The sequence below is a fragment of the Stenella coeruleoalba genome (genome assembly GCF_951394435.1).
Source record: "Stenella coeruleoalba genome assembly, chromosome: 12".
NCBI lineage: Eukaryota > Metazoa > Chordata > Mammalia > Artiodactyla > Delphinidae > Stenella > Stenella coeruleoalba.
Window position 1 is genome coordinate 51,818,506 of NC_137158.1, and position 72,089 is coordinate 51,890,594.

The 72,089-nt window shown below is 35.8% G+C and overlaps 1 protein-coding gene across 1 annotated transcript; it reads right to left on the bottom strand.

The window, feature by feature from the left end:
- Positions 1–1,982: 1,982 nt before the first annotated feature.
- SERINC1 (serine incorporator 1) lies at positions 1,983–33,696 on the bottom strand. Its single transcript, XM_079940002.1, has 10 exons — positions 33,566–33,696; positions 17,155–17,316; positions 14,120–14,289; positions 9,053–9,132; positions 8,678–8,815; positions 6,838–7,007; positions 6,642–6,732; positions 4,946–5,090; positions 4,603–4,833; positions 1,983–3,268 (listed from the first exon to the last, which is right to left on the bottom strand). The coding sequence occupies exons 1-10, from the start codon at positions 33,602–33,604 to the stop codon at positions 3,133–3,135; spliced, it is 1,362 nt and encodes a 453-aa protein (XP_079796128.1). The 5' UTR covers positions 33,605–33,696; the 3' UTR covers positions 1,983–3,132.
- Positions 33,697–72,089: the final 38,393 nt, after the last annotated feature.

Sequence of the window (72,089 nt, forward strand, 5' to 3'; positions counted from 1 at the left end):
CTCTGTATTGTACACACACACACATACAAACACATACCCTATTGGTCTGTCTCTCTGGAACAGGATAGTACTAAAAAGGGTGGAACAATGGCCAAATAGTGACAAGTTGTCTATTTAGGTCTTCTGCCCATTTTTTGATTGGTGTTTTTTTTTAATATTAAGCTGTATGAGCTGTTTGTATGTTTTGGAAATTAATCCCATGTCAGTAGCATCATTTGCAAATAGTTTCTCCCATTCTGCAGTTTGTCTTTTGTTTATGGTTTCCTTTGCTGTGCAAATGCTTTTAAGTTAAATTAGGTCACATTCACTTACTTTTATTTCCATTACTCTAGGAGACGGGTCCAAAAAAGTGCTGCAATTTATGTCAGTGTTTTGCCTATGTTTTCCTCTAGGAGTTTTATATTACCTGGTCTTACATTAGGTCTTTAATCCATTTTATTTTTGTATATGGTATTAAACAATGTTCTAATTTCATTCTTTTACATGTAGCTGTCCAGTTTTCCCAGCACCACTTACTGAAGAGACTGTCTTTTCTCCATTGTATATTCCTGCCTTTGTCATAGACTGTCCACAAGTGTGTGGGTTTATTTCCAGGCTATCCTGTTCCATTGATCTATGTCTTTTTGTCCCAGTGCCATACTGCTTTGATTACTGTAGCTTTGTAGTATAGTCTGAAATCAGGGAACGTGATTCCTCCAGCTCATTTTCTTTTTCAAGATTGTTTTGGCTATTCGGGGCTTTTTGTGTTTCCATACAAATTAAAATTTTTTTCTGTTCCAGTTCTGTGAAGAATGCCATTGGCAATTTGATAGGGATTGCATTGAATCTGTAGGTTGCTGTGGGTAGTATGGTCATTTTAATACTGATTCTTCCAAGCCAAGAACATGGTATATCTTTCCATCTGTTTGTGTTGTCTTCAGTTTCCCTCATCTGCATCTTAAGTTTTCAGAGTACAGGTCTTTTGCCTCTTTAGGTAGGTTTATTTCTAGGTATTTTATTCTTTTTGATGCAAAGGTAAATGGGATTGTTTCTTTAATTTCTCTTCCTGATATTTCATTGTTATGGAATAGAGCATTTTATTATTATTATTTTTAATACGATCTATCTTAATTGTCAGAGAAAGAAGCATCAGTTGGCCACTCAGGGAAAAAATGCCTGGAGGACACAGCAAGTGTAGAGTATCTATCAATCAAATGAATTAAAAATATTTTCCAAACTTAACTGGTCTCCCTCCTGAAGGTTCTTTAGGAGAACACCTCTTGAATTACCTTTGAGATCCACTCAGGAGTTTCTTACAGAGGACCAAAAAAGGGTAAATATCACCTTAAAAACAACTCAGTTTTTCAGTACAGAAAATGGTCAGTTAACCCTCAGTGTCACGTACACAGGAAGAAAGTAGATCTGAATATTACACCACCTAAATTCAAACTGCTAAAGAATTAATACACCACACACTTTCTCTGAATTCATTTATTTAAAGATAGAACACAGCCATTTGAAATCATGAACACAATATCAACACAGGTGGGAAATTAAATTGTTATACTTCATTCACATTAATAAATATCTTAAAAGAAGTAAATGTAGATTTTACGATTCATTAAGACACTAATCACACAAGTAACTAAGAGTTTCTACCTAAGTTAGCACTGATACTGCTTGATTTTCAGGTTGAAAGATTATAATCTATATATTTCAATTGGATGGCAGCAAATACAAAAGCATCTTTTGAACTGTATAGTATACTGTAAGCAGGGGTTTACAGCAGTCCAGCATTCTCCTGGCCTGTGTGTAGAAGGCATGCTGGACACCAGCAACTCACATCACATAAATTATCCACCACTCAACAAGGTGTAAAATCTATTATGCATATATTTGAATAGTAATTATTTTTGAATGGCAGAAAGAATGCCAGTTGTTTTGACAGACTTGGGATTTCCCAGCTTTGCCACTGATAAGCTGTGTTTAAGCCTATGCTTCAGTTTCTTTTTTTTTTTTTTTTTGCGGTACACGGGCCTCTCACTGCTGTGGCCTCTCCTGTTGCGGAGTACAGGCTCTGGACGTGCAGGCTCAGCGGCCATGGCTCACGGGCCCAGCCGCTCTGTGGCATGTGGGATCCTCCCGGACCGGGGCACGAACCCACGTCCCCTGCATCAGCAGGCGGACTCTCAACCACTGCGCCACCAGGGAAGCCCAGTTTCTTCATTTTTTAAATGAGAAAACTAAATGAGACTTTGTCTACTGAAGCCTATTTTGCAGTTTCTTCCTGTTCTGTCAAAAGTTTATCAACTCTGATTTTCAAAACAAATTTCCAAGTGATTTTCAACTTCCTTCTAACCCATGATTATGCTTTTCAAGGCCTTTGTCTAAATCCTTCAGAGTTCCTAATCACTCCACTGAACCCACTGAACACATTTTAACACATCTGCATGTGTTTATAATGACCAAAACAAAGTTCACTATGTAAGTATGGAAGGCCATCCCTACCCAGGAATCATTACAAACCACCTTGGGTATTCAATTTAGTACCCACCACCAGCAATCTTTCTTTGAAAGCTCTGTATCTCAGTCTCCACCATAAGCTACACTGTTGTCTATCAAACATTCCACACCTGTGTAAGTTCCTTCTCTTCCTATCAAGGGAAAAATCTGAAAAGATTTTTTAGAAAACTGGCATTTAACTGACTTGTTTATAAAATTTTAGGATAGCCATGTTCTTTGCAGTATCCTGTAGGGCAAGGCATCAAATATTTCAGAAGGCAGCCATAAATTTATTTTCGTATTTTTCTAAAACAGCTTAAGTTATAACACAATTTAAACATCAAACTGTCAAGCAGTTTTGTTTTTATTCTTTTCACAGGTACTGAGCAAAGGATAAACCTAACAATGTCCACTTCTCCTAACTTACCACCACCAACATACTCAAAACTCTGCTTCAATCTAAAACACCTATCAATGTGCTTGGCAAGACTATAATGAATAAAATGGCAAGCGGTAAAATCTAATTCATGCCAGAACACTGGAGAAGTTAACATGGGAAGCACACATATACGCAACTTTACAAAAGTTGGGAATACTGTTAATTTCAAATAAGTGATGATCAAAGTGAGACTTTCATGCCAGAAGTCCCGTTCAGTCAAAATCACGATTTGTAAGAACAAGTGGTGCCACCAGTGTCCAAACATACAGCACAATGCCAATCCAACTAGAAGAGATTTTCACCCAGACAGCTGTCCACTGGCTTTTCATCTCACGAGAAGGCTCATACCTAAGATTTAAGGAAGAAAAAGCGGGGGGAGAGGTTGGATTATCGGTCATCAAGCCATCAGGCTTCATTACTTCAGAAATATTCTTTGTATATAATTTGTGATAACAGATATATAGTTGCTGGACTAATTATCTGTTGCCTTGCTTTTCCACACCACTTTGATAGCTAATGTGAAGGTAAAATCAATTTTCTTTAAAGGAGTAGAGGACACAGGCCTCTGAAATAGCTCTTTTAGATAATACTCAGAAAATCTTTGTTTTTCTGGCTCACTAATTACAAGATAGAGAAATGGAATGTGACCTCTAGATAAATAAATAAGACATACAGTTTAGAATTGGTAAGTCTTTATGTTATAAAGAATATAATCTGTTCAGAGTGTATATGGGAACCCCCTCCACCTTCTCAGATTTAAGAAACTGGGAGGGAAATACATCCCAAAGTTAGCTGACTTCTATGTTGATGAAACATACCAAAAATATTTTTCATCTAATCTTAACATTTACTATTAACTTGACAGCCAAAGCTGTGAATTACTGAGAACTATTTGGGTTCGTATACCTTAAGAAACTGCAGTGTAGGAATTTTAAAATATATGTATTTTTCAATAATAAATGCTGGTAGAGGCTGCTCTCAAAGAAATAAAGCAAAGAATAATCTTCTCTCTACATCTTTTGATGGTATTCAGAGCCCTCTTACAAACTGTTAAGGATATTATGCATTAAAAATTATTAAAACTAGAACTGCCCTACCACATAGTTCAACTTGAATCTTAAATCTTTCAGTAGTCCTTTGGACAAAATTAGAATTTTTAAAAACAAAATATAAACCGTTATCTTCCAACTAACTAATCTTCAAAAAGATTAGTTTTGAAGTGATAAAAAAACAAAAATTAGTTTTGAAGAATTCTAAGAATCCATCTATGTTAATTTATTCACATCTCAATTTTGAAATCTTCAAACATTTTAAAGACAAAGTTTGAACAAAACAGAAGAAAGGTATCTTTTTATTGCACTATGTTGGGAACTGGTTAGTCAGTATTAAAAAGAAAAGCAAGCATTGTGTTTGATCAACTGTCAACATGTATTTCCCTAAGCAATGTGTTAGTTTCATGAAACTTTATTTCAGTCTCTTCAAGATGTGGAAATATTTCAATGATTGTTATTGCTGAAGCAAGGAAATAAAGCCTGCATTTCTGAAACTGATCTCACTATTCATTTAGTTGTAAATTTTGAAATATATTGGAGGATTAAAAAGTACTCCATACCACATTTAACAATGAAATCACAAAAAAGCCATCGGTTTCCACATGCAAAGTTTTCATAAAATGTAAGTACCTGTACCAGTTGGTAAGGGTCATCATGATATAAAGCGAAGCCAGGAAAAGCATGAAGTGAAAGAAGGAGTAACTGTAAGTGACACCATCCTTTTCATTATCTACAGCTCGGTGAACATCATCTCTATCCTCCAGGGATCCGTCACTTCTGGCTCCACCATCTTCTATTAATGTTGATTCATCACTTGTTAGAGTCAGTTTATTAACCTGACTATTGTTTGAAGTACGGATGCTGCATAGAAGACAGTTTAGGAAGAGAGAAGAGAAAAAATGGGGAATTTAAAGATTCATATATGAATAATAGCTGGACTTTTAAACAAATGAAAATCCATAATTTTTCTTACCTTGAATAAAACACACACAGTAAAAAGAGGATTAGTCCAATAATTCCTTGAGCATGCCACCACTGTACAGACTGCCCCTCCTTTGGGACAGTGCTTGTTGTATTATATCCAATTATGCTCAGTAGACTTGGGTTGCACTCTGTTTCTATAATGTAAATTAAGGTCAAATTAAAATCTCAGAATAGTATAAATTTTTTTTCAGAGCACAATGTAGTTCTTTTTAACTCTTATACTCTTGCAAATTCAAAACATTCTGTTAGAAAAAGGCACAAACAAAAAAATACTTTAAGACAACTTTATTTATAGAGACCTTTTTATAAAAATTTTATAGTGCTAATTTTATAGACGTGCTTGGAAAACCATTTTCAACCTCATGCAGGAGCTGAGACATTAAGCTTTTCGTTGATCAGGAAACTGGTGAAATTTAGACGACCTCTAAAGCAAAGCTCAAGTAAAGAATAAAATTCAGATATTCTAAACTAAAATGCACTGGCTTTTCTACTACAAAGTGTGAGATAAACTTAATAAAATGACTATTGTTATTATCAATTTGCCAAACTACATTGTTATATAGTTTATACGTAAAATCAGTTACTAGAATTTTAGCAAATAGTTTGTGGAAATGAGCAAACAAGGCATAATGACCTAATGCTTATTCAGCCTTTTGACTCCCGTAAATAAAGAATTTAAATAGGGTTGGTATCCACTTAAGTGTCCCACATGTTTTCCTCCCACAAAGCCAGATATGTCAATTGCCACCTTATCAATGAAAAATGTTTCTTATCTTTAAGCCATTCATATAAGGATAATCCCTAAAGCAAATTACTATTAGTTTTTTTCTAGACACTTACCTGGACAAATATAAGGAATCTTTCTCTAGTAAACTAAAAAAAACAAAAACAAAAACATTTTCTCCAACTAGTGATAAAGCATCTATAAAATTTATAAACTCAATGAAATATAAGATTCAGAAAACATTTTATAATTTTTCTTTATTCTGAGAAAGACCATTTTTTTCCTTTTCAAAAAATAGTACAGTTGACTCTTGAACAACAAGTGGATTAGGGGCATCAACCCCCTCACACAGTCGAAAATCTGCATATAATTTTATGGCTGGCCTCCATGTCCAGCCATTCATATCTGCAGATCGTGTAGCAATGCAGTACATATATTTGAAAAAAATCTATGGATGAGTGGACCTGTGCAGTTCAAAACTCTGTTGTTCAAGGGTCGACTGTAATTATTAACTTCTAATTTGTTTCACTGCAAATGACATATACAGGCTTCTACTCCCACAGAATGCAATAAAACTGGCCTATAAAAAGATTACAAAGACCAATTAATTATATTCACTTTTAAGGTAATCACAGACAAAAAATAATAGGTGGAAAAAAACTATACTATTTACAGTAGAATCAACAAACATTTTAACAGCTCTTATTTCCTTCTACGTATACTATCATATGCACTGTACAAATTAGGTATATTTCTTATAATTTTCATATAATTTCTTATAGTTTTGCTAGTGAAAGAAGAAACTAAGTGAAAAAATATAGCAATACATCAAAGATGAAAATAGTATTATTCCCATTCTCTTCATTTCTCTGTGAGCTTAATTTTACAAAATGACCATCTTTGAAAAAAGAAAAGCTGTAGGATTCATTAAAAAGAAACAAATCCAAGCAAACGAACATACCTGGTTCATTAGTCATAGCAGACCATGTCAAATACATGGTGTAGACCGTAATTACCGAAGACTGTAACAAGCCAGATCTTGGTTGTGATTCCTACAAAAAAATAAGCAAAACAGAAAAATATTGTTATCATTCAAGATTTAGGAAAACTTAAAAAATAGAAGCTTCATAAACATTAATGAACTAATCCAAGCTTACCTGGATTTTTGGCAGTATAGACATTATAGAAGCACCAAGGCAGAGGAGCATGTTGACACTGATGAACGCTTTATTTTCTGCACAACTGGCTGGATGAGTATAGTAAACAAAAAACAGGACGATAGCAACTAAAGACAGCAGATAATTCAGAGCTGTAGCTGATAACAAAGCTGTGAAAGAAATACATTGGACAATTAGATTTATCACTAATATTAGGAATTAGGCATATGGCTCATTTTACAAGCAATCTTATTTCATTCAAAAATATTACTTTAAGCAACTAACATTATGTCAGCATTACACAGGCTATATAAGCAGGTAAAGATATTCTGAGCTTTATCACATTAAGAATTTTATAGTCTTTATATATAGCTCATTATGATGATGTGTTTTCAAGGACAGTAACATACTATGATCTTCATAGAGTTTCCAAAACACATTCAGATGTATTAGCCATTATTTTCAAAACACAGAAAAATAACTAGGAGGGAAATATTAAGGTTTTTAAAGAATGATAATCATTCAGTTGTAAACAAGGGCATTAAGAAAATTATTTTGCCTGCAAAACAATGCTTTTCCTCATCAACTAAAATCTTAAAGAAAATTATTCAAGAGTAAGTCATTATTATTTAATAAGACAACGTAAGTTTCTTCTATCACACAAACACGTTTTAGTTTCTGTGCTAATGTATGCTTAATATACATGTATTTATGTCGATGTGCCTCACTGACAGGGGATCCATCAAACAAATATTTACTGAATACCTACAAAGGCCCTAGGGATATAGTAGGGAACAAAGCAGAAACTCTTACACTAGATTTAACATTAAAAAATGAGATATTCTATATAAGTAAATTTTCCAAACGACCAAAGTTCATTTCTTTGAATACCAAACCCTTTATTTTAACCACTGAGATCGAATACCACAAATTAGTTGTATGAGAGAAAATATGAAGCTAGCAGACATGCTGGATTTAGCTTTCACTCTGATTTTTTTTAAAAAATTGTTCTTTTTTTTTAGCTGAAACTCAGATCATTTCACATAAAAATCCAGATTTATGGCTTCTTTTGGAAAAATCAGAAAAGTTAAGCAACACTGGGTTCACATTTCCACAAGGCAACTACTAGATGGAACTGAGCAGTAGCTATATGCATTTTAGATAAAGGCCTTTACACTCTCCAATTCATCACAGTCCCTTCTATTTGCAAAAGGATTGAAAATGCACTTAAACCTGGTTCTCCTCCCTCATTTTTGTTACCTGTTGTAAGCATCTGAAGTTTGATTCCTGTTTTAGAGCATAAGCACAGGACTCAAGCTCATCATTATAAATAAACATTAAAACACTACTGTAAAAATTCCCTTAGGTGTTAGTTACACATAAGGGCATTCTTTGCACTTACGCAAAACGTTTCAGAGTTGCTTTTTTATTTTTCCTGCTTGCTGCTGTTTAAGAATTGTACCACTGTTTGTTCATCTATTTCTAGCAGTCCTCGTCCCTTTAATATTTTACTTTTAACCTTCTGTAGGCTTCCCAGGAAATTAGGCTGTAAAATATACATGCATTCAGCAATAGGCTTTGGAACTTCTATTTTAGCCATTCATGGTCTTCTGGATTATTTCCTGGTTCTTGGGTATGTTCCTAGTTGACATGCCAAAAACTCTCTCTACAAGTAAAGTGGCTGATATAATGTGATAAGATGCCACTCACAAACTTAAGCTAAAAACCTCCTCACAGAAAATTATACCATAAAAATCGTGATTTTCCCATAGTCTACATATCTGTTCTCACTTTCAAACTTCAGCTATCTTGAAGATGTTCTGTAAGACAAAAAGCTTACCTGCGTACCAACATCTTGAGTTCCCTTCTTCCATTTTTTCAACCCATGATTCATTCCACGAATGGGCAAAATCAATGAGTAAGACTAGCTGTATGAGAATGAAGCAAAAGGCACCTGCCATGCCTACGTAAAACCACACTGAAAGAAAAAAAAAAGCAAAAAACCACAAATGAGTGACTGGTTCACTTTTCATTATTTCATTTTCACAATCAATATACAAAAGGAAAAATAAAAGTTTACATAAATGCCTTGATTTTGCCAACGGGGGTGGGGTGGGGTGGGGGGAACAAATAGTTACAGTTCCAGGCAACAATTATTTCAATTTCCTTATAAAATATCAACATCACACAATTAAAGGAAAAAAAGATTTCTTACCAGTTGTAAAAGTTCCTTCTGGAATGAAGAAGGCCCCAATAATAATTGCAACTGCTGCAGCAAATTTAAAGAACCAGAATCTAAAACAACAAAAAAATTTTTTATTAATAAATATTCATTCAACAAGTAGTTTCATGTATGAAATCTTTGAAGAGCTATTCTTAAAGAACAGCTACACTTTATGTGACTATTCTATTCTTTCTGAGGATATCCTGAAAACGAGAAGTGAAGAATATGTAAACTATTTTAGGAGAGTTTTAATTCATTATGATAAAATGAGAATATTAGTTTCATTTCACAGGTTTATTTTACATATACACCAATAGCTATTATAACTGGTGTATATGAAAGTGTAAATAAGGTACACTGTACAAATGAATAGTTTTGAAAACACACAATAAATGCCTGGACGACAGATTTCCACTAGCTAGCCAAATGAGTTGAAAGAACCAGAGAAGACATAAAAGTTTAAGAATTCTGCCACAGGAAGGCGCAAGAAGTGAGAAGCAGGTGTTCAGAGTCAGAGAGAACCCTAGATATAACAGGACCAATAACCTTATCTGAAGACAACTAGTAGAGATTTGAGGCATCAGCTACTTCAAATGTGAAAGCAATGCAAAACTACAAGGAACATGAAGAATCAAGAAAACATTTCACCACCAAAAGATAACAATAATCCTGCAATAATTGAGCACAAAGGCATAAAATCTTGCAGTCTAGCAGATAAAGAATTCAAAACAGCTGTTTTGAGAAAACTCAATGAGCTATAAGAAAACACAAAGATAATTCAACAAAAACCAGGAAAAAAATATATGAATAAAATGAGAAAGTTAACAAAGAGACAGAAATCATAAAAAAGAACCAAACATACTCTGGAGCTGAAGAATTCAACAAAAGACATGAAAATTACAATAGAGATCTGCAGAAGGGCAGATCAAATGGAAGACAGAAAAAACGGACAGGAATTTTGATATAACCCAATCAGGGGTGAACAGAGAAAAAAAATGAAAAAGGGAAGAAAGCCTCAGTAATCTATGGAATTCAAATATTAGAATGATTGGGTTTCAGAAGAAGAGAGGAAGAAGGGGGCAAAAAGTTTAAAGAAATAATAGCTGAGGGGCTTCCCTGGTGGCGCAGTGGTTGAGAGTCCGTCCGCCTGCCGATGCAGGGGACACGGGTTCGTGCCCCGGTCCGGGAAGATCCCACATGCCGCGGAGCGGCTAGGCCCGTAAGCCATGGCCGCTGAGCCTGTGCTCTGCAACAGGAGAGGCCACAACAGTGAGAGGCCTGCGTACCACAAAAAAAAAAAAGAAAGAAAAGAAATAATAGCTGAGAACTTCCTACGTCTGGACATCCAAGTTCACAAAGCTAACAGATCACACTATTAGCTCAATGCAAACAAATCTTTTAAGCCATGTTACATAATGAAAACTGTCAAAAATCAAAGAACAAGAGAGAATCCTAAAAGCAGCTAGATGAAAAAGACTGTAATCTACAAAGTCATTTCCATCAGGCTCTCAGTGGATTTCTCAGTAGAAAACCCTATAGGCCAAGAGAGAGTAGAATGACTTTAAGTGACATACTCAAAGTGTTGAAAGGAAAAAAATGCCAGCCAAGATTACTCTGTCCAGCAAAGTTATCCTTCAGATACAAAGGAGAAATAAAGATTTTCTCAGTCAAAATCCAAGGAATTCACCACCACTAAATCTGTCTTGTAAAAAATGGTGAAAGGAATTCTTCAAGTTGAAACAAAAAGACAGTAAATTAGTGACACGAAAACATACAAAAGTATACAACACACTGGTAAATGGAAATACACAGATTTAGAAAAATCTAATTCTTTAATAGCATGGTGTGTTAACTACGTAACTGTTGTATAAAGATTAAAGAGTATTAAAAAAAACAACAGCTATTATAATTGGTTAATGGATATACAATATAAAAAGAGATAAATTATAATATCAAAAAATAAAAGAGGAGTAAATGGGTAGGGCTTTTGTATACAACTGAAGTTGCTATCAGCTTAAAATGGGCTGTTTTATCTATAAGATGTTTTATGTAAGCCTCATGGTAACCACAAAGCAAAAACCTAAAGTAGATTTACAGAAAATAGGGAAGCAGACCATACCACCAATTTACAAAGAAAATCACCAGTTTACATAGGCGTTAACAAAGAAAAAAGAAATTATGGAAATATGAAACAGCCAGACAGCAATGAATAAGATGACATTAGTAAGTCCTTCATATCAATAATTACGCTAAATGTAAATGTAATGAATTCACCAACCAAAAGGCACAGTGGCTGAATTAAAAAAAAACAACTGAAAAAGACACAACCAAATGGAAAGATAACTCGTGTTTGTGGATCTGAAGAATAGTTAAAATGTCCATACTACCCAAAGCCACCTATAGATTCAAAGTACTCCCTATAAAAATTTCAATGCCACTTAAAAAAAAATAGAAAAAACAATCCTAAAATTTGTATGTAACTACAAAAGACCGCAAATAGACAAATCAGCCATGAGAAGGACAAAGCTGGAAATATCACACTTACTGGTTTCAAACTATACTACAAAGCTACAGTAATTAAAAACAGTAGTACCATAAAAGTAGACACCTAGACCAATGGAATAGAATAGAGAGAGCTTAGTAATAAACCCTTCCATTTCGGATCAATGAATATTTGACAAGGGAGTCAAGAACACTCAATGGGCAAAGGACAGTCTCCTCAACAGTCTTGGGAAAACTGGGTAACCACAGAAAAATGAAAATGGACTCCTTTATTACACGACTCACAAAATTAACTCAAAATGAATTAAAGACTTAAACATTTAAGACCTGATACCATAAAAGATATCAATACTAGAAAGATGCTGATACTGGGAAGAAGAAAGTAAGGAAGAAACTCCACAACATTGGTCTTGGCAATGAGTTTTTGGATGAGACAGCAAAAGTACAAACAACAGAAGTAAAATCAAACAAGTGGGACTACATCAAACTAACAAGCTTCTGCAAAGCAAAAGGAACAATCAACAAAATGAAAGGACAACCTACAGAATAGGAGAAAATATTTGCAAACCATGTATCAAAAAGTGGTTAATACCAAATATATATAAAGAACTCATACAACTCATTAAAAAAACAAACAATCCAATTAAAAAATGGACAGAGGAACTAAATACTTTTCCAGAGAAGGCATACAAATGGCCAACAGGCATATGAAAAGGTGCTCAACATCACTAATCATCAGAGAAATGTAAATCAAAACCATTATGAGATATCACCACCTCAGACCTATTAGAATGGCTATCATGATGACAAGAAATAACAAATGTTGGTGAGAATGTGGTGAAATGGGAACCCTTATGCACTGTTACTGGGAATGTACACTAGTTCAGCCACTATGGAAAACAGTATGAAGGTTCCTCAAAAAATATAAAAATGGAACTACCATACAATCCAGCAATCCCACTTCTACTTATATATCCAAAGAAAGTGAAAATAGGGTACTGAAACGATATCTGCACATCCATGTTTATTGAAGAATTATTCATAATTGGCAAGACATAAAAACAACCTTAAGTATCTGTCAACAGATGAATAAAGAAACTATAGTATATATACACAATGGAATATCATTCAGCCACGAGAAAGAAGGAAATCCTGTCATTTGCAACAACATGGATGGACCTTGAGGGCATTATGCTAAGTGAGATAAGCCAGACAAAGAAAAACAAACATACATGATATTACCAATATGTGGAATCTGAAAAAGAAAAATGTACTTTAAAGCTTCTAAGAGACTAGATCTTAACTGTTCTCATCACAACTAAGAAATAATAATTACGTGATGTGATAGAGGTGTCAGCTAATACTATGATGGTAATCATACTGTAATATATTAAAGTATGAAATTAACACTTTGTACACTTTAAACCTGACACAATGTTATATGTCAATTATAACTCAATTAAAAAAAACATTAACAGTGACATGAGTGCTTAGTGCATGTTTTGAGAATGTTATCTCATGAAATGACTGTGATAGCCACCCTGTAATACATTTTGAGAAGTGTTTAAAAATACATTTAGTAAAGATGTTTTAAGACTGCAAAAAAAATTTAAATTAAAACAACCAATGACTAAGGGAACAAAACAAAATAAAATCAACCTGGCACAGCACATCTTTTTTCATTAATATTTCACTTGTTCATTCTTCTTGTCTTCGGTAGCATGTTAATAGATAAGCAATAGCAGATATTCCAAAAAATTTTTTTTTATTTATGAGGGGAAAAAACAGTGATAAAATTCAAAACATTCAAAATTGAGTGTGAGAAGTAGTGCTCTATATTAAGGGAGACTGATAAAAGGGACCCTGAAGTTTCTAGGTTGTTCAGTATAACCATTTGGAAAATCAATCAATCACCTTGTTTCAAAGGAATAAAGTTTTTCATTTTGGCTGCACTGTACATCTTAGGAACTGAGTTCAGTTTTATGTAGTGAGATTGGCCTACAAAAAGCTAAGAGGAGAAGGAGGAATAAGCTCCTCATTATTAGTCACAGATATGATAAATCTTCCTTTTTAGGATGAAAATACAGTTGACCCTTGAACAATGCTGGAGTTAGGGGTGCCAACTCTCTGCATGGTTGAAAATCCATATATAACTTATAGTCAGCCCTCTGTATCTGAGGTTCCTCATCTGTGAATTCATTCAACTAGAGATCAACATGGATTGTGTAGTACACTGTATTTACTGTTGAAAATAATCTGCGTATAAAGTGGAACTGCACAGTTCAAACCTGCGTTGTTCACATGGGTCAACTTTATTAAACATAATGCAGAGACTATACCAATAAATGACCCAAGGCTACTATTTAATATTTATATTTCCAAATTCCAACACATTCTCTAATAGAGACAAGAGGATTTTCTTACCTTGTCATTCATGAATAAAATAATTCTGCAGATTGTTCAAGTTTATTTTACCTTAAACTTTCTTTAGACAGACTCAAAATTACTGAGAAGAGACTATGCAGACTTTATATTGAAGTTTATTAAAAACCTTACCCATTGTGTACTGCAGCTCTAGGATCACTGCTGCTCTTCACTTTGATCATTAATAGAGATAGGAGAAGGTAGAACATAGCCAAGCCAAAGCACAAACGGTATACAGCTTTATAGCCAACCAGAATATTACAAGGGACCACTCCTTTCTCATTCTCACAAAATCCAGGAATCTGAAAACAAAACAGCAATTTGTGATCTAGAATTTTCTCAAGAAAAAATGAAAATTCTGTAATCAAATAGTTTAAGGTTTAGAAAATTGAAGTTCACTTTACAGTTTATGCTGAAATGTAATCAAGCTACGTCTACACGTTTTCATAAGACAGAAGTGTAACTCTTTTTTTACTTTATGTGAGCACCGGATAAGCTACAAATGTCAATCCTAAAGTGGATGCTTATTTTAACATGCAGACTTATTCTAAGTTTTTTTTAAAAACTTGCATTCCACTGGGATATATTCAATCACATGTATAAGAGAAAAATACAATCAATAAAAGTGTAAATAATCACAGAGTAACTAAATCGGTTTCTAAATACTAAAGAGAACCATGATGGCATTTTGAGTTTTGGTCCCTCATTCTACAAGTGTTATTTCTGATAATGGATGGATTTGGATTAACAGCAAAATGGCTGGCTGTATTTTTATTTTTTAACTTAAAATCTTAAAAAAGACTGATGACCATTTCAGAAAATCACACTGAAATCAGAGTACAAGAAAGTATTTTTAAAATATTTTTAAGTGAAATAAATGGGAGTAGATACACTATTCACATATATCAGAGTGAATTACTGCCTCTAGAAACGTTAAAGCAAACCAATATGCCAAAATACAGCTGTTAATATGTGCCTTTAAAATCAAGAACCTAAAATTTTATTTAAGTTGATGCAGGTGCTACTTTCTTTTTGCTAGCTCCTGTACAGTCTATAAGCTCTTTCTTGGTCTCACTTGAACCCTACTTTCCCAACTTAGTTTAACAATTATGGCAATATGTACTTACTTGCAACATACTCACTTGCAACATGTACTCACTAACACCCTTAATTATCCCATGCCCTTAAATGAGAGCAGCACACCACCTGGCTAATTCCCATCATTAAGTTTTAATTCAATCACCTATATTAGGTTAAGTTGCTACAGTAACAACCTCCAAATATAGGTGGCTTAAACAGCAAAGATGTATTTCATGGTTGGTTCTACTTAGTCAACTAAAAGAATCCAGGCTGCCAGAGAAGCCACCATCTCAAATGATATACAGGTTGCGACAGAAAAGAAAGGAGAATCTGCATTACCAAGTAGAGGGTGATGTTTATCACTTCTACGCATAACTCACTGACCAGTACTAGAGACATGACCCTACATATCACAAGCACTCTAGGAAATGCAATTCTCTGATGACCTTCAGAAAGCAGAGAAGCAGAAACATTGGGGGTTACAAACTAACTAACATCTATAAACTAAACCATTCATAACAACAGTCAACTGGATCCATGACAAAAAACATATGAACGTCTTCTGCTTATACGAAGGACCTGAATAACATTAACTGAGCATCTACATATGCCATGTACAATGCTACTTTGAAACTGTAATAAGCTCATTTCCCAAACTTACACTGTTTTTCCTTACCCCAAAGTCAACCCTAAGCAGACAACTATGGTTTAAAATGGAGGTTATCTGACATAAACACTCTCTCAACCTCAAATTTTCTATTGTCATTCATTTTTCCTTGGAGGAAAAATAACTTCTATATGCCTTCTCTTGATCACATTCTCTCTCACGGGTTCGATCCCTTATGACTATTCTCAAAATACAAATAATTAAATCTCCCCAGCCTAAAAACTTCTTTAATTCAGCCTCCCTCTAAGACTTACTATCTGCATTACAAAACTCCTTAAATCAGCAGTCTATTCTCATTGGATCCATTTCCTCATAGCCATCTAACTCTCCCTCCCAATCCTTCTAGGTCAGCACTCTATAAATGGTTTTTCAAGACACTAGACATATACTGGCTGTCAAATCCCAAGGCTACTTCTTAATCCTCACACTCCTTTACATTTTTTAAACAGACATTATGCTGTCATTCTTAAGACTCTGTTCCTAAGGCCTACTAAACAGGTTCTTGGTTCTCTTTTTTCACTGTTCCTTCAGAGGTTCCCTTTTCTCCATCAACTCCCTTTAGAGCTTTTGTCAAAGCTCTAGCTCTCCTCACTCCAAATGGTCTTCTTCAGCATATGCTGCCATAGTTTGAATTTCATCTCTATCTCTGATTTCTTTTATGAGTTACACACCCAAATTTTTTCCTTCCTGCTGGACACACACACACACACAATGTGGTGCGGTACCCACAAGCTAACATATTATATACTAGATTATATTTTCCCCATCTCTTTGCACAACCTGACTCCCTGGGGGAAAAAAAAAGTTTAATAAAACACCTATTCTCTCTTTTTTTTCCTGAGTTAACAGCAACAGTTTCCTCTCAGTTATCTAGGATCAGAACCTGGTTATTATTTATTATTCTATCACTGCCAATATTTAAATCCAGATTCAGTCAATTCTACATTCAGAGAATTATTTCAGGCCCTCTATGCCCTTCTTGATTACACCATTCCAAGAGCCACCATACTTAACTGCTGCCTTCTATCCTAATTATCAGATAAATCTTCCTAAGGCATACATACTTAGCTCAAAAAGCTTTTATCCTCATTCTGCTTCCTATTTTTCAATTTCTGCATACAAAAATTTACTGATTCTTAGAATGTCCCTTTTTCCATGAGACCCACAGTGATTCTGACATTTCCCTGGTTAGAATTACTGATTTCCTCATATTAACACAACACATTTTCTGCCCTACCATCAGAGAATTTTAATAAGCTGCCTTTCACTGTTTGTCTTTCCTAAATGATCATGAACTACTAAAACTCGGATTAAGTATTCTTCCTTTTTACAGTATTCTGTTTCCAATACACAAGAAGCAGTTTTATGCATATACATACTAAAGGTTCAGTTAATCATTTAAAAAAAAAAGAAAACTAACCTTATTTAGTTGTTCTTCCATTCCAGGTATCAACATTACACAAGATACACACACTCCAACAAGCAAAAAAAGTGCATAGATCAACCTAGTTACAGTGGAGTTGTTTCCACTAGGACAGCATCGGCACAGCAAACATGGGGCACTGCCACACAAACATGGTATCTGGAAAAAGAACTTTAAAAGTCAGTATAGTTTAAAATGATACAGTGAAAACTTACATTCTATCTACTCAAAAAAGAAAGGATTGGAGTTAAAGTAATTACCAAGAGATTTGGTTCACATATATTATCTATAAACTATAAAATTTAGTAACTTCTGGGTAAAACTGAAGCAAAGTAAAACCAAAAAGTGCTTGCCCTTTATATCAAGCAAAATGAGTAAACTCAGTTAAAACAACAAAAGGGGGGAAAAAACAGCAGCAGCAACCAAAGTTTAGCTAAGAAAAGGAATGGAATATTCACACTTACAAGCTGATCTCCAACTCCTGCCTTTTAACCCCAGGAATCATGCTGGTGAATTCACAAAAGTCTGATATTTCTCAGATACGCCAGAGGAGGAAAAGAAGTGAATTGATATCCTTATCTTTTCCCTCTTCTGACTTGGTAGTAGTGATAACAGTAAAATTTTCTATTAGAATCAGGCAAAACAGGATAAGTGAACAAGTGAGGCTAGCTAGCATTGTCTAACAGAACTCCACACTAAACTAGTAGTATATCCTAGGGGAAAAGAATATCTCCCTCAGCAGGAGAGGCAAATACTAGTAATGGAATTTAACAATATCTCAGAAAGGCAAAATGAAAGTATCCTCAAAAGAATTGAATATAATCTAGGCTGAGCTCCACCATACCATCAGATACCACAGGAAGGGAGAATTGTAGAAGCCAGACACACTATAGTAACCAATATAAGGTAGGATAAGAACCACTTATACTAAACTTCAGTAAGATAAAAATAAATGTCGTGGAAACAATGCAAACACACTTTAGCAAAACATAAAAATAAGCAAACATGTCCCCTCAGACAAAAAAAAGGCATTTGAAAAATCCAATCTGAAATAAAACATAACTCAGTAAGAAGAGGAAATTCCCTAAAATTGGTACACCTGAAGCAAAAAGGAGAGCTCAAAATGAAAAGAATAGAACAAGCTGAAAAGGAGGATTGCAAGGCTGAGAAGAAATGAGAAGGGGAAAAACATGCTTAAAAAAACAGTAATTAACTATCATGGAACAAAACAAAAACAGCTGAAAATAAAATCTGATCGATGAATAAAGTCTGGGATTAAGTACCATAAACTCAAGCCAAGATAGAGTAACAGTGACCAGACTTACCCTACTGCCTTAATCCAAGGGAAAAAAATTAATGAAACAATGGTTTTTCAGACAATTAACAATAGGCAATGTAGGACACTAGTTTCTGAGAGAGATGAAACAGTGTGAACTCTATGACTGTCCCAATCTTTCTGCCTGGGAAAGAGTTTCCAGTGCAGGGAGGAGAATCCAGACAGAGGACAGCAGTCTACTGAATTGAGGAGACAGAGTTGGGACAGTTGAGAGTTCAGGGAAGTGAAGGCAGCTAAAGTTCATAGGGCAGAAACAAGGAGAGGAGAAAGCTACACCAAGAGTGAACTCCAGAGATCTGCAGAAGCTTCAACTTGTGTCTTCAGCAGAGCACTGATCAGTACATGCATTTGATTAAATTACTCTGTGGGGTGGGGGTGGGGGAGTGGGGAGGGTGGTATTACCAGCCAGAGTGGAAGAACTTTATAAGGCCTTGAGCAAAGTTATAAGGCTATTATTATTACACAGTATTGGGCAGGGGTGGGGGGGGTAGGGGGTGTGTGTGGAAATAAGCCATAAGGCTAAAGCTACTCCAGTCTCACTTAACAAAGCCTAAAAGCAAACACTGAAAAGATCAAATTCTCTTCAAATAACTCACCTATGTCTAAGAATAGGGCCCAAGAATGTTTTTTAAAAATACAACACATCCAGCACCCATCAAGGTAAAATTTACAATACCTAACAGCTAATACAAAAATTGGTAGGCATGCCAGTATGGCAAAAACAACCTACAATGAGGAGAAAAGTCAATAAATCAAAACCAACCTGAAATTACACAGATGACTTAATTCAGTTATAAATAATGGCACTCTAATGTTATTGTAATTATACTTCATTTGCTCAAGGAGAGAACACAGCATGTCAAGGAAAGATATGGAAGATAATTTAAAAGATCCATATCAAACTTATGGAGATGAAAAGTAAGATCTCTGAACCAAAAAGTACATGATAAGACACTGCAGAAAAGACTAATGAACTTGAAGACATAGCAAAAGAAATGATCCAAAATTAGAGATTAAAAAACTAAAAAAAAAAAAAAAGAGGATTAGTGTTGTGACACAATTTCAAACAGCCTAATATATGTGAAATTGGGGCTCCTGAAGGAGAGAGGAGACAGGAAAGTCCTTTTGAGGAAATAATTGCCAAAATGTTCCTAATTTAATGAAAACTATAAACTCACAGATCCAAGAAACTCAAGAAAGCCCTAGTGATACAAATATTATGAAAACTACACCAAGTCACATCATAAACTGCTGAAAAACAATGGTAAACAGAAAAATCTTAAAAGCAAGCAAAATAATAAAGGCACATTATATAAAGAGGAACAAAGAAAGGTATCAACTTCTAGTAAGAAATACTGCAAGCCAAATGTCATTACTGAATGAAAAAAACCACTGTAAGCACAGAAGTTTATACTCAGCAAAAATATCTTTCAAAAATTAAGGCAAAGTGAAGACATTTTTAGGCATGAAGAATCCAAAACTAACAAATCTAATCTATCTTTCAAGAAGGAACGTTACACCAGCAGAAATGTGGATCTACACAAAAGAAATGAACAAAGGAGGTAGTGTGTATTTTTTTCTTACATCAAAAAGATTACTTTAAAAGATTATTATTTTTTTTAAGCAAAAATAATAGCAATGTATTCTGGTGGTTATAACAAAGATGGAAGTAAAATGTGTGACAATTACAAATAGGCTGGAAGGACTTCCCTGGTGGCGCAGTGGTTAAGAATCTGCCTGCCAATGCAGGGGACACGGGTTCAATCCCTGGTCCGGGAAGATCCCACATGCCGCGGAGCAACTAAGCCCATGGGCCACAACTACTGAGCCTGCGCTCTAGAGCCCATGAACCTAGAGCCCGTGCTCCGCAACAAGAGAAGCCACGGCAGTGAGAAGCCCATATACCACAACAAAGAGTAGCCCCCGCTCGCCGCAACTAGAGAAAGCCCATGCAGCAATGAAGCCCCAATGCAGCCAAAAAATAAATAATAAAAAAATTAATTAATTAAAAAAAACAGGCTGGAAGAGGAGACATTCAACTATACTTCTGTATACACTTAAATTAGAAATAAAGTGGATATCACACAAAGGTAGATTGTAGTTAAGTTAAATACTAAAAACCCTAAAGTGACTTATAAAAAAGCAAAACAAAGAAATACAGCTAGTAAGCTAAAAGATATAAAACAGAATACTAAGAAATGGCTAATTAATCCAAAATAAGGCAAAAACTAAGGAAAAGAGACAATGAACAGAGAGGATAAACAGAAAACAAATAGAAAGGTGGTTGATTTAAGCCTAAACATAATCTATAATCACATAAATGGACTAAACACTCCCAACTAAAAGGCAGATTGTCAGATAAAAGAGCAAGATCCAACTTTTCTACAAGAAACCCACTTAAACACAAAGACACAATTGGTTAAAAGTATAAAGAAAAAAGTGTACATACATATATATACAAAAATAATACATATACACACACATATATATATACATACACACATACCACGCTACAGCAGTATCAGACAAAGTAGACTTCAGAGTAAAGAATTTTACCAGGGATAAAGAGGGCCATTTCATAATAAAAGGGGACATATTGATACATGGAAATATGGGATATTCATGGAGGAAACATACAACATACAATCGTAAATATTTCTGCATCTAAAAGAGAACTTCAAAATGCATCAAGGAAAGAATTAATAAAACTAAAAAGAGTAACAAACAAATCCACATTTATGTTCTTTCATTAATTGAAATAGAAGCAAAAAATCCCAATAAATATATAGAAAACTTGAACGACATTATTAATCAACTGTGTCTGACATTTAGGAAATACTCCATCTAATGAAAGCGCAGTAAAAACTATTTTCAAAAGCACAGAGAACACTTAACCAAAACAGACTATATTCTGGGCCATAAAACAAATCTCAAATCTCAATAAATATAAAATTATTCAAATCATACATGGATTCTTGGTCCACAATGGAAGTAAATACTGATCAATAACAAAGATATCTCTAGAAACTAAATAGCATAGTCTAATTAACCCACAGGCAGAAGACATCAAAGAATAAATTAAAGAGAATGAAAATAATAACATATCACATTTTTGGAATGCACCTAAAGCAGTGTTTAAAAGAAACCTATAGCATTAAATGGCTATATTAAATAAGAATAAATATATCAAATCACTGATCAGAGCTTCCACCTTAAGTTATTAAATGAGCAAATTGTAGCCCAAATAGGCAGAATAAAGATAAATCAATGAGGTAAAAAACAGGAAACAAGGAAGTCCGTGAAGCTAGTTTTAGAAGAACATTACAATTTAGAAACCTATATAGTCAGACTGATCAGGATAAAAAACAGCAAGAGAGTGAACACACAAATCATCAGTGTAGGAAATGAGAGGACATTATTACAGATCTTACAAGCATCAAATGATTATGAGAGAAAACTATGAGCAATTTTATTCAATAATTCAACACCTTAGATAAAATGGACATGCTCCATGAAAAATCCAAACTACCAGAAATCATTCAATGAGAAATATATAGGATGAATAACCCTGTATCTAGTCAAGACACTGAATTTGTAGTTACAAACCTTCGCAAGCATAGACGGCTTCACTAGTGAATTCCATTAAACATTTAAAGAATAAATCAAACCACTCTACCCAAATTCTTACAGAAAACTGAAGAGGCAAAAAAGTGATACTAAATCCAAAGATATCATAAGGAAACAACAGACCAATATCTTTTATGAACATCAAAAAAAAAGTCCCTAATATCTTGTCAACAATATAAAAAGCATACAAAGATTTCCAGTTTCCATTTCCACAGGTAAGGAGCTTAGAAACCCCACTCCATCCTAACAACAAGTAAAAAGCCAAGCAGACTAAAAAAATCAACAATTCTTCTAGGATCCATAAGCTAGGTGAGGACATAGGGTAAGTCACTGCCCCCAAGACTGAAGAGACAGACAGGTGAATATAGGGAGTCGTGGCTTACTAGAGCCCACAAGTGGAAACTGACTTGGGAACCACTGTGCAGGGAGGATATCCTGGAAAATAACTGAAGAATTGCTGGAGCCTCACTGTGGACAAGTCTGAGAGTTAAAAATTCCAGGAAAACCCAGTTATACAAAGGCCCCACAAATTTGTGAACTTTTCCTCTAGGACTTCAACCAGGTTCTCATAGTAAACATGAGAGAAAAATTCCCCCCTGCTTCTTGCAGCAAAGGGGAAAAGGAACCATTCTGAAATATACTAGAACACTGCTCTTAACACTCGACCTCAAGAGAAACTAGTTAAATAGAGTCTAACTTGCTGGGGTATTATCAGAGGATAAATAATCTAGGGGAAGAGAAATACTCAACTCCAACCTATTCTAGCCATCCTCCCCCATTTAAGGGGGGAGGAAAAAACTGAGAAACACTTGTAAAGTTCACAGTCCAGAGGCATAGGCTTATTAAAAGACTAAGACCTAATCAGAGAATGATGGAATGTTTCTCCTTCCCCCACACCTCACCATGACACGATCCAAAGTCTATTTATAGCAGTTCCTTTTAGTTGGTACATAGTGTCTGGCTATTAGGAATAAAATTACTGGCATAACAAAAGGCAAAAAACACAATTTGAAGAGACAGAGCAAGCATCAAAACCAGCATGGCAGGTAAGTTAGACTTACCAACCAAAAATTTAAAACAACTATAATACGTTAAGGATTCTAATGGATAAAGTAGACAGCCTACAAGAAGCAGAGATGAAAATCCTAAAAAAGAACCAAAAAGAAATGCTAGAAATAAAAAACACTAACAGAAATGAAGAATGCAGACATGGCTAAGGAAATAATTTCTGAGCTGTAGACTATCTCAATAGAAATTTCCCAAACTAAAAAGCCAAGAGAGTAAAGACTGATATTTTGTTCAACAGAACATCCAAGAATTGTGAGACAACTACAAATGGTATAATATAATGGGAGTACCAGAAGGAGAAGGGAAAAAAAAATTTTTTTAAATGACAGAATTTTCCCAAATTAACATCAGACATATATATCCCACCCTCCACAAAACAAACAAACCCTACACCTAGATAAAGCGCTTGTAACTACAGAAAATAAAAAGTCTTGAAAGGAGCCAGAGGAAAAAACACCTTACCTATAGATAAACAAGTAACGAATTATATCCCAGTTCTCCTCAGACACCACGAACAAGAGTGAAGTGAAATATTTTAGCATTGAGAGAAAAAAACTCACCCACCTATAGTTCTCTACTCTGCAAATTATCCTTTGAAAGAAGTAGAAATACTTTCCCAAATTAAAGCTAATAGAATTTGTTGCCAAATTGTAGACCTACTTGCAAGAAATGTTCAAAGTTCTTTAGAGATGAGGAAAATAACATAGGTCAGAAACTCTAATCTACATAAAAAAGGAAAGAGCATAAAGAAAGGGTAAACGAAAGTGAAATAAAAACTTACTTTTCTTAGTTGAGCTAACGTTTGCTCAAAATAACAAGAGAAACAATGTATTATGTATGCACATATATGTTGTGCCTATACACATACTTCTGTAATACATACATATATGTGGGTATATATATACACACATTGTTTATATATATACACACACACACACACACATAAAGTGAATGACAGTAATGTAGAAAGGAAAGGAGGAAAGACTGTTCTGCTATTACAAGGTATTCACACTAGCTATCAACTGGTACAGCATTATACTGAAGTGTGTATAGTGGTATACTGTTACTTGAAAGTGGATTAGTTGTAAACGTACACTGCAAATTCCATGGTGCTACAGATTGAAATTCATATGTTGAAAATCTAATGCATACGATGATGTTAGGAGATAGGGCCTTTGGGAAGAATTAGATCAAAAGGGGAGAGACCTCATGAATGGGATTAGTGCTCTTATAAAGGAGACCCGAGAGAGATCCTCACCCCTTCGGCCATGTGAAGACATATGAAGAAGTTTGCAGTCTGCAACCCAAAGAGGGCCTTCACCAGACACAGAAGATAACCACGCAGGCACCCTAATCTTGGACTACCAGCCTCTAGAACTGTGAGAAACAAATTTCTGTTCTTTACATGCCACCCAGTCTGTGGTCTTTTGTTAGAGCAGCCCAAATGCACTGATAAATAGGGCAACAAACCCAAAAATAAGTAAATAAATAAAATTTTACAGAAGTTAAAAAAATTTAACTGATATGCTAAATAAGAGAGAAAATGGAATCATATACAATGCTTAAACAACCCCCCCCAACACACAACAGGAAAAACAAGGGCAACAAACAGAAAACATTAACGAGTATGGTAAATATGAATCCAAATCTATCAATAATCACCTTGTAGGTCAGAGATCTAAATTTATCAATTAAAAAACAGAGACTGTCAGAGTGGATCAAAAAATAAAACCCAATTATGTCATCTACAAGAAACCCACTTTAAATATACACACATATACAGAATCAAAGTACATGGATGGAGAAAAATACAACAGGCTAACACTAAATGAAAACAGGAATAGCTATATTAGTTTCAGACAGAGCAGACTTCAAAACAACAAAAGTTATCTGGGATAAAGAAAGGCATTCCATAATGATAGAGGTCAATTGTCCAAGAAGACATAATTCTTAATATGTATGCACCTAACAGCAGAGCATCAAACTATGTAATGCAAAATTGATAAAATGCCAAGGAGAAATAGATGAATCCACTATCACAGTTAAGAGACTTCAACACCTGTCTCTCAGAAATGGACAGATTGAGCAAGCAGAAAATCAATAAGGATACAGTTGAACTCAACACCACCAATCAAATGGATAACTGACATTTATATACTACTCTATCCAATAACCAGAGAATACACATTCCTCTCCAAGATCACACAGGACATTCACCAAAACCACATTCTTGACAATAAAACACATTATCAAGCTTAAACCAGCAGAAACCATACACTGACTACTCTCAGACTACAATGCAATTAACTAAAAATCAACAGCAAAAAGATAACTGGAAAATCCCAAAATCCTTAGAGATTAAACAATACACTTTTTAAAATAAACACATAGGTCAAAGAAATCTCAAGAGAAATTTAAAAAAATTTTTGAACTAAATGAAAATAACACAATTGATAGAAACTTGTGGGATTCAGTGAAAGCAGTGCTTTGAGGAAAATTTATAGCACTGAATGCATTTATCAGAAAAGAAAATCTAAAATCAACCATCTAAGCTTCTATCTTAGGAAACTAGAAAAAGAAATGCAGATTAAATCAAAAATAAACAGAAAAAATAAGAACTAGATCAGATATCAATGCAATTAGGAATAGAAAATAGTGAAAAATCAATGAAACCAAAAGCTGGTTCTTTGGAAGGATCAACAGAATTGATAAGCCCCCAGTAAGGCTAACTGAGAAAAAAAGAGAGAACACAAATTACTAATACCAGAAATCAAAGAGGGGATGTCACTACAAGCCCTATGGACATTAAAAGGATAATGCAAGAATACTATGAACAATTCTATGCCAACAAAGTTGATAACCTTCATAAATGGACCAACTCCTTGGAAGATACAAGCTGCCAAAACTCACACAAGAAAGAGAAAATTTGAACAGGCCTCTATTAAAGAAAATTAATCAATCATTAATAGCCTTCCAAAACAGAAAGCACTAGGCCCAGACAGGTTCACTGGTGAATTCTACTAAACACTTAAGGAGCAAATTATATCAATTCTCTACAGTCTCAGAGAACAGGAGTAGAGGGAATACCTCCTAACTTATTCTATGAAGTCAGCATTACTCTAATAACAAAACCTGACAAACACATTACAAGAAAATAAAAGATTAACCTCTCTCATGAACACAGAGGCATAAGTCTTAACAAAACATTAGCAACTCAAATCCAATAATGTATACAAAGAATTCCACACCATGACCAAGTTATCCCAGAAATGCAAGACTAGTTCAACATTCAAAAATCAATTAATGTAATCCATCACATCAAGAAGATAAAATAAGAAAAATTATATGATCACATTTTAGATACAGAAAATGCAGTTGACAAAACCCGACACTCATTCATGATAAAAACTCTCAATAAACTAGGAATAGAGGAGAACTTTCTGAACTTGGTAAAGGACATCATCAAAATACCTACAGACAACATCATATTTAATGGTGAGAAACTGGAAGTTTTCCTGTTAAAATCAGGCAAAGATGTTCCCTTTCACTACTTCTTTTCAACATTTTCCCGGAAGGTCCAGAATGTAGTAAGACAAGAAAAGGAAATTAAAGGTATACATATTAGTAGAAAAAAATTAAATTGTCTTCGTTCACAGGTGACATTGCCATCTACATAGAAAGTGCAAAATCAACAAAAAAACTCCTGGAACTAAGCGATTACAGCAAGGTTGCAGAATACAAGGTTAATGTACAAAAGTCAATTGTTTTCCTATACACCAGCAATGAAAAAGTGGAATTTGAAATAACACAATAACATTTATGTTAGCATCCAAAAACACAAATTACTTAGTATAAGTCTAACTAAGTATGTACAAGATCAATATCAGGAAAACTACAAAACTCTGATTAGCAAAATCAAAGAACTACAAAATGGACAGATATTCCATGTTCATGGATTAGGAAGACTCAATATTGTTAAGATGTCAGTTCCTCAAACTTGATCTACAGACTCAATGCAATCCAAATCAAAATCCCCCCAGTTTGGCAGTTTCTTACAAAACCAAACATTTCTTCCCATAAAATCCAGCAATTGCATTCCTTGGTATTTAACTAAAGGAGTTGAAAACTTAAGTTCACACAAAAACCTGCACATGGATGTTTATAGCAGCTTTATTTGTAAATGCCCAAACTCAGAAGCAAATGAGATGTCCTTCAGTAGGTAAATGGATAAATAAACTCTGGTACATTCAGACAGTGAATATAATTCAATGTTAAGAAGAAATGAGTTATTAAACCATGAAAAGACATGGAGGAACCTTAAATAGATATTACTAGCTGAAAGAAACCAATCTGAAAAAGCTACATACATACATGTATGGTTCCACCTGTATGACATTCTGGAAAAGGCATAACTATGGAGACAGCAAACAGATCAGGAGTGGGTGGAGGGATGAACAGGCAAAGCACAGAGAGGATTTTTAGGGCAGGAAAACTACTCTGTATGCTACTCTGTATGCTACTATAATGGTGGATACATGTCATTATACATTTGTCCAAATCCACAGAATGTCCAGCACCAAGAATGAACTCTAATGTAAACTACAGACTTTGGGTGATTGTGATGTGTTGATGTATTGATAGGTTCATTAATTGTAACAAATGCAGCACTCTGGTGGGGAATGTTGGCAATGGGGGAGGCTTTCCACGTGTCGGGGCAGGGGATATATGGAAAATCTCTACCTCTCATTTTTCTGTGAAACTAAAACTGCTTTAAAAGAAAATAGTCTTAGAAAAAATATACAAAAGGATACATTGTGATCAGGTGGGGTTTAGCTGGGAAAAAGCAAGGCTGATTAAGCTTTTGAAAAATCAATCAAATCAATTCACCACAGGGCTTCCCTGGTGGCGCAGTGGTTGAGAGTCCGTCTGCCGATGCAGGGGACGCGGGCTCGTGCCCCGGTCCGGGAAGATCCCACATGCCGCGGAGCGGCTGGGCCCACAAGCCATGGCCGCTGAGCCTGCGCATCCGGAGCCTGTACTCCACAACGGGAGAGGCCACAGCAGTACCACAAAAACAAAAACAACAACAACAAAAATCATTTCACCACATTAATAGACTAAAGGATAACCATTTTGGCCATCTCAGTGGAAGCAGAAAAATCATTTGAAAAACTCAATACCCATTCATTATAAAACAAACTAAAAAATTTTCAGCAAACAAACAATATCCTCGAGTTGATAAAGTACATTTACCAAAAAAACAAAAAACTATAGCTGTCAACCATACTTCATGGTGAAAATCTGAATGATTTCCCTTAAGATCCAAAACAAGGCGAAGAATCTCTGCTCTCACCACTTGTATTCGACTGCACACTGGAGGTCCCAGCCAATATAACAAGGCAAGAAAAGGTATATACTTTGGAAAGGAAGAAATAAAACTGCTTTCTTCCACACATAATTGTCAACATGAAAAACCCCGAAGAACTTACAAGAATGTTACTAGAACTACAAGAAAGTTTAATGAGGTCACAGGACACAAGATCAGTTTGGACATATCTATCAATTATACTTCTGAGTATTAGCAGCAAACAACTGGAAACTGAAATTAAACCAACAAAAAGAAATACTTAAGTATAAATCTAATAAAATATACACTAGCTTTCAAATGATGAAAATTAAAAAACACTAATGAAAGAAATCAAAGATCTAAATAAATGGCAAGATAAACGGGCTCATGGATTGGAAGAATCCATATTAAGATATCAATTCTTTCCAAACCGATCTATGAATTCAACCCAATTCCAATCATAATTCCAGCAGGAGTTTGGTAGAAACAAACCAGCTGCTTCTAGAACTTTTATGGAAAGGCAAAAGAACTAGAGTAGCCCAAAGTCTTTTGAAAAAGAACAGAGTTGGAAGACTCACACTACCTGATTTCAAGACTAACTTTAAAGCTACAGTAATTAAAATAGGGTAATTTAGGCAAAAGTATGGACACATAAAAGGAACAGAGTTCAAAAACAGACTTAAATATGGTAAAGAAGTTTTTGACAAAAGTGCCAAAGCAAATCAATATAGAAAGCACAATTACTTCTACTTTTTGAAGGACACCATTCCGAGAATGAAAAGACAAGCCACAGACTTAAAGAAAATATTTGCTGGTGAGAATAAAAACTAATATGACCATCTTGGAAATCAGTTTGGCAATTTCTTATAAGTGAAATGTATATTTACCATATGATTTAACAATCCTACTGCAAGGTATTTAGGTAAACAAAATAAGAAGTTATAGTCACAGAAAAAAACTTTACAGGAGTGCTTACAGCTACTTAACCACCAAAATCTGGAAATGCCCCTCAACTGGTGAGTAGACAGACAAGCTGTGGTACGTCCAAGCAATGGAATACTATGCAACAATAAGGAAGAAACTACTAATACACACCACAATATGAATGAATCTCAAATGGATTACACTAAGTAAAAGAAGCCAGACTCCAAAGGCTATATGCTGTATGATTCCATTTACGTGACATTCTGGAAAGGGAGGACTCTGAAAAAAAACAGGGATTCTCCAGGATGGGGATGGCATAATTCTTTAAGGTGATAAATGTTCTGTAGTGGTTACACAACTACATGATCTGTCAAAACTCACAGAACCACATACTACAAAGTATGAATTTTATGTAAATTATATCAACTAAAAAAATGACAAAAATAAAAATAGGAAAAATAATATGGAAGGAAAACTAAGACACTGTAACATGAAAGTAACTCATGCCCTTAAAATAGAGAATCCTCTAAATAAATAAAACAAAAAAGGACATTCAAAGATATAATACAATAACAACTTCCTTAAAGAAATAAGTCTGTATTTTCAAAAGAACGATATTTTCCAGAAAAAAAAAGTGATAAAAGATTTAAAGTCAGACATACTTGGTTAATTTCAAAGATAAGTAAAGCTCTTCAGATACCCAAGCAGAAGAAACAGGTCAATTATGTATATGAAATGTGTTGGAAGGGAATGACTACCAGGGTGGGATAAGACAGAACACAATTCATAGAAATAACTACAAAGTCCTGAAGGAAATGGGTATACTATCATACCAGTCTACAATGTCTCTCAAAAACATATGAGGCATTTTTAAATATGAAAAATTCAGGGATTTCATCATCCATAAATCCTTTTTGAAAAAATCTACTGGTCGACCAAATTTGGTCAATTATGAGATGACATTAACATTAAAAAAAAAAAAAACTGGGAGAAGCCATGGTAAAAAAGAATGCTTTGAGCTTTGAATCCATTTAAGTGTAGAACTGTGGTTTTCCATCAGAATCACGAGGAGAGCATATTAAAATAGAATGCTGGGGCCCAGTCAGTGTTTCCAGTAAGTCTCCTAGTGTGCTGATGCTACTGGGTCCCAGATATTTTAAGGATGACTGGTTTAGTTCTAAGATTAAACAACTGTGGGAATTATGGTTATAACACAATACAGCCATATATAAAAAATAATACAAAGGAATTCTGGTTAAAGATGGCAAACTGAATATATGAATTACTTTAGAAACACCAATAAAATGAAAAATAAAAGGATTTTTAACAGAAGGAATAAACTTAAAAAGTAAAAAAAAAAAAAACAAAACCCAGGAGAATAAACTGTAAGGAACAAAATAATAACTGATTTAATGGGTCAAGAAAGTTGAATTATAAACCATCAAAGGAAAAAGTAAGGGAAAAGTTAAGCAATAAAATTTGTATAGAATCCTCGAATACATCAGGAATTGGTGGCACCAGGTGCCTCCATAAGTGAGGCTGAAGGTAGAGGTGAAAATAGGATGATTAGTTGAATGCTTTTTTAAAGAGCAGCTAAGACTCTTAAATTTCATTCCCTTTCTTACACTGGCCAAGTGAAGAGGATAAAGCAGGATTTCTCAGCCATGGCACTACTCACATCCTGGGCCAAATAATTCTTTGTTGTTGAGGACTATCCTGTGTATTGTGAAATATTTAGCAGTATCCTACCCACTTGATGCTATTAGCACCCCTTATCCCAAGTTGTGACAATGAAAAATACCTGCAGACATTGCCAAATATTCCCTGTGGGACAGCTGAGAACCACTGCTCTAGAAACACCTCCTTAGAGAACTCTTTCATCTCCTGATGAAGAAATGTTTACTTAACATTCAGCAATTCCTTTACTTTTATATTCTTTTGTTAAATTCAGAAAAAAAATTAAATTCTTTAAAAATACATGTCCACCATGCTACCGTTCCTTAACAAGGTATTTTTGTCTGTTCATTCATCCAACTGTATATATGCATTGAGAGAGAAGAAATGTTATTGGTGGTGGGACTTTGTTGGTGACATTTACATTTTGTACTCTGCACTGCTTGGCTATTCATAACAACTGTGAATCACTTCTACAAAATCAAGTCATTGTACTAAAAAATAAAAATCTAGCAGAGGCTGCACAAAATAAGCAGTCAGGAATCACAAGCTCCTTCTTCTCAATTACTTAACTACATTAAATATCTTGGGCAAAAAGTGATAGTTACTGTATATAAAGTACAGTGATTCAAAATATCAATGCTATTCACTAACAGCATTGTAAGATTGGGGTGGGGAAAAGCACTTAAGCAGGCATATATTGCTGGTAATGTAGTTACAGGATTAGGCAGGAGGTCCACAGAGGTTTATAATAATGCTTAAAGTAATCATCAATCAAGTAACCATGCTTGAACCAAGGATTAAGATCAATCTAATTCTAGGCCACTTAACAGCAAAAACACAAAACAAAAAAACCACAAAATGAAATTAAAAAATTAACACTCTAATCTCTATACAGTAGTGTTACATGTAATCTTTTTATACTTTTTTTCATAGTTATTTTCTACAGTTTTATAAAACAAAAAACCTTTACAAAAATTGATTAAGTCTAAAGAAACTGGAGCAAGGGAAGAATGAGGTTCATTTTAATTCTGGCTTAACTGATCTAAGTTAATGACTTACTATATACAAATAACAGGCCCACTTGATAAATGGACAAAATCTGACTTTACAAATCGAATTAAACATCCTCCAAATTAAGACAATTCTATAATAATCATTTTGTAATACATTTAAATTATTACACTAAATATGCCTCTTATAAGATACTCAATGGGTTCAAGTGATTCTCTACTTTCTGAGCTTTGAAAGAAAGAAAAATATACCAGCTTTCCACACCGAACTACAAGAAAAAATAACATAATCAAGACAATGACCTGGGTTGGAGTAACCTCTATGTATTATTTAACTAAAATTTAACACTTATAGTTCAAGCCATATCAAAAACTTTTTAAAAAGAGGTAAGGTATGTAAAACACTAAAAATGCTGGCTAATGTATATAATGGGGTCATCTGAGAAGTCAGACCAGCAATTGTTATAAGTGGAATTTATAAATCATGGATTAAAGAAATATGACTTGAACCCAAATATCTCGCCCCATATTACAAATATCTTTATTAACTGTAAAGTCAAATTTTGTCTATTGGGGAGCGGGGGAGTGGTTATATCAAACTCAAATTTATTTGTACCACATGAAACAAGAAATCTTGCCACTATAATGAAGAATAGTGTCACTCTAACAACGCTATCTAATCAAAATGCAACGTGCACCTAATTAAAAGTGAGATGTCAAATTACGCAAGCATCTTTATGTCAAAAAACTGGTATTTAATACCACAGAACTGACCTGCTTTTCCAGATACATAAATTATTACTTGAGAAGTACCTAATTTTCTCATACCATTGAGGTCGAGGACCCAGTCGCAGAGTTAGGACCATTTAAAAAGGATATAACTATATCAGTATTACTGCCAAGCTGCCCTACATATCCGTCACTTATTTGTAGCCTGCGCGACAGAACAAAGAGGCCGACATGCCTCCAGGGATGACAGTGCTGCAGTCTGAGGTCGCTGGGAAGAGATGACGAGAAGAGATGGGGTACTCCACAAAAGGAAGGGGCCTAAAACCTTTGTAGAAATAGCCTAGGCAGACATAAGAAAAATCGGACAAAAGGGGGCCTGGAAGAATCGGGAAAAGCTTTCACGAAAGACGGGTAGGGGAGGGAGACTACCAGCTCTCTGCTACACTTCTCCCATCGGGGTCAACTTCTCATGTCCACTGCTCCTCACGGCCACCCCGGTCAGCTCTTCGAAAGACTCAGGGCCCCGAAGCTGAGTCGGAGTGGCCAGGCGAGAAAGGGAGAAAATGGGGAAGGAAGGCACTGCCCGTTGGGTGGGGTACCACGGTCTCTCTAGGCCTCACCCGCCCAGCTCTGGTGCCTTTCTTCTGTCTCTCACGCTAGCACCCCGAAGGCCGCTAAAAACCACCTTACCCAGCTCGCCATGGAGCACAGCCCCAAGACGCTCCCCATCTTCACGGCGTCGCAGGAGTAGCAGATACTAACAAGATGGAGACAGCTCCTCTCGCCTTTTCGTGCTTATTTACTAACTACAAGCCACTTCCGGCGCAGAGCCCACCCCGCCCCTCAGTTGCGTCACTTCCTTCGTGGCCTGGGGAGGCGGAGGGTGCAGTGCTGGGGTTGCGCATGCGCGATCCGGGAACCCGAGGCTGTCTCCTTCCGCGATTACTCTTCTAATTGAACTCCCGAACGCGTCTCGTTTTTCAACTTTTGCATCTTTTTTTTCCCACTTATGTTCTCAACTTATTTCTGAAGGCCAGTGCCTAGGCCAAGTTTTACTGGGATATTTCTACTCATTTGGGTGCTTCCAATTCTATCACTATTTGCGATTGAGAACGCATTTTAATTTCTTGTCCTTATTAAGATGTTACAAGAAGTTTGCACATTTAAAATTTTTAAATGAGTTAGATAAGACATAGTAATAATTCAAACATGTTATTGATTCTACTGAATGTCACGAGCTGTTGAGGAAACATTTAGAACCCTGTCCATAGGTGATAATGGACATCTCCAGGGAATGTATTCACTAAAAGTTCCAGTTATTTTTATAGTGATTAGTCCCTGAAGATATTCTGAGAAAAGAGATCCCTTGATACCTTTATGGATAAAACCCATATAGCAGTTAATCTTAATTGATCATCTAGAGAGCTACTCAGTTGCAATTTATGACTGCAGAGCTGTGTCTTTTCCTCAGGTAGGCTTATAGTTATTTATATGAGATCGACCTCTTGTATGCAATCCAAAAATAAAGTGGTATCTCCACTATAAAGATCATAGCTTCTACACAAGTTTGATTTATCACAATCCTTGGGAAGACATTTTAGGGACTCTACAATTATGGGAGATCAGAAGACATACCAAATCCAGTTAAGAAGGAGTGGCGTGCAAGTAGTACAGAGTTCCAAGACAGAGGGGCAGATCCACATTTTCATCTCCGTAAGGGGATTCATCTGGATGCCTAATGGGCAATTAAATGCAAAGTGTAAGAAAGTGAAGTATCACCCAATAAGCTATTAATACAAACATCTTTAAAATTTGAAATATTTTGACCTACAGAAAGGTAAAGAGAATAACGTCATAACCATGAACTTTCCCCTGTCTTCAAGAAATAAAACATTACAAATAGAATTGCTCCTCCCCCTCCACCAAGAGATGATCATAACGAATGAATGTTAGGGACCAACTAGCAATCTTGCTACAATGTCTTCAATTTATTGACTGTTGCAAATTGCTCTTCAAAGTGTTTTACCAATGTACACTTTCTCCAGCAGTGTATGAGAATTGCTCCACATCTTTCTCAGCACTTGGGTTTGTCACACTTCAGCTAACATGAGAGAAGTGAAATGTCTCATTATACTATCAATTTGCATTTCCCTGATAACTAGTAAGATTGAGAACTTTTGTTATTGACCATTGCAACATCATCTTCTGAATAAAGTGCCTTTTCAAGTTTTTTGTCCATTTATCAGTTGGGTTATCCATCTATACTTTATTGATTTGTAGATGGTTTTAATATATTTTTGGATACAAATTCTTTGTTATGTGTGGAGCAATTACATCTCCCAGTCTGGACTTATTCTTTCACTTTTTTGTGGTGTCCTTTGATGACACCTTAGCGTAGTTTAAAATTGACTATAATGTAGTCAAATTTGACAAACTTGATCCTTAAGTTACATGATTTTGTTGTTTAGAACTGCTTACTAGTACCAAGATTTTAGAGATATTTTCCTTTGTATATTTTCTTCTAGTTTTAATGTTTTGCTCTTAAACACTTAGGTTTTTAATCCACTTAGAGCTGATTTTTGTGTATGGTATGAGGTGGAAATCCAGTCAATGATGTGATGGTAAACTGCCTCTCCAGGGGGGGAAAAATAGCCCCGATATGTAGCATTTGCAGATTTCCAGTATAAATACTTCCACTGTGGCTGATTCCCATCTACCATTGTTTTAACAATACACTTGTGAAATTCTTGACTATTTATTTAGCAACTGGTCGGTTTGATCTAGCACCAACATACCACTAGGTCCACCTGTATTCTAGTTTTTCTTATGGATAACCAATTGTTCTAGTATGAATTTTAGAATAATAATCCTTTCTCTCTCATCTCATATGGCAGCAATACCATTGCCGTCATATGTCACATTTCACACACATGTGTCTGTTTCTGAACTCTATTCTATTTTATGGATTGAGTTGTCCATCTATACATAGTTTACTAACACATAGTTTTATAGTTGCGTCTCTAAATACGTGGTTTTAATTATAGTTGCTTTAAAGTAAGTCTTGATATCTGGAAGGGTTTCTATACCTTACTCTTCATACTTGTTTTGGCTGTTCTTGATGCTTTATATATATATATTTTAGAGTCAAGTTGTCAAGTTTGGATAATAAATTATATAGCCTCAGTAATCATAAGAGTTTGATCATATTTTAGAGGTGTGTGATAAATTTGACTATAAGCTTCTTAGCGGCTAGAGTTTCTCAAAGAGACATTATTTGCATTTTAGATTGGACAGTACTTTATTATGTGAGATTATGCTTTATGAGACAGATTTGTTAGTATTACTAACCTCCACTCACTAACTGTCAGAATTATCCCTACTCCTAATTATTGTGATACCCACTAAGGGACAATATAACCATTAGTTGTAAACCAATAGTAAAGCAAAGAAAGAATTATTAGTTATAATTAACAGATTGTCTCCTTGCCAACAGTGAAAGAGTTAAAATGATGGCTTTTTTAGATTTGTGTTCGAAGATAACCCAAAACATGTTTTCAGTACAAATCAGCAATTCAGTAGGAGCAGTTTCTCCAGGCTACTTCTTATAGTACAAGTCAAAGTCATAATGCCAAAGCACAAATCAGTAAAAGTAAGTAAATTAGGAGTTTTAAAAAATGCTAATTGCTCATTTTTCCTATGGTGTGACCTGATTCAGGGATCAACTTTAGAAGATCTCAAGTGGGCAATTTCCAAAAATATTAGAAATGCTAATAGGTATCCACCCCCGAAAATATTTCAAATATGTTTGGGTGGTACTGCGTATTATATTCTTGTGATTGGTGTTGCATGTTAACACTTGAAACATTTGACTTTTAAAAACCCTTTTTTCTTTTCCAAGAAACATGTATTAATATCTATCATAATTAATATTCTGTGGAAGATAGTTTAAGATATGCTGATGGAGGAAAGGATGGACTGCAGAGCCTTCTGGCAATCCTCCTAAAATATCATTTTTCATAACTGAGCTTTTGGTCATTAGATCAAAAGATTAGATCTTTTTGAGCATTAGAGAGCTCAAGGTTATATTCTTTGGCAAGAATGTGAGCATGCTCTATGTTGCCAATTAAAGACAAGATATAAACTTTGGCATTAAAATAAATGGAATTTAAAATTAATAGTCTCAGGGAAATTCAGGAGTAAGACCAAGACACAGGTCAGAATAGACATGCACAGGAGTGGGCTGAGAGAATTCTGGAATACTATAGGCAGGCTTAAGATTTTCCTCAGGAAACATTCTGGGCTCATTCTCACTTATGGATGAACAAAGAATCAAAGCTCCCAAGTAGAGCATGATTGTGATAATTTTAGCCTGAGAAAAATGTAAAGCAGGGTTACCAAGTTTATCCTGTTAATAGTAAATGTTTCAATAATACATTAATAAAAATCAGCTTAGACCAGTGTAATCCCCAGGATGAACTGGGCACAAAATTTACCCTAATGTAACTAAATAAGTTACTCTGAAATTTAGGCTTATTGACTATCAGTCATTAGTATTGTGAGAGTATCTACCCAAATAATAATTTTGGTTTCAGAATTTACCTGTATGGCAATAAAACCATATCTTCAGTGTAAAGGAAAATACTTAATATTTTTTCTGGCAATCCATGCCTATGTTCAAGTCATAAAAAGGATCAAAACACATCTTTGCTCTATAATACTCTGGAAATTACTATCTGATCTGGAAGGAGACCATTCGATTATCCCTATTTCTCAGATTATATTAAAGTACAAGTTTAAGAAAAGCAAAAGTAGTCAGGCTTCATATTAAATTGATATAGCATAGTCCATGACTGACTTTTTCCTCCAGAATAAGCATGAATAATGAAAGGTCTTTCTAAACATTACTTATAGGTATCTCATAGTCATGCACTACTCCTTCTTGAGTGTTTATTATTACAGAGTAATATAGAACCGACATTCTGGACTTCATGGCATTGTACCTTTTGGAGCCTACCTCATACTTACTGCTGAGCTGCTGTAGTTTCTGCTCCCTGATAATTAACACTGTTGAAATTCTTCTTTTTTTTTTTTTAAGAAAGTTTTTTTCTTTTAAATTTTATTTATTTATTTTTGGCTGTGTTGGGTCCTCGTTTCTGTGCAAGGGCTTTCTCCAGTTGCGATGAGCGAGGGCCACTCTTCATCGCGGTGCGCGGGCCTCTCACTGTCGCGGCCTCTCTTGTTGCGGAGCACAGGCTCCAGACGCGCAGGCTCAGTAGTTGTGGCTCACGGGCCCAGTTGCTCCGCGGCATGTGGGATCTTCCCAGACCAGGGCTCGAACCCGTGTCCCCTCCATTGGCAGGCAGATTCTCAACCACTGCACCACGAGGGAAGCCCGAGACTCTTCTTTTAAGAGGTGGAGGTTTTCCCTTTCTTACTATCTATGTATAGACTGGGAAGAAATTAGTTCGGTATCTCATTCAGGTGCTGGCAATTTAAGGAAGCATGTGGAGTATATAGAGTTCCTGTTGTAGATTACCAATGATGACCTATGGGACAATTTCCACTGCTGCCTTGGCTGGTTGCTGCTGCCATGCTCCTCTCTATATTGTCTAGTGATCATCCGCAGAAAATTCCTTCCTCACTAAATGTTACTGGAGATGCCTGTGCCCAGAAGCCAGCGGTCTGTAACCTTTCACCCTCTCCTGTAATTCCTCACCCATATCCATAAGGAAATGGTTTAGTATCTTGCACAACACTTTAAAAGTTCCCAGTTTAACCTAGAATTAGTGTCCTTCCATCAAGGTTAACTGATATCAGACTTACCTTTGGTCCCAAGGTTTTCCTGCCTTTATACAAATTTCTGTATCAACTTTAAAGCTAATTTCTTAATGGGCTATAGCTATGAAACATTGTGAAAATAGAACAGATTTTTAATGGAAAATAATCAGGTCATATTTCACTGTAAATTAGGGATTTTGTTATTTAGTTCCCCTGTCCTCAGTAGACCAACACTGAAACTATTGAGGGATAAAACACCTTGGGCCCTCGAAATAAATTGTCTTAAAGGATGAGTAAAATTGTGCATTTATAAGGAGAAAAAAGGCCTATAAAAAGTATTTTATGACTAATCCTAAATGTAAACATTTTTAAATATTTCACCATATGTTCTTTAAGAATAAGCCAGAAATAGATTAGGACATAATAGCCTATAGAGGTCAGTATAAACTTAGAATTGGAAGAGACCATATCCTGATTTAAGATAGGCTTTTTTCAGTGATCTTGATATTTAAAATCATGATAGTAATAATGTTAAAGGCACACTCTCCTAAACTATTAACTTAATATTAAAAATATAAATGGGGCTTCCCTGGTGGCACAGTGGTTGGGAGTCCACCTGCCAGTGCAGGGGACACGGGTTCGTGCCCCCGTCCGGGAGGGTCCCACATGCCGCGGAGCGGCTGGGCCTGTGAGCCATGGCCGCTGAGCCTGTGCTCCGCAGCGGGAGAGGCCACAGCAGTGAGAGGCTCGTGTACTGCAAAACACAAAAAAACATAAAAATATAAATGAATCTTTTTCTTTCCACACAGATTTTCTTTTTTTTGCCCAAATCTAAGCCAGTAATTCTCATGGACAATCAGGTGTTTATGCCAGTGAAGTAGATGACTACAAAAATAGAATATTTATTTCAGGCAGAACATATGTAAATTTAGGAACAAAAAGCAAATATTCACAATGTAAATAATGAAGTGGATAGAGAATTCAAATGTTTCTAATGTTTAATGTTTTATAATCATTGATAGTGACTACTTGAAGAAACATTAGCGGCATTCTAAAACATTTTGCCTCTCAAGGGCAGTTAGCTGAAATATGTTTAGTATTTACTGATCGCACATAGAAACTGATCAAGTATAATGTTACTATATTGAAGATATATTAAAATATTAAAACCAAGCATTCATTTACCCAAAAATGTTATTTATTATGCTACAGAAAAGAGCCAACTATTTCTGTTGGGACATTCATCAGATTTTTGAATTCTTATTAAATATGTTATGAAGGTAATGTCTAAATCAGTACTGTGCAATAGAAATATACAGTGCATCCGTAATTTAAAATTTTCATGTAGCCACATTAAAAAGAAAAAGAAAGATGAAATTAATTTTAACAATACATTTAACCCAATACATCCAAAATATTATCATTTCAACATGACATTAATATAAAAATTATTAATAACATGTTTTACATTATTTTTCATAAGTCTTCTAAGTCTGGTTTGTATTATAACTTACAGCGCATCTCAATTCAGATCAGCCATATTATAAGAGTTCAATAGCTCACATATTGGACAACACGTACCTAAATGCTGAGAGAAAAAATTGAGGCAGTTATCCAGGTGATCCAGTTCAAGCTAAACAAACAAGCAAAACATACTTTTCTTTGGATAAATTATTAAGCTATTTCAGGATAAAGTGGTTTTAAGCCTGTACATTTACTTCAGGTATTGAATCTGTTTCATCTAATTAATACTTTGTATAAAAATCAAATCCAATAGACTTCAATGAAGGGTAAATGTTAAGTTCTTATAATTATTTAGGCTCTCATACTGCTATTTTTATATGTATGAAATGCACCAGATTTGATTTTCAAGCATTCCAAATAATCCATAATCTGTTTTAACCAACTTATCATCTGATAAGTTTCTATGGCCTTAGCTTTCTCCCCTCCAGAGTTAATTGTAACAATAGGGTGCTCCCAGGAAGTCCTTGACACTTTAGGCAGCCTGATTTCAAATAATTCCAGACAGTGCTTGTTGATTCTCGCTCAGCTCTCCACACCTCATTCCACTACCTGTATTCTCTGTTACCCCATATAACACTTCTGCAAATTCTTACATAAAGGTGATCTCTTCTTGTTCTCTTTTTGCTGAATGATCAAGAACTTTGGGTACTCTTTTTTTTCACAGTCTTTCCTTTCTTGAAGATTTGCTTTAACTCCAAAAACAGTTAGAACAAAAGCGTGGACACCCTTCCACACTTTCCCTACCCTGTTTTACTCAACCCAACAATTAACTGGTAAGGTCCTAATTTCTTCATAAAGCATCGCAGTATTTCCTAGTACCCCAGTCTTCATATATGGAACCCATTCTGCATCACCTGCAAAAATCCTATGTGTAGCTGTTGGTAGCATCCAGTTGTGTCATTTCTTCTATTGTTTTCCCCAAACTTGTTTCTGGTATAGCTTGGCCTCGCTTCCACGAACTCTGCCATATTGCTCATAGATCTGTCTTCCTCCAGAAACAGTCCTATCTTCTTTAAAGATCTGGTGTTAGAGGAAGCTCATGTGTGAGCCAACCAGAAACCATCTTCCATTGACATCTCTCAAAGGGAATTTCCTGCCTCAATTGGCCCGTCTTATTTATATTGTATAGTAGAGTTCAGTTTTTGGGGGATCATCCAGTTTTTGAAATCCTGTCAGGGGCTATTGGGCTGAGAGCAGAGCTCTCTCCATCTAGTTTCTCTGCCATGGAAAGAACATTTCCAGTACGGTTAATATAAATGCACATTTCTCCTTCCCAGAAATACTCATCCAGCTACATATAAAAGTGTACTCCTTTTTCTATGGTATGCTTTCATCCAGGCATGGTTGGACAGCAATTTCAAACAGTAGTCTTTAGTAAGAGAGAAAAAACTTGAACAGAATTGGTTAACATAATAATACATGGAAATTACGCTTTAAGAAGTAGCTTTTACAAATGGAATCCAAAAGATGGACTTTTCCCATTGTATCTCCGTACAGAAAAGCCTTGGATTGAATGGCAGTTGAGAGAAATGTTTTAGAGAAATGCTTAAACCTGAAGTAAGGCTGCCAGTGCTTAAATGCTAGTTCCACCTAAAATTAGCTGTCAATTTTCTTAATTTCAAGTCCAGTAACTTTACTAGGATATATCTTAGTATTAAACACTCTGAGTCAAGTTTCCGTGAAGTATGAGGAACCCTTTCATGAGCAAATTTAAGGTGTTTTTTTTCCAGGAAAGCTGCCTTGAATTGTATCTTTAATTATTTGCTTATTTCTATTATTTTTATAGAAACACCAATTATTTATATATTGACTCTCTTTTGCCTATCTTTCATACATATTATCTTCTTTCGTAGCCTTTTAAATTCTTTACAGTTGATCCTTGAACAACGCAGGGGTTAATCTGTGTAAAATTTATGTGCCATTCCTCCACATTCATGATACAACCATCGATGGAACATGTAGTACTCTACTATTTACTATTGAAAAATATCTGCATATAAGTCAACCTGCACAGTTCAAACCTGTGTTGTCCAAGGGTCAACTTTATTTCTATTTTATTTTGTTCAGTTTCTTCCACTTAGTGTCTGACCTCTGCCAATTCACAATTTCTCTCTTCCTACACTTTCCCCATCTCTTCACTAAGTTCTTATGTCTATTTTCACTTATTCAATACTTCATAGAAGTCGATTTGCTTGTTTAAGATCATGGTTATCTATTTTATTTGCTCTACCACATTGCTTTTCTCGTCCATGATCACCATCTGCCATTTGTTTTTCTTATTTCTTTTCTCCTTGTTCCTTATAATATCCTTATATAGATCTTATGCTCATACTATTTTAATATTTCATCTTTAAATGGTGAGTTTCATCCTAGACTTGGTAATTAAAGGAGATTCATATGGAGAAATATCTAGCACCATGTTCTATCTATCTGAAAATTTCCTTTTGACCTTGGATATTTTGGGGGGCGGGGGTGCGGCTGTGTCATTTTTATTTCATTTCTCCTTAGCCAGTGAAATTTTTCCCACTCCTTACTGCCCCACCAAAGTTTTTTTATTTCTCCTCTTTTCTCTTTTATTCTACTACCATAGATTCCTTCCTTCCTAAATGAACTTATTTTCATGATGCTTCAGTTAACCCTACCTCTGCTTTTCAAACCCAAATTAGGTCCAGAGAAGCACTGCAACGTTGTCTACCAATGATTTTAATGATTGCAAATAAGGAATTGAGGTTTTCACCTCCAAGTGTACTCTTTCCCATTGAGAAGTGGATTTTGCTGGTTCTATTGGGGATCTACAACCAAGGCAAACCCTCTTTGCTTCCTCCTAAATGTACTATTATTTTATCTCCAGTAATTTATGTCAGCCTTTCCTCCAATTTCATCTAGGATTTAGCTATTCCCTAATTTTGCTAAAAATGAGATTGTGTAGTTTTGTTTTCTTTCTCCTCATTCCTTTTGGATGATTTCAAGGAATAGAATAGGGAAAATGCCAACTTCCACTTCCATCTTGCGACTGGAAGCCCAGTGTTATAACTTGCATTTCATCGATCACTCCATGTTACTAGGAATTTACCCAACATGCCATGAACTTTCTTATCTTTCTGTCTTTGCTCATGTATATAATTCTACATGAAATATTCTCAGCACCATTCCCCATAAATGCTTGTATCTAGCTGGTACCGATTCATCCACTAAAACTCAGCTTAGGTGCATCTCCTTTATGGCATTTCCCTGACAGCCTCCCCTTCTTTCCTTGACTAATTCCTAACATTAAGTGTGATGACTTAACTACTCTCTATGTAACCTATGCATTTTTGCAAGAGTGCATTTGCCTCATTGTATTGTCTGTTGTATTTTATTAACCTCCCAAACCATCCTAAGCTTCTTGAGGACAGTGAGTGTGTCTTAGGCATTTTTGTATCCTCAGGCTAAAAAAACATTAGGCCTTTGATAGGCAATCAATAAAGTTAGTTGAATGAATAAATGTATTATTTACAAAAAAACCCCTGAAAATATTGGTAACTGATGTGTGATCAGTAACATCACACTCCTGAACATAAATTCAACTAGAATTTAAAGTTTCTAGAAAGTTTGACAAATAATTGTTCATAACTATAAAAAGTAGCAATTCAGTTCAGGGAATATAGATTTGTGTGAATAAGATTACGAGTGGATCTATTTATTTCTTAGAGATCTCCATAGCAAGTCCATTTGCTGTTCAATGGAAATGTAATTTTTGTTGCTTCCAGTAACCCATGCTCCCCACCCGTGATCTGTCAGCAAGTAGTGCTATTTCTGTCTTTTGTATCCTCATCAGCAATAATTATTGCAATTGTATCTTAGCTGACAATTCTCATTCTGTAGTGTAAGAAAGAAATTCTATTATTCTTTCTGCAATAAATAAATAACTGGAAAATTCAGCTTTTTAGTAAAATTTTAAAGGTAAGTATACTTTCATACAATCTAGAATCATATATCTTAGTGTTAAGTTTAAGGGTACAGTGTTTTGCTTTTAGCCCCTTGGGAAATGTATCTCTGACATTTAGCAATATAAATCTGACATATATTTTCTTCAGTTGTGCATGAGCAAAACTGCACTGAATTTGGTTGTTTACTCTATAAACCTTTTGGAATTAAAAACAAGCACATAAAAAAGAGTATCATGATTTTTTTAAAAAATTGTTTTTGCTTTGTTTTGAGGAAAAGGTAGTACTACATAGACTGCATACTATTCTTCATTTACTATAAAGAATAAATATAAAAGAACACATTTTATTGTTCAACCAAATAAAAGATATAATAAAACTAGTTAAATATATGTGTATTGATAGAAATAATAAAAATTATGTTGCATGATAATTAGTTATAAATAATAGGTTCTATGCTTACAGTTGCCATCTTTATTTATTTAATTTTTGGCTGCGTTGGGTCTTCATTGCTGTGCGTGGGCTTTCTCTAGTTGCGGCGAGCAGGGGCTACTCTTCGTTGACGTGCGCGGGCTTCTCATTGCGGTGTCTTCTCTTGTTGCAGTTGCAGAACACGGACTATAGGCACACAGGCTTCAGTAGTTGTGGCCCACGGGCTCAGCAGTTGTAGCTTGTGGGCTCTAGAGTAGTTGTGGTGCATGGGCTTAGCTGCTCCGCAGCATGTGGCATCTTCCCGGACCAGGGCTTGAACCGTGTCCCCTGAATTGGCAGGTGGATTCTTAACCTCTGTGCCACCAGAGAAGCCCCAGTTGCCATCTTTATCTTTATCTCTGTGTGAAAAATAGAAGGTAAACATGTGTTTTATGTAATGTTTGACTAAGTGCATGGTGCTTAAACAGTTTACCAATATATATAGAGAGAATACTTTTTGATATTTTACTTGTAGAAGAGTGAGTTTTAAACAAAGAAAGCAGTTAAGACTTCTGTGACAAAAAATTGATACCTTTATCACACTGCTCCAATACTTCTATGTTATTTTTAAACAATTATCTGCTCTACCGTCCCTAATCCAGCCTTGATTAGATAAACCACTCTACCTTAAGCTGTTCAACTATCATTTCCGTATGGTGGTGTTTAGGGGGTCTTGGTCCATTTCTGAGAGAGATAGAGAGACAGTGGCAGATATCTCATCAAATTCCTAGGAGTGAAACAAATGGAAAACATTAGAAATGGAGTACTGCCATCAAGAATAAACAAAACCAACATGTTTATCATGAAACTCAAGCAATCACTCAAATCTTTAGTAGTGTATGCTTACAGAATTTTCATCAAGGTACAAAATAAAATCTAAGGAAACTATGAGCACTTTGGTAAAACACGTCAATCATAAAATTGCTACTAGGTTGATATCCTGCTTCATATGTATGTATTTCCTTGCTTGATCATGAGGAAATTTAATGATGATTAAGGGTTCAGTCTCTTTTTTTTTTTTTTTTTTGCGGTACGTGGGCCTCTCACTGTTGTGGCCTCTCCCGTTGCGGAGCACAGGCTCCTGACACGCAGGCTCAGCTGCCATGGCTCATGGGCCCAGCCGCTCCGCGGCATGTGGGATCTTCCCGGACCGGGGCACGAACCCGTGTCCCCTGCATCGGCAGGCAGACTCTCAACCACTGCGCCACCAGGGAATCCAAGGGTTCAGTCTCTTGAGCAAACTGCTTAAACAGTTTTACCTTGGTTCCCTCATTTGTGAAACACGGAAAATTTGAGTATGACTTTATAGGGCTCTTATGATGATTAAAAGATATAATATGTCTAATATGTGTAGTGGCACAAAGTAAATGCTCAAGAAGGTGCTGTATTATTTTCCTATGGCTGCTGTAACAAATTACCACAAACTTAGTGGTGTAAAGGAACACAAATTTACTATCTTATAGTTTTGAAGGTCAGAAGTCCAAAATAGGTCTCACTGGGCTAAAATCAAGGTGTTGGTAGGACTGTGTTCTTTCTGGAAGCTTTGGGGAGAATCCATTGCCTTGCCTTTTCTAACTTCTGGAGGTTGTCCACTTTCCTTGGCTTACAATCCCTCATCACTTCAACTTCTACTGTGTTGTCATATTTCTCTCTCTGACTCTCCCTTTATTTTATAATGATTCTTGTGATTATGTTGGGCCCAACTGGATAATCTAGGCTAATTTTCTATTTCCAGATTATAAACTTAATCATACCTGAAAAATCCCCTTTGCCTTGTAAGGTAACATACTCACAAGTTCTGGAAATTAGGATGTGGCCTTTTTTGTAGGGGCCATTATTCAACCTACTACACATACTGTGATTTTGGCAATAACTGCAGAGTATGTCATTGTCTGGTTAATGAGTTTTTTATTCTCCTTAATCTTTACATAATTTTTGTCTGTGGAAAATAACTTTTAAGAAAAGATTTCAATATTATTCAGAAATAAATAACACATTTGCAAAATATATACTTGAAAATTTTAATGAAGCTTCTGGCTTGTTTTTTAAGGTCTTCTCTGGAGAAGCATACCGTTATACATTTAAGTAATGTGTAGTCTTCACCATGTCCCAAACACTATACCCAGCAGTTAATCACACAATACCTATGCAATTTACTGTATTTGCAAAATGAAAACATGCCCTTTACATAGTAGGTATGTTTAAGTAAATGTTTGCTGAATTAATTAATGAATTACAGAGCTGGTGTGATATGAACTTGACTATTCCTTTTAGTTCTGTTTCCCTGCTTGAATACCCCACTATAGTATAAATTACATAAGGTCATAGATTATTTTATATGCTCTGATAGTTTTATTTTATATGTCTGATAGTACTCATCATGCATCTACATATAATATACATTCGATAAACACTTATAAATGAGTGAATTTAAGAGTGAACTTGATGGCGGGGGAGATAAGAGAAGGTGGATTTGGATGACACTAAGTACTTACTTAGGGTCCCTTTTTGCCTTCTCTTACTCTTGCAGTGAAAATATCTCTTTAGGAGATGAAAAATTTCTTATGTCTTTCAAAATTATTTTCTTGGAAAATAATCTAAGTTACTAAAATCTGGAAATCATGTTTATTTTTTCCCAGATTGATTATTATTTTCTATGAAAAAAATCGAGCAAGTACATTGATAGTCTTAAATAAATACCTATTATTAAATCTCACAATATTAACAAATTTAGAGATAAGCAATCTGTGACATTAACCGTTGAGAAAATCTCCTAGAGTTTTCTTCCTACTTCCTATCCCATCCCCCCAAATTCCAGTAAAATAGAAGGGCTTTAATGCTGTTGGGGAGGAAGAAAGGTTTCTCTACCCTTCCAGGTTCTTGGGGCTGGTCAAAGAATTAAATTAACATGAGATAGATTAACCAGAGAAAAATCAAACAAAATTTTAATAACATACACCCTTGGGTGAGACCCAGAAAAACTGAGTGACTTGTCAAAATGACTAAAACCCTCACCTTAAGTACTATCTTCAGCTAAAGACAAAAGAAGATGTTGGGGGTGGTGGCTTGGGACTTCAAAGGGGAGGAAGGCAATTCACATGGAGATGAAAAATCAAAAGTTTGGTAAACAAATGTTTGCTGGGCCGCACAGAGACAATAGGACACAGAGTCTCTGATCTCTAAGTTTTCCCCACAATACCTAGCCTATGTTCATTGCAGATATCTCTGGTAATAGCTCTATTCTTGTAATTAACCCTCTAAATTCTTTAGGCAGTTAGGGGAAAGGTCAAAGTTTCTTCCTGAGTTTTTTGGGCCTTGATTATTTTTAGCTAGAAATAATCTGAATGCTAAAGAGATATTTGGGGATGGCAAGTTCTGCTCCCCTACAATACAAAGCAGTATTAAATTAAACTCTAGCTCACAAAGCAAATTTTCATTTTCTATTTTGTTCATCCTCAGTGATAGAAAGGGTAATGAGTGTGGTATATTATGATAAAATATCTCAACAAAACTTCACTTGTCTAATGAATGGGACATGAATGGGACCTGAAAACATTTGCCCTCTTCTGTACCTAAGTGAGTAGAACAAGTGACTACCTTGGAAACAAAATTTGAATCTATGATTTGTCTTAGAATTTAATTGAGAAAGCCAGAAATTTGAATTGCCACAAATTGTAACATTTAGAAAGCCAGGAACGTGAGATGCCACGAATTTTAACTAAGAAAATCCTTGCAGCCTTGAAGAATTTAAAAACTTTTCCTCTTAGCTTTTAGAAATATTAAGTCAATTTAAAGGTTCACAGTGTTCAAATCGTCCGCTATTTCAGCAGGTATCAGCCTTGACTTAGAAAATTGGGATTAAAGAGATGTGGAGAAGGAAGCAAATCTTTCAGAAAGTATGGTTGCTTAATTCATGAGATGCTTTCAAGTCATTGAAGAGAGAAGCAAAAAAACAAACTGAACTGAAAAAATAAAGCATGATTGTGAATGTTATGTAAGTGAATGAAAAGTAAAACACTTTACCCATAGTGTGATTACAAATAATTCCATATTATAGGTACATCTTGTTTGTCATTTGCTGTTCCCAAAACTCACAGACAATTTTTAAATTGGTATTTATTTACAAGTAAAAATAAAAATTTTCTATTGCATATACTGCCTCTTCCAAAATTGCCTGCAGCCAATGTTAATTGCAAACAGGTTGATTTTTGATTCTTTAAGAGCTCTTCATTGTTTCCTCAATAATACCCTCTTCTGTAGGCACTGGTAAGGGAACGTCATAAATTCTTTTGACTTCTACAGCTTGACCTTTCTTTTTTATTTAAAGACAGAATGTAGGCTTCATAAAAAGCAGACATTATAATCCTTGAAAGATTTGTGTGGGCATTATTTATGCCAACCAAAAAATATGGTAACTTTTATATAAATAAAACCAATGTTTTGTCTGAGAAAGTAGAACAGTAAGAACAGTGAGAAATAGTAGAACTATTTCTTCTAGAAATAAAATGTTGATTCTATATATATTTATCTTTGAATTAGAATTTCAGTTTCAAATAAGAGTTTTATTCTATATAGATATTCAAATTTTATCTTGAAATTATACATTAAAACACTTGAAAGTTGGGTTAGTATATTTAAGATTAAAGAACCCTGACTTATTTTATAAGGTTGTTGGTATGTCCTGGGGTAGGGGAGAAATATATAGAGTACAAAATAGGCTGCAATTTAAAAGAGATTGTGTATATTATCTGTTTGCAGTAGTAAGGTTTAGTCCTGTCCAATGCAAAGTAATTGAATACAACAGATGCACTTTAAAATCTTACCATTCTGACATTGGTTTTAAATTATAATCAGATTTGTTTTTTCTTAATACTCTAGGCAGTGCTTGAATTATTAGAGGTAATATTTTGTCCATTAATGACTTTTTATTTTGTAACACATATTTACATTTTTTTTTAAATTTTTTTATTTTTGCGGTACGCCGGCCTCTCACTGTTGTGGCCTCTCCCGTTGAGGAGCACAGGCTCCAGACGCGCAGGCTCAGCGGCCGTGGCTCACGGGCCTAGCCACTCCGCGGCATGTGGGATCTTCCTGGACCGGGGCACGAACCCATGTCCCCTGCATCAGCAGGCGGACTCTCAACCACTGCGCCACCAGGGAAGACCCCATATTTACTTTTAAAACATGAGAACCAAATTAAGAGAGCTGACACTAATGGATGATATTCCATTTCGAAAGTAAAAATCTGGGCTTCCCTGGTGGCACAGTGGTTAGGAATCTGCCTGCCAATGTAGGGGACACAGGTTCGAACCCTGGGCCTGGAAGATCCCACATACTGCGGAGCAACTGAGCCCGTGCACCACAACTACTCTAGAGCCCATGAGCTGCAACTACTGAGCCTGCGGGCCACAAGTACTGAAGCCCGCACACCTAGAGCCTCTGCTCTGCAACAAGAGAAGCTACCACAATGAGAAGCCCGTGCACCACACCACTTGCCGCAACTAGAGAAAGGCCGCACGCAGCAACAAAGACCCAACTCAGCCAAAAATAAATTAATTAATTAATTTTTTAAAAAAGTAAAAGCCAACAAGAATATTTTAGTTGATTATTTTACAAGTTAGTTCCTCGGTTTTGTATTTGATTTAGAAACACAGACATTTATTCCAGGGTAGTAAAAGTAATCATATAGCTGCTTTTCCTCTATATGACTTTTAACATTGTCATCAATCATAATAATAACAATAATAATCATATATTAATCTAAAACCTGTATTGTATGCAAACCATTATTATAAATATTTATATGTGTTAATTCATTTAATCCTCATTGCAACTCCATCAGGAAAAATATTATTAATATTTCTATTTTACAGATGAGGAATCTGAAGCCTGGAGAAATCAAATGACTTGTCCAAGGCTACTCAGTCAGTAAGTGGGAGAACTTCAGGTAGCCAATTACAGGAAGAGGGATTTTATTTGTTTCTGTTGAAAGAAGGAGTCCTGAAATAAAAAAGGAGCCAAAATAAAGAGATCTTTTTCAAACAGGTTTGGTACTTTCCCTATTAGAGATTCACATCACACATTACTTTTTAGAGGCTTTGAGAAATGATGTGATAAAGCTATTAAGCCAGTGTTTCTCATATTTATATGACCTCAGGACTTTCTATCTTCTGAAACAAAAAAAGACAACCTACATCACATCCCATGGATTATGTATAGGGAAACACTGTTAAAATATACTCTTTTAGAATGTGGTAACTAGGTGGTCTATATTTCCACTGAGAATAAAATTAGACAAAATGGGAAAACTGGATTAACCTATTACATGAGATATAAATAAGAGATCTAAGTAAGAATTTACACACTAAAATTATTTCCCAAAGGAAAATTAGAATCTTGTTTTAAAAATAGAACAGATAGTCATCAATAAAGTATTTATTTGAAGGGTTTGGGTTAAAATATCAGAACAAACTAACATGTCAAAGCATTATTCTCTAGGTAAAAGGCAGATATATCAGCAATAAAAACAACATGAAATGCTCTGGAATAATTTGGAGTCTGGATAAAATCAATAGTATGTGACTGGAATAAAAAAATTAGGATCCAAGGGAAGCACACACAGCAAACAAGAAACAAGCAACAAAGGAGTGGTTAAGGCGTTTCCAAGTCAAAGCTAGAAAAGAGCAGAGATGGTTAAAGACGGCTAGTTTCACGGCAGAAACGTCAAAAGCAGTGTTACTTCGGTGACTGAAGTCATCTTCAGCAGAAGATGAAGTTCAGGTTTATGACCTGAAGGGTGGTGATAGAAATCCTTAGCAGATTGAAGAGTGCCTGAGGACTGAAACACTCAACTGCATCTGCTGATGTCTTCTTTGTCATGAATTAACAATGAGTGTGCTTGAATCAATTGAGAATAAGGGAGACATGATGCCCCCTTTCTGCTTCGTGGTCTTCTAGTTAGAGGGATTAGTGTTAATAAGTTTTTAATTTTTTGGAAGAATGTTTGATCACAGATGAAATCTACACTATGACTATTTTTCTTGTATATTTTACTTTTTAAAAGTGCAACATTTTAAAACTTTCTTAGTTGAAATAATTTCAAATTTACAGGAAAGATATAAAAATAATATAAAGAAAATTAATTGCTCCAATACTATCTATAGGGCACATTCAAATTTTGCCAATTATCCTAATGTTATCTTTTATAATAGATAGATAGATACATAGATACATAGATACATAGATAGATAAAAGAATCTGGTCCAGGATCCAATGAAGGATTACATGTTGCTTTTAGCTGTCATGTCTCTTTATTACCCTCCATTCTGGAACTCATCCTCATTCTTTCTTTTTCTTTCATGACCCTTTTATTTTTTGAAGAATGCAGTCTAGTTAATCTGTAGAATGCCTTTCATGTCTGGATTTTGATTCAATTTTTCCTACTACTAGTGATAATAACTTTTATCACTTGTTTAAAGTTGTATCTGCGAAGTTTCTCCTTTGTAAACTTTCTTTCTCTTTGTAATTAATAAGTATTTTGAAAGGAGTTATTTTGAGATTATGTAAATATCTTGTTCTCAATAATTATTTACCCATTCATTTCAGCATTTATTGGAAGTTCTTACCTCAATATATATTTACTATCATGGTTGCCAAATTGTGATTTTCTAATTTCATCATTCTTTCTACATTCTAGTTGCATCCTTCTGGAAGTCATAGCTTTCTTGCCCCTCTCTTATTTATGTATTCATATGATATATGTATATGTGTATACACATACATGCTTATAGAGTTCTATTGATTTAAGGGGTTGATGATCATTGATATAATTATTTATTTTGATGCTCAATTTGCTACTTATTTGGCAAATGGGATGTTCCTCCCTCGAGGCTGGACCTTATTTTTGACATCTCCCCATCACTTTCGTTTTAGCCCTTCTGTACTTTCTGGCACAAGATCTTCCAGGTTCATATTGTTCTTTCATTTCACCAAGTAGCTCTCATTCTATATAGTGGAGAATTCTATTTAGAAGCTAAGATCTGAGCAGTAGGTTTGCTCACTGCCCCTGGGATGCAATTGCTTCTAGGCTTTCCCACCAGGCAGAGAAAATATGTCTATCTATCTATCTATCTTTCCATCCATCTATATTCACACATAAACATTTATATCTATTTCTACATCTACCTCTATATATAAAGTAGCATGCATTCATAGTGACAACTCCAACTACAATTCAATACCACAGGGCTGATTCTGACCTTTGGCTTTTCCATATTTGTAACTCCTTTTTCTAATAGTGAGAAATCTGGTTCCCTTTATTCTCAATTTACTTACTTGTTCATTCTTCCTGTATGTAATCAAACTACTGACCCAGCTATGCCCTGCCCACTTCAACAGCCCCAATAATCTCCTTGGCTCTACCAGTGTCACTGGCCTTGGCTGCTTCAAGGGAAAAGAAGTGAAAGGAATCAACAAATATTTTTTAACTAATGGAAGGGGGAAGAGGAAAAAACTTTTTTTAAACAAGGGAATTTTTAAAAATCAACTCTGTCCCCTTAAAATATTACTCATCATTGAATGAGTTAGGTTTTCTTAGACTGGTCACTTGTCAGAGGTTCCTTTGGGGGAAGAAGACAAGGTAGAGTTTTAAGCTAGCAAGTTTTCATAGTGCAAGGGCTTTCTCTTCTTCTGTCACAGAGTCATGCTGCTTCCTGCAAATATAACTTTTCTTTATGATTCTTTTTATAGCCCCACCTCTTCTTAGGAGGAAAGATATGCCAACTCAATCTAGCTAGTCCTTGCACCAAAGATCATAAACTAGGAATATTACTTATTGATTTCAGGATGACCCCCATTTTCAGGAAGTATATTTTTGCTGGTGCTTTTTGAGATCTATTTTCCCTGGGCCCCTGCTCTTGAGACTTCTCTCCAGGGATCCTTGTTTCCCCTGTCTCCTTCGTGATCTCAATGAATGTCATCTGCTTTTGGCAGTTTACATATAAAATGGAGTATGGAAGTTAAATACGTTTCCAAGTTCTCCAAAAAAGTTTGGGAACTTATAAAAGCTTCTTCCTGTAGCCTGTGAATAATTCCCACAAGGAGGGGGAAACACTTTATGCAGTGATGTTCATAGTTGTCACATGTTGTGTTCCCCAAGAAGACTCTGACATGAGGTTTAACATAAGGATGTTTATTAGGTTGTGCCTTGGGATCAATAGCTGCAGTAAGAAGGAGAAGGAAACAAGAATGGGCAGAGACTCAATGCAGCCTCAGCTGACTCCATGGGGCAGCTCTTGACTTGCTCGAGTGGGGCTAAGGTGACCAGACATTTATATCCCAGCATCAATCAGTTGTCAGTATAGGGCTCTAGAAGGGGCATGGTGACAGGCAAGCCAAGGCTTCCTGCAGGGCCTGACAGCTGAAGGCTAACTGAAGACAGCACTTCCCACAGCTGAGGCAAGTCTTTTCTTGAAAATAGATCTCCTCACAGTGTCCTGGTGGATGTATTCTGAATAGGCACTCTTCTGGACACTAGTCTTCATCTGATTTCAAAGCTGTTCATGACAGCTTTGACAATGTAAAGCTTGTCATTTACATGACAATGTAAAGAATCACTGTCTTACTGGGAATATTTATTATGTCTATACCTTGACTGTTTTTATCTAGAAAACTTTGAGCTGAAGTTAATTTCTGAAACTACTTGCTAAAGATAAGTACTCTGTTTTTACAGTTGGCAAATTTCCTTTAGTTGTATGTGAGGATTATGAGTACTGAAAACCACCTATAACTTTATTACATTACTAAAAGTGAATATCCACCAAGTGTGGTTTGGTTACACAGGTATTTCTGAAACATTTGGAGGTTTTATTCAGAGGCTTTAAGCCATTTGTCCCAGTTCCTGAGAAAGTATTGCTTAGAACCAAGAGGGGGCAGCAGAGGGCTACCAGAGCAGTGCCCTAGAGGTAGAGGACACAGTGAGGATTCTGGCTTGGTCTTGGAGATACAGATAAATAGATTCATCTACTTACGCTAAATACAGAAGGTGATGTTTGTATACTGGGTGAATCACCAGTTTTTCACTGGTAGTACTTATGGGATTAAAAACTCTGAAAAGAGGAAAAGAAAGTAGAATCCAAGTTTTAGGGAAGCCATGAGCTTCTTTTGGATCTATGACCTAGGGTGATTTCTGGACTCTAAATCTGCATTACCATTGAGTACCTAGGAAACAATATGGGACCAAAGACAGGCTCAGTAATTTTTCCAGAATTATATTTTGTTTCCACTAATTCCTGGACCAGAATAAGGAATATCAGAGATATTATTCCAAACAAAAATTTCCCCCAAAGACCAGCTTTTTCTTTTATAAATCAAACTACCTTTTTATTCAGTTTCCACTTTATTATTTTCATTGCTCTAACATTTTATGTTTTATTTTCGTTAAAGTGCTTGTTCTTTTAAATTATTTTTCCCTATTAAATAATTAAGTATAAGAGGTTATGCATTTGCCTCCATATAACTTTGCCATGTCTTCTACATTTTAATAGAACGAGTTCTTATTTTTAAAAATGTTCTCAATATTCTTTACCGGTAGCTTTGGTTTTCTTTTAACCGAACAATTATTTAGGACATGTTTTTTCCATTCTCCACAATGATGAGCCTTTTTGTTTAAACTGTTGTCATTAAATTACAGCTCTGTTATTGATACATTGTAGTCAGAGAATATGGCTTTTACCATTTCTACCCAGGTTTAGTTGAGGTTTTGTGTCCTAGTAGTTGATTAGTTTTTGTTTCATGCATTCTTGAAAAGGATAATTTCCTATGATATCTGTCTATCTAAACTCAATGTCATTTATGAGGTTATCCAAACTTTCTGCATTAAAAAAAAAATCCTTTTGAGCTGTCAAAGTATGAGAAGTATTAAAATCCTCTATGGAAAGTTATGGGGGTGGTTCTCAATTCTTTCTGTTTCTAATAGATTTTATTATATATACACATGTATCTAATAAATGATGCTCTGTGTTTCAACACATAAATGTTCATTGTTCTATAACTTTGATATTGCTAGTTCCTCATAAATAGAACCTTCTGCCTGAGGTTCTACTTTGTCTTTTTCCATGAGATTGAGAGCTCCAAGGAGTTTTCTAAAATGTTTTTCTGCTTGATTAGTATACAAAATTCATAGGCTTGTCCTTTTTCTGAGCTTCAGGTTTATATTTTCTTTCCCTTGTCCTTCAGAATCTTTTCCTAGGTCTTAAATTTCCTTAATCATCTTTACATAAGGGGTGGTCTAGCTAGTCCAATATTTGCAGATTTGACTTTGACCTTCCTCTCTGTAGATTTAGGTATATATAATTCTCTTCTTGGGTCCATGGCCAAATTGAAGGTTGTTCCCACTAATCCTGTTGCAGTCATTTGTGTACTGTGGCACTGCTGGGAAGAAATGAGATCTTTCTCATCTTCACCACTTACCTTATTGCTTGCTTTAAGTTTTTAACTATTTTCTTAAATTGTCCTTAAGAGTCATGAGGTATTTCTATTTTTAGTTTTTTGTAAGGAACCCCCATACTGTTCTCCATAGTGGCTGTATCAATTTACATTCCCACCAACAGTGCAAGAGGGTTCTCTTTTCTCCACACCCTCTCCAGCATTTGTTGTTTGTAGATTTTCTGATGATGCTCATTCCAACTGGTGTGAGGTGATACCTCATTGTAGTTTTGATTTGCATTTCTCTACTAATTAGTGATGTTGAGCAGCTTTTCATGTGCTTCTTGGCCATCTGTATGTCTTCTTTGGAGAAATGTCTATTTAGGTCTTCTGTCCATTTTTTGATTGGGTTGTTTGTTTTTTTTTAAATAGAATTACCATATGACCCAGCAATCCCACTACTGGGCATATACCCAGAGGAAACCATAATTCAAAAAGACACATGCACCCCAATGTTCATTGCAGCACTATTTACAATAGCCAGGTCATGGAAGCAACCTAAATTTGTCCATCAACAGACGAATGGATAAAGAAGATGTATGTACATATATACAATGGAATATTACTCAGCCATAAAAAGGAACAAAATTGGGTAATTTGTAGAGATGTGGATGGATCTAGAGACTGTCATACAGACTGAAGTAAGTCAGAAAGAGAAAAACAAATATCATATATTAATGCATATATGTGGAACCTAGAAAAATGGTACAGATGAACTGGTTTGCAGGGCAGAAATAGAGACACAGATGTAGAGAACAAATGTATGGACACCAAGGGAGGAAAGTGGTGAGGGGGGAGGAGGTGGTGGGATGAATTGGGAGATTGGGATTGACATGTATACACTAATATGCATGAAATAGGTAACTAATAAGAACCTGCTGTATAAAAGATAAATAAAATTCAAAAAAAGGCATGAGGTATATGCTTATGTTAATAGAGATGAAATTTAAAAAAATCTATTAGTAATTCAAAATCAATTACTAAATCCAATTTCATAGAGGCCTTGAGTTTTCTTTTCTTTCTTTCTTTTTTTTTTTCTTTTGGCTGCACAACACAGCTTGTAGGATCTTAGTTCTCCGACCAGGGATTGAACCCAGGCCACGGCAGTGAGAGTGCCGAGTCCTAACCACTAGACCGCCAGGAAATTCCCCCCTTGAGTTTTCTTGTTTGAGAATTTAGTTTAATAATTCACACTAAATCCAAGCACCAAAAATTCAGAAACCTTAAATGTAATGCTATAGGATTAAGAAAACATTCATGTATCTTAGGAATATTGATTAAGAAAAGCCTGCTTGCTATTTAGAATTTTGCTACCTTTGTGACCTTAATCAAGCCATAGAACTTCTCTGGACTTCTATTTAACCCGTTCCAAAAATAGGGAACAGGCTAGTGGTACCATATGGTACCTCCTTCCAGTAGGTATTTGGAAATATCTAGGTTTGTTTGTCACAGTAACTGAAGAGTGCTACAGGGCAGGGGCCAGAATGTTAGTTATCCTTTAATTCATGGGACGCTGTTGTACTACAGAGAATTGTTCTGACTGAAATGTCAATGACACATCCCTTGGGAAACATCAGCAGATGATCACTAAGCTTCTTTGATGTCTTTCGGTTCCTGTGGTCCCTGAACATGTGTTGAAAAGTAATGATCAAAATAAAAATTGCCTCTAGAAGAAATCTCATTTCTTTTTTCATATCAGAAAAATACTTAATATAGAAGATAATAATGTTAATATTTTAAGTTGTTTTTCAATGTCCTAAGCTTCTTGTATGACTGATTGATAATTGCTGGCAACATTTATTGAAAATACCTACATGAAAAGCTCATTATCCACACATTAAGTTTAAAAAAAAAAACTTAAGAAAATTTTAGAATAGATTTACCATAAAGATAGTACAGGAAGTTCACATATAACCTGCACCCAGTTACCAAAGTTTTTTGAATACTTTCAGTGAGAGTACTGGTGGTGATAGTGGGTAAATGGGATGGAAGAATACAACTAAGAGAATAGGACTTAGCCTTGCACCACAGAAATAAGACTACACATAACCAATCCTTTCAACTATGCTTCTACAGATAAATCAGTTTTATGATGCGTTTATTGAGACAGAGGCCAGATTGGCCCATGGTAGGGAAAGCTCTTTCCTTAATAACCTTTTCAGTATTGAAGTCATTGGCTCCTCAACGAGATTAGGAATAATGGAAGAAAATTCTCAGCAGGCTTTGAGTTCCTAGGTAGCAGAGGCTATGTCATGTTCATTTTTTATATTCAGTATCTAGCACATACTAGGTGCTCAATAAATATTAATAAAACTAAATTGTAATGCTGAGGAAGAGAACAGAAGATTGTCCCACTATTTCAACCTTTTTCTATAGATAAATTTTCATTTGCAGTACATTTATACAGTTAGTACAGGAAATAATTTTCTTTGAGTCTTTTCACACATTGCTAGTTATAAACCTTTACACTGTGTAGCTGAGAGTTCACACAAAACATGCTGCCTGAGATTGTCTCTAGAATTGTTCCGATTGCTACAGAGAATAGAGAACTTACCTCTTGTTGCATGCATGGAATCCTAGTTTATTTCTATAAAATAAGTAGATATTGCATTCTCTTAGATGCAGGGAAATTCATTTTGCTATATGTGCCCAATGCATTTTCTTGGTATGCTAAATATGGTAATTTCCAGGTTTTTTGGAGATGAACTCTGCAGCTCATGAATTATGTAGATCCTGGTTTCTTTTCTCTCAAAGGTCACTCTTCAGTAATTTTTCATAACTAACTACATATCTACCTTGAAAGAGTCAGACAAGGGTAGCGAGTCTCTGAAATTTTCATGTAGCAATCCTTATAAAGATTTAAAAGTCACAGAGGAAGTAAAAATTATGCCTCATGAGAGGCTTATATATTACTTTTAAATTTATTCAAATGTTATCACTATTATGGATAGTTGGTATTTGATGTTAATAATTTATACAAATGTTTCTATTTCTTTTTTGGGCCTCTCACTGTTGTGGCCTCTCCCGTTGTGGAGCACAGGCTCCGGATGCACAGGCTCAGCGGCCATGGCTCACGGGCCCAGCCGCTCCGTGGCATGTGGGATCTTCCCGGACCAGGGCACGAACCCATGTCCCCTGCATCGGCAGGCGGACTCTCAACCACTGCGCAACCAGGGAAGCCCCAAATGTTTCTATTTCTTAAAACCCAATTCCAAGTGGCTTGAGGAAATAAAGAAATTTACTTTGTATTTCAGGGTGACTGAATCCAGGGACTTAAATAAGCTCTTCAGGATTTTCTTTTTCCTTCACTTGTCTCTTTTCTTTTATTCTTGTAGCTTAATTCTATTCTACTACCACAAGCTTCCTTCATGAAGGATACATATCATTCCATTTAGTACCCCAAAAGAGAGGACTTGTTTATTTAGGGGTATTACAGGGCAGACTGAATACCTAGCTTTAGTTCTGCCCATTCCTCTGCTACTTCCTGTGGCCAGTGCAGTGGACAATCATGGTTGTCAGGCCTCGGTCACGTAACCATCTCTTGGTTCATGAAGCTGTTCCAGGCTAGGGTCAAGGAAGGACAATCACCCAAAGCAAGTGAGGACTCCAATACCAAACACATTTAGGAGAGACAAAAGATTATGGGAAGATCAAAAAACAAAACGAAACAAAACTCAAAGAGATTTCTATTATATTTAGCCAAACATATGCAACTACATTATATCAATAGTTTCTGGTAATGATAATGAGTTGATTCCAATGTCTTTAATGGCAGTTCCCAAAATATTTTCTAGAAGTTAAAACAGACAACTATCCACATTCTTTGGAAAGATGCTAACAAAGGTATATTCATAAATGGTTTTTTCAATTCCCGATTCAGTGGGCTGGGCATACATTTATTACATTTGGTGGTAGACTGCAGTAATGAGTAATGAGTCTTCTTTCTGAGGTCAATGGTTGTCAAGTCTTTTGATCTTCATGATTATGGTTTTAATAACCTTTAATAATCTGGGTTCTTCCTTATTTTAGAATCTTTACCATCAATTAAATGCATTTTCCTTTTGATAAAATAATTCATTTTAGTATAAAGTTCACGTTGTTTTAGGGAGTATGGGCCTTGACAACCTGGAATAAATATGAACTTAATGAAGCACTGCTTTTTTTACTATATAGTTCAAGTAGCGTCCATGCCATTAAGGTATCAGTGTCCAGCCGCTGAGTGCAGGTGCTCAAATAGCATCACCCTTCATTTAAGATTCCTTGAAAGCTGATGCCAGTCTCTCTTAATGCACTTTTTGGTCTAATTTTAGCATGTTTGTTAGAGACACCTGGGTGCTCAGAGACAGTTACTTCCCATAGCTTGGAAAATGATTTAGCACATTTTCACAGGCTGTGCTATATTTTCTGGCTTGAAATTATCATTAAAATATTTTTTGACCAGTTATATAACATCTTTCATATTTCTCTCGTATTTTGGTATAGCCATAATTGTATATTTTATTCACTGAAGGACAAACATTTTACAGCACATTAGTGAATAAAATGTCTTGGTTTAAAAATATATAAAGATTTGCATTGCAGACACTTTTCAGGACATATCCTAACCTCTTTAAAATTGTGGTGGTATCTTAACACACCAGCATCTCAAGATTATATTTTTAGTTCAAGTAATATAAAACACATTTTTTGTGTGCATTTTTGAGATATAAGGAAGCATTAATGCCTTAAAATAACCAGATTAGGGTCTTCTAGAAATATTCCTTTTTTGGGGATCTGTGACTTCCCTGTCCTCTTATGTTTCTCCTACCACTTTTCTTAGTGGAGTTCTCTTTTTCTGCTCATTCTTTAAATGTTCTCAGGTTTCTTTCTTTGTCCTCTTCTCACTCTGTATCATAGATCATATATCAAACTGGTGACCTCATAGACCAAATCTGCCTACAGATAGTGAATAACAATAATAATGTTGATAGTGATAATGAAAATAATAATAATTTGGCCCTTGCAATATTTTGAAATAATTATATTCAATATTTTTAAATTGGGGACTACCCATCAAATATGTTTTCAACTTTTCCTGAAAACACTGGACCATTTGGACAACCTAAGCTAGTGTTTCTACCTGGCAATAGTTAGCTAGAGCTGCCCATTTGGATAGGATATGTACTGTAATCTCTTCCACTTACTACTCTCTTTGCTATCCTTCACACATTGACCTTAAGCCTCAGCTATTGCTTACCTCAGTTATTGATTTTCTTATAATAGAGAAGTATTTCTTGATATCTATGTTTCTATAAAAAATTGAAAAGTGAAAGACGAAGAGAGCTTTGTGTTTTAAGGAAAATTGGAAGAATGCAAATATTAATGTGCAAATGGCAAGTTTATCCTCTTGTCCCTGAAAGATTTCATTTACTTCCATAAGATTTCAGCTACCATTTTCAATTAATGTTTCTAAATATCTCTCTCCCATTCAGTTATTTTCCCTCACCTTCTGACCCATATATCCAACTGCTTGCTCAGCATCTGTGCTTGGGTGTCTCATAGACATTTCAAGCATCACATGTCTGATGTGAACACATCAACTTATTCATCAGACTTGTTCTTCCACCTGTGATCTCCCTTGTGGCAGCTTGTATTATTGCTTCTAATTATTCATTCTCTTCCTCCCTGTAACAGGATTGTATATCTCAGCCACTGCCCTGTGCTGACAGTGTTTTCCTTGGGAGGAGCATACCCTCCCACACCACAGACACCGAGCTCTGCCATGGGCATATTTTGGCCAAGGAAATGTGAGCAGAAGTCACAGTACACTCACCAGAGCAGAAACTTTTATATAAACCAGAGCTGGTTTCACCAGCTCTCTTACTCTTCTTACTCTCTACATTGAGAAGATCAAACCACAGATGAGTGTTCTCCTTCTACCTGGGTCCTGGAGTGCAAGTACGGAACAACTGAATAAAATATTTTTAAAAATGTATAACTGTAGGGAAGGCCTTAAAGTCCAGAAACAATAAGAAATTATGAGTCTCTCTCCCGGTCAGTGCTGAAGTCAGCATTTGCACTGAGGGCATCTGTTGATCCCTGGCAATTTAAAGTTTTATTTTAATGGGTAGATTGTCAGGGTCAGGAACACTTGGGCTCATATGCAACATGAGAGATTGGAGCAAGACACAGAGGCAAATCCAGGAATTCCAAAGGGAACACGTTAAGGGGGTGAACTATCTTAGCCAGGAGATGGTGATTATTAAGAGGCTTACCTTTCTTGGCCTTTGTGCTGGATAAAAGGGAAAAAAGAAAATTCTTTCCTTGAGAATTCTCAACAAGCCTTCTCTCTGGTTTGGGGCCAGAATTCCTATGCCCCATATGCCTGGGAAAAACAGAAGCCACAAATTTATGTGAAAATGGTCCTGGACTGGTAGTATACAAAAGTTCTTGGCATTTCAGCAGACTCAAATATCCTATAGTAGAAAGTGTAAATCTCAAAGAGCACAAACATAACTGCTTGGGGCTGGGGAGCAAACCTGTGCCTGTCTTTCTGGAGGATATAGTATAAATATAGAGCTTTTTTCTTTTTCCAGTCATTTGTTCTTCACATCATCCAGGCAATTCTATTCATCCTCACCTTCAGGCTTCAGATCGGCCTCTCTGGGGACTGCTTTTGATTTAACATGACCCCACAGGAGATCTCAGGATGAATCAGAGTTGGCTTTCCGTTCCCTCTCCCTCTTGCACATCCATCTTTCATAATTCTGATCACTGATGCTCAATCACTCGGCCAAGTTCTTGCCTTCAACTTCCAACTCTCTTTGTGCCTTCTGCTAAGATCAACTCTTGGATGATGAATAAGTTCTCTTTTTCCTTTTTAATATTTAATAGGTAACTGTTCCTGTAAGCTTTGCCTGAATTCCCAATTCTGATTACTCTGCTGCAGACCTCAGGCTTGGCCTCCTTCACGTTGGTACGCTGCATCCAGTTTTCCTGTGTCCCGGACCCCTCTATTAGTGGGGAGGCCAGAGGCTAGTCCAGCTGCTGTGTGTCCTATTTTGCAGCTATACCACTGTTCATTCAGACTTAGCTTGTAGCAAGAGCCAGGCTGATGGAAACTGAGGGGATATGGAAAATTTAGAATCAAATAGGACAGGACAAGATCAGAAAGCAGAAGAGGTTCCACCAAATGAGGCAATACTGAAACAAGTATTGAGAATGGGAGTAGCCAAGGAATGAAGTTAGGGAGAAGAGACAGGGAACAGTGGAAAGGTGAGCGATCCCCGTTGAATATTGGAGCAGGGGAGATTCTTTCCTGGTCTGTCCTTTAAGTTCCTTCAGGGACATTTGGAAGATATGCCATTTAGAGCTGGGGTGAGCAGACAGCTGATTCTACTTTCCATTCTAGCTTACTCTGTGATGATAACCTTACTCCCACCCATGGGCCAGAAAGATGGAGGTACCCTGGTCACGTACGGATCATCTGAATGTTTATTTAGTGGATTCTGTCTTAGAATCTCAGAAGTTTTAGAGATAGAAAGGTTTTTAGGAATATTCTAATAACTCAAGGATTTTGCTTTTTGTTTTCAGGGGTGACTTTTTATTGATACATACAATAATGGTTATCCTTTTAAAAAATTATTATTTATTTACTTACTTTTGGCTGCGTTGGGTCTTAGTTGCTGCGTGTGGACTTTCTCTAGTTGTGGTGAGCGGGGGCTACTCTTCACTGCGGTGCACGGGCTTGTCATTGCAGTGGCTTCTCTTGTTGCAGAGCATGAACCCTAGAGCTCACGGTCTTCATTAGTTGTGGCGCACAGGCTTAGTTGCTCTGCGGCATGTGGGATCTTCCCGGACCAGAGATCGAATCCATGTCCCTTGCATTGGCAGGCAGATTCTTAACCACTGCGTCCCCAGGGAATAACCAGTCGTTATTGATACAAGTGTACAACTCTTGGATTTTTATCAAGTGTACCCATCCTAACAACCACCTAAATCAAGTTATAGATTTCCAGTACCCATGAAACTTCCCTCATGCTCAGTACCAGACATTATTCAACTCCCAAAGTAACCATTATTTTGACTTCCATTAAAGAATTTTTAAAATGTTTTTCTTTCTAGCACCTCTAGGAACTGTCTAAATAGTAGACAAATATTCACTAAGCACCTATCATGCACTAAAAAATGTGAAAATTGTCTCCCAGATAATCAGTGTCTGATCTTTTCTCTTGCACAAAAAGATGGTCTAGGGCTCTAGCCTGGAAGGGAGTTTTGAGATCTGAGCCTGGATGTTGGAATGGAGCCTGCCAGAAAAGGCGGTGTCCATGACAGAACTTGGGTGGGGATTTCCATCCCTCTCCCAATAAAAAATTAAAAAATTATCTGAATAGATCAGTAGCTTCAAAAGGATCAAGCAGAGAGCTGAATATATAACACTGAGAGCTGAATATATAATATATCACAGAGCAGAGGCTGGCATCCAGGACAGCAGGGGGTTATTGGGGTTAAGATGTGTGGCTAAGAGGTAGAGCCTGGAGAGACTGCCCTGGGAGCCCATGTATAGAGTCAAGGGGTTTCATCTATGGGTGATGAAGGCCCAAGAACAGGGTTCTTCTCTTAAAGGTTAATTTCTCTTTAATGGAAGCCTCCCAATTAACAGTATAAATATGGGGTGACTTGGTGAGCTGAGGCAGTGCAGGTCTTTAGCTGCCAAAAACTGTGAACAGCTTCCTCTTCTGGAGGTCAGTTTTTTGGGTGGTAAAGGTAGAAAAGCAGGGGAACAAAACTGCCAGTAATATCTGATGTACCCCAGTACCTCACACTTCAGAGCTGTGGGTAACACAAAGTTCCCTTGGATACAATACATCCTAAAACCTATACCCTGAGATGTGTCTTATCACTGGATCGCTGGCCACACTTCTATCCTCAGAAGGATGCACAACTTTTCAAGAACACTGAGGGTGTTTACAATAACCTTCCTGCCTCATAGCAAAAGAATTATGAATAACTTTATGTTTTAAAAGGCTCTAAATGAAATATTAGGTAGCTATTTCACTGTTTACTACAGTTTGAAAATAGCATGGAAACTGTTTGTGTTATCATGTCTAACTTTACAAACAAATTATGCAGACACCAGGCTTATAACTATATTAAAATGGCCACAAATAGGAAAAAAGTAAAGGGGGGGTAGTATTTTAAAATATAATTTCTGGCGTTTTTAGATGAACAAGCAGTGATTCATTTGTTGTTGTTGTTTTTACCTTTACTGTGTTCTCCAAGTATTCTTTAATGGACAGATGTATTTTTTTAAAGTGCCAGTAGAATAATGTATTAAGTGCTAAATATATGCAAAATCAGAACTTAGGTACAGTAGGAATAAAAAGCTGAATAAGAGAAGGGGTCTTTCTTAAAGAGTTGTATTGTAGCAGGGGAGATAAGACTTACACACAAACACAATACATAGTAGGACATAGCAAATGTATTAGGAGGGCTCAGAATAAGTGCTGTACAAATGCAGGGAAAGACAGGATTATTACTGTCTTGAGTCATTTTTTATTTACTTTTGATGCATGCAGGTTGGCTTTAGATCAGTGAATAACAAAGCTAAGTCCATAAAATAGATCCCTGTGTACCATTAGAATATTTTATTTACCATTCATACTCTAGAACCTTGCTGCTGGTAGTTTATTGAATCTTTTTCTCCCAGATTTGGAAATGTGTTCTAAAGGAAGAATAAAGGTAATTTAATTTCAGCAGACCTGTTTTGACATACTCTAATTAATTGGAAACACACCTGGGAATTACAGTAGCTTAAAGACAACTCTCAACTCATTTTCTGGTCTAAAAATAAATTCACAGTGAGTTTTAAATATGAAAATAACCTTTTATGAGGTTTTTATGGTGAGGACTTTAAAAGCTTCTATAATTTACACAATGATTTATAGATGTTCAAAGGCTGAACTCTTGACTTCCCGAGTAGCTCTGAAGCATTAAAAAAAGAAATCTCTTAGCAAATATAAAATCTCATCCTACTCTTTTCAGAATGGTCATCTAACATCAAGATGGAAAACCATACATAGAGAATAATAGGACGAAAGGACATCAAATATTGGTAGTATCTGTCATTTCAATTTAGAATACAGTATTGTGATAGTTACACAGGTCACATGGAGATGCTATTCAAACTATTTCAATAATAGGATGGCAGAATGAATACAAAATGCAGTTAAGCGTTTTATTTTATTATTCACTTTTTATGCTTTATTTTAGGATATAAAGAGAGATAAATGGCAGGTGCATATGGAGGAAAATGGAGTTAAGTAACTAGAGTTTAAATTAAATTATTCAGAATAAATATATTAAAAGTATAATGAACAATATTAGCATTTTGGGAATTACAAAAGAAGAGGACAATTAAGCATATTTTGATGGTGCTTTGAATTCATTCATATGGAAATTTTAAGAAGTTTACTTAAAGAGAAAGAAGAAATACTTTCTTTGGTAGCTACATATATCTGTATAGATAAATAGTTAATATCAAACTTTTAAAGGAATGTTTTGCAGGACAAAGACTTCTTCTTTTGCAAAGACCTCTCCATGTTCTAGCACACAGGTCCATTTCAATAGTATGGTGAGGTTCTGGTAACAGTGACTTTTCAACTCTACTGACTACAACCTCTAGAAAGAAATACACTGTAAAATCACAGTATTTGAAGCAAGCCAAGAAAATAATCTAGTTCATTCCCTCCCTTTGAGTCTGACTCATGTCAGCTATTGGCACAGATGTGAAGCTTTTCTATTCTTAACACTACTATGATTCAGCTCATCTGTAAAATGAGGCTAATAAGATCTGCCTCATTAGAGCTAGGATTAAACCAAAGGATGAAGGTAAAAGACTGAGTATGAGCATCTAATACGTAGGAGATGGTAAAAAAAAGTAGCACCTATTACTTCTATTATTATTAATGAACTAATATGGTAACCTCTTTTAAACTGTGAAAACATTTATTTTTCAAGAAACATTTTCTCTTATTCGTTTAGACAATTGAATTCCCCATGCTACAATTCATACTCTACATCTAGCACTTAATGGCAATGTCCTCCCCTTTATTTGTTTCATGTTTCTCTCGTCACCCTTCTGTCATCTTCCAATTGTATGAGCTCCTTGAAGGTAGGAACCCTGTCTTATTCCAGTTTTATCCCCAGTGCAGAGCATTGAGCCAGGCACAGAGTGAATTCTTAACACATATTTGTTCAATGAGTGTGAACATGCAAATATTTTAAACTAATATCCTTTTATTCCTTTTTACATTTTTTTGGAAAAAGTAATATATACACATAGTTTATAAATGGAACATATATAACAAAATACATTTCTGTCAATCTCTCCTGCAATTTTTTAATTCCTTCAGAGATTCCTTCTTCATACATGTTCATATCTCTCAATAATATGCCTATACTCCTATATTTTGATTATTCAATTTTAAATATTATCAATTGACTTTCTAATATGGTGGTTGAGCATTTAGCTCCCTGAAACTTTCATCTCCTCTGGTTCCCTCCCCATTTCCCACAATACAGTTACATTAAAAGTTTTGTCTAGATTTAATTAATTGCTTACATTATTATGACTATGTAAATAATATTTATAGCTGAGCATTTTAGGAATTCACTAAAATTACACTTCCTTTTAAACTTTCATTTTTCTTGACATTGGTAATAGCCTTGCTTTATTCATTAGATTGGTTTTATTTAAATCTTTTGCTAATTTTTCACAATAGCCTTTCAGTACCATTATCCCCAAGATCATTCTTCTCAGGTAATCTATCAGTTCCAATTATTTTGTTATGGAGTCATCCATCTGGAGAAGTCCATTCATTCTCTACTTGAACTGACTGCTCTTTAGGGATACTTCAAAGCACTTGTCTAGGAACTTTCCCTGTCATGCTGAGAATTCCCTTGTTTTTCTTCTAATTCGGGTATCCTGCTTTCTTGATTCCCTCTTTTCGTCTTTCTTGCTTACTCTCTTGTTTTATTGGAGTACATCCTCTAATTATTTCCTGAGAAAAGGTGCATGGGAAATACAATATTTGAGAATTTGTGCGTCTGAAAATATCTTTATTTTACCATAACACCGGTAAGTGGTCATTGATTCCTACATTGAAAGATTCTTTTCTTTATATAATAATATTGAAAATGCTGTTCCACTCTCCTCTAGAGAAAAGTGTTGCTGTTGAGATATCTCATTTGGTTCCTTATTTTTGCATGGCATACTTATTGTCTTTTTTTTTTTCTAACTTGAAGCTTATCTCTATTTACCTGAAATTTCACTTAGTTAGGCCTATTTTTCATCTTTTTTTTTGCTGTCACTTAGTGAGTCCTTTTAATCTGGAAACTCATGTCCGTGAAATTTTCTTAAATTATTTTAATGATGGTTCCCTGGCTTTTATGATGATTGCCTGTTTCATCTGATTTCTCTTTTGGAAACTTCTGTGATTCAAATATTGTACCTCCTGAGCCATCTTCTTCTTTTTTTTTTTCCTACACATATTCTTTTTTTTAACATCTTTATTGGAGTATAATTGCTTTACAATAGTGTGTTAGTTTCTGCTTTATAACAAAGCGAATCAGTTATACATATACATATGTCCCCATATCTCTTCCCTCTTGCATCTCCCTCCCTCCCACCCTGCCTATCCCACCCCTCTAGGTGGTCACAAACCACCGAGCTGATCTCCCTGTGCTATGCGGCTGCTTCCCACTAGCTATCTATTTTACGTTTGGTAGTGTGTATATGTCCATGCCACTCTCTCACTTTGTCCCAGCTTACCCTTTTCTTATCTTTTCTCTTATTTCCCATCTCTTTGTCTTTGTACTCTAGTATCTGGATGGTTTCCTTGACATTATCTTTCATCACTACTATTGAATTTTTCATCTCTGCCATCATGTTTTTTATCATGTTCTTTTTTTTCCACCAAATTTCCTTTATACTGCAAGAAAGTCTTGCAATTTTTTTTCCTGTTTCTTTGAGAATAATTGAACTTTCTTCTCCTTTCTAAGGTCTTTATTTCAATTATTATTTTGGTCTCTATCTTTCATGTTAGAGGCTTCTTCAGACATCTCATTAACCTTGTCTTCTCATTTTAAGGGTGGGAACTAAAAGGTTGTCAACATTGAGCCAGGAAACGAGGAAGGAAGAGCACAGGGGGCTCAACATTCAGTAGGTCTGTATTCACCACATTCGCCTGATTTTCACACTGTTCCTGGCACATCCCAGTCCAAAGACCTTCTATTTTGTCTTCAAAGAATAAAACTCCAGTCTTTCTGCTGGGTCGAAGGAGGGCAGTCACCCCGCCGCAGAGTGTGACGGAAGGAATCTATGGATCAAAGTACTTAAACAACATTCCACCATTTGTTTATTTTCGGCATCTGCTTTCTCTGCCAGTTCTAAGCCTTTTGTGAATTCTTGATGTAAATCATGTTGGCGCTATGCTGTCTCTACTGCTGCCTCTCAGCTCAGAATTCACCCTTTTTACCTGCTCTGTGAACACGGAGCAGGCTGATGGAATATTGTGATTAGCAGGTAACAGAATAAGCTTTGTCACTAGAGGTTGCTGGAGAGACACTGCAGGAGGACAGGCTTTTCTTCCCGGTTCCAGCGTGTTCCTCTTGTCTGGCGCCTGCAGCCTGGAAATGCATCGCTCTGGAGCATTAGGCTCCTCCAGTACAGGCAGCTTCCCCAGTGCCCCGCTAGGCAGTTCACGCTGGGCAGCAGAATGCAGCAGCCAGCAGATTCCTCAGTACCTCTACCCTTAGGCATTTTTATAAGGAGTGCCTCCAGCTGAGTCATCTGCCCTTGAATAGTTTTTGCTGGCACCCTGGAGGGTGAATTTCCGGTAAGTTCCACCAGGGCAGCGTCACAGCATCCTCTACATCCAGTGAGCCACTTCTGTGCCCTCTCCAACAAGGTCGGGATCGCAGCCTTGGGGGTGGAAGCAGGTTGGTCTTCAGGCTCTATCTACCCGAGAGGGAGTGGCTGCTCCTTGTATCTGGGATTCCTATATTCTTTAGACTTGTTTTTACTTCTTACTAGCTAATCCCTGGGCACTCCAATCCCATGTTATAGTTAGCGATTCTTTATGTTAAACCATCCCTGTTCAAATTACTGTGATTCGGGGCTGACTGCTATAGTCACTTTGAGCCTGTCCTTCAAGCCCATGAGAGGTTGAGTGTCCCCAACAGGATAATAGGATGTCATAGGATGGTGTGCAGTGTTCTTTGCCATCAGCCCCTGATCACCTAATCATTTATCCCCTGGCTATCCTGACTGCCCTGTGCTCTGCTCCACATCTCTAAACACTTTCATAAAAAGTGCTGAGTTATTTTTATTTTGCAGGATTCACAAGGAAAATTGATACGCCTGGGCAATAAATGGGTACAGTTCCCTCACTCTAGAAATACCTTAACTCAGAGTGTCATCATCTCTCAAAATTGTTCAATGCAACTCTTTCTTTTCTTTCTTTCTTCTTTCTTTCTTTCTTTCTTTCCTTTCTTTCTTTTCTTTCTTTCTTTCTTTCTTTCTTTTTCTTTCTTTCTTTCTCCCTTCCTTCCTCCCTTCCTTCCTTCTTTCCTTCTTTCTTTCTTTCCTTCTTCTTTCCTCCTTTCTTTCTTTCCTTCTTTCTTTCTTTTATTGGGGTATAGTTGTTTTACAACGTTGTGTCAGTTTCTACCTACAGTGAAGTGGAGTTCCCTGTGCTATACAGCAGGTTCTCATTAGTTATTTATTTTATACATATTAGTGTATGTATGTCAATCTCAATCTCCCAATTCATCCCACCCCTCTTTCCCCCCGGTGTCCATATGTTTGTTCTCTACATCTGTGTCTCTATTTCTGCCTCAATGCAACTATTTCTAAAAAGGCTTCCTTGACTCTTTCTCTCTCTTGAAATTAGTTGCTTCTTTACCTCTTGCTCCCTTAGGGCACAAGCTGTTCACAAGTCTCTCTCCCTGAGTTTACAGTGAAAGCTTTCTCTTTCTTTCTGTCACCAGCGTAGCATGTTGCACTTTTGCACATATTAAGAACTCAATAACCTTTGTGAAATAAATGAATGTGTTTAATTTTTAAGGAATCTAATTTACAGTTTCTTCCATAGAGAACTGAACTATGAATATAAAGCAAAATTAAGGTGAGATTTCAGGAGGGGGAAAAAATATTAAATGGTAGGATGATTCTCCCTTGACGTGTAGCCCTAGTTCCTCTGCTGTCTCCACAATTACAGCTGCACCACCCTGCCATTTCGAAGCAGCTGTCAGACCAGCTTGAACCTGGAGCTCTTCACAACTCACGAGTTTGGATCAAAGTGACACAGGTGCTTCTAATTTAGTTGGAGCAAAGTGACACTTCTAATTTAGGTGAAACAAATTGTCAGTGTATTCTCATATTCTGGTCGACATTTGCATTTATAGGACAACAGGTATAACTGAGAATCTGTAGTTCTCAAAAAAAATTTAGAAATTAGCTTTTCATAGCTCCCTTAAATTTACCAAGTTAAAATTACGTACTACTGAATTGGGATTTACTTGGGCTGGAATTTGACCTAGACATGAGGACTCCTAAACTAGATGACTATGACTGTAAACTACTAGTGTTTTTTTTTGTTTTGACGAAATAAGACATTAGCCTACAATAATGACAGAAAAAGTTAACTCCAACTACGAAGCAAACATTCCTGAATTTTCTGGGTACTATCTCAATGATCTTCTTTGAATTAAGGTATTTAAATATATGTTAATTAGGTTTCTAGTTTGTCAGACACTGTGCAGGTTGGTAAAGGTATAATGTTAAATAAATCTTAAGAGTACACAGGTTGTCCCTAGAATGCCTCACTAAATGTACTGACATATTTATTAGGCACAAAATGTCTGCATAACGTTTGTATTTGACTAGTGTTTGTACTCACTTAAAAAACTGACATTTTCAAGAAATCTGTAACATGGGCAAGAATTATTATCTTCATTTTACAGTGGAAAGATAACTGAGCAGTGGAGGG

Bases quoted from the DNA above. Each gene is read 5' to 3' on its own strand.
- SERINC1 (XM_079940002.1), bottom strand. From the start codon at position 33,604: ATGGGGAGCGTCTTGGGGCTGTGCTCCATGGCGAGCTGG. The intron at 17,317-33,565 runs GTAAGGTGGTTT...TTCTTTTTCCAG, and splicing joins TGTGCTCCATGGCGAGCTGG to ATACCATGTTTGTGTGGCAG. The intron at 14,290-17,154 runs GTTAGTTTTCTT...TTTTGTTTTCAG, and splicing joins TGGAAGAACAACTAAATAAG to ATTCCTGGATTTTGTGAGAA.